This window comes from Netta rufina, assembly GCF_964035555.1.
Source record: "Netta rufina genome assembly, chromosome: 2".
NCBI classification, from domain to species: Eukaryota; Metazoa; Chordata; class Aves; order Anseriformes; family Anatidae; genus Netta; species Netta rufina.
The window spans coordinates 76134016-76206104 of NC_140124.1; positions in this window are offsets into that span (position 1 = coordinate 76134016).

Sequence of the window (72089 nt, forward strand, 5' to 3'; positions counted from 1 at the left end):
ACTTACAACACTGCAGCATGATTCTGGTGTCTGAAGGAACTCTTGAAGTTGCAAGCATGAATTAGTGTTAGTTTGGGTAAGATGAACTATACATGGCCTGAAATTACCATTTTATCATCACCTTGAGGTGATGATCACCTATATTAAATTAAAAGGCTAAAATGCAATGAATACAGATGAACAGAATGTGGCTTTTTGTTGGAAATTTGTACTGTATATAGAAAAGCATATTTTTCATCACAAACTTCAACATACATGCATATTGCAATGTATGCAAAACTGTAAAATCTATGCAGATGTATGCAGTAGAAGGGATAGCACGTTTTGCAGCTGGCACTGCACTCTTTGTCAATGTCAGTTTTGTGACAACCTTTGATAGTGCATAGGGATTTCTTTAGTCACTTAGAGGTCAAGATAAACTGCTCCTCTCTTTCAGAAAGTAACTTCTGATTGATTGCACTTCAGTGAAAATTGAGCAGAAAAAAAAAGGTTGTGTATATTCCATTCCTTAGAGAACCAGAGGTTCTGTAAGAACTTGATAAACTAAGTGCAACAGTCTTAAAGTTAACCTTGATATTACTGAGAAAATAAAATCAAGCCTGGTATCTCAGTAGTTGTCTTAATTTCTCATTAGCTAATAACTTTTAGTCATTTGTTATAATTATAAAAATTTTAAAACTATAATAAGAACAAGAAATATCACAAGATTCTTTCTTATTAAATAACATTCTCCACCAGTTCCTTTGGGAAATAAATTGTGGGCAATTTATTGAATTGCCCACATTTCAACAATGAAAATATTTTTGCTATTCAAGGAGACTCCTTGTTTATTCCCTGATAACTGACCCAAAAGACTTTCGGCTATTTACTTTTGGGTCAAATCTGATGCTTTACACAGCAATTCTTTACCTACTTTTACCTAATAATTTGGCTGCATCTCTTTCTGATATTTAGAAGACATGAGATTAACTTTTTATTATTGTACAACATGTATTAATCCTTCCATATTCCAGGCTTGCACAGACTGCCAAGTTTATTAATTTTTATTTTTTATGCATCTCTTTTTGTATATTTTTTCATCTCTTTTGTATATTTTAAACAAGTGGGTTTCAGTGGAGAGAAGGATTTTCACTTGAAGGAAGGATTCATATTTTTTCATCATTTTTATTATAATTTCATCATTAATGTTATAACAGATGATCTAGGTACCTCAACATGAAGAAAACAGTAATCAGTCAAAGTGGTAGCTGGTGGGAGAAAAAGCAAGAGAAATGACATTTATCTCCATAGTACAATACATCAGATTCTCTTGAGAAGAGAACGTCTAGAGAAGATTGCTTCAGCAAGAGAAAGTGTGAGAAGACAGGTTGATAAGCAGGAAATGAAAGTTTTCTATGCTTCAAACTTCCATCTGCACAAGTGCAGAAGTGAATAAATCTGTCCTTTAAAGGACTGGTTGCTGAGAGCTCCTCAGAAACAAGCCAAAATATACCTTTTATTTTGATCAAAGCATAACTGACAGAATATCAATCTTAATTTAATTTTATTTTGTTTTATCTTATTTGAAGTATAAAGTTTTCAGTTTACCTGCAAAACATTCCACACAGTTCCACCATTTGTCCAAAGTGAACAGAAGTAGTGCTTTGTCAGCTGGTAGGATGGGGTATGGAATCATGCATTTTTGCATTATCTGCAAATGCAGCTTCTTTAACTGTACTGACTTGCAGTCGAATATCTTTTATTTAGCATACCCTTAACATCACTATTTGTTAATTTGAGTTTTATCTTTCTCTCCAAGCTTTTTGAGTACATAGATATGCTATTTAAGGTAGTCAATAGAGATTGTAACAGATTGTATTGTATAGACAAATCAGTGTGTATATCCATGGAAAATCTGAAGGAACCAAAAATCACGTCTCTCCTCAAGAGTGATGGAGCTGTCCATATCTATTATCATCAGTGATAGTTTTGCCAAGCTCTGCATTAACCTCTCTTTTGTATTTCAGTACTGATGATCACTCTAGGGAAGTTCTAATTGGACAGCTGTGTGAAACATGGCTGGGCTCCTCTCTGCCAATATGGAAACAAAATTAGCTAAAATCTATAAAATGCTACTTTGAACTTTGTTTATTCAATTGATCCTAATGCAATTTTTCATTGCATAGTTGTGATTGTGAATTGACAATAGTTAAATGATTCAATCTTTTTGATGCATAAAACCAACAACAAATACAGGATTATGAACCTGTAATTGCTTTTCAGTTCTGTATGGTAAAAAAGACTTAAATTTCTTCATCCTTTTTTACTCTCTCAGACACTGGCATCAGAGATAGGAAGAATCTGTCCCAATGTGTTTCAGTGATATGGAGAAACTGGACAAAACATGGAAATAAAACCCTTTACATGAATATTCACTGGTAAATAAACAACTTGGATTCAGCTGCATTCCTTATGTGTTCATTTTCCACACAGTTTTGAAGATGAAGTTCTGTGTACAGAAACCCCAGACAAGTTTTATATCTTATTTAAAATTTGCTTTATCCTGTACTGAAGACTTCATTAGAGACTGTGCTGACCTTCTTCATGGAGAGTGAGTTTATCTTTCATGGGCATTATTAATACCATGAACTTATTTTGAATCTGTATTGCTCATACAACAGCTAAAAACCCAATCCTGAATTGTTTTAGATGATTTACAATGACTGTTCAGTTTGAATTTTATACTTCACTTGAATTTTAATTAAAGCTCTTTTTGTTACTGAAGTTATTAAATCCAAAAATCCCACTGTCACTAACCTACAACAGCTCACATCTAAAGTGTTCTTACTGAACAAATGCTTGAAGGAAGAATGTGACAATTTGAAATTACAATTACTTTTAAGATTGTTGCAAACTTTGAATTAAATATAATGGTAAACATATATTTTTTCTTTTCTTTTTTTTTTTTTTTTTTCCTCCAGTGTGCAACCAAGCTAAGTAATAAAAAAGTGTTGCAGAAAGTATGGCAAATAACATTATGTATATGTCTTTTGATTAATGTATACAAGAATAGCAGTATGTCAGAGTTGTCTTGGTACTTGCAATATGGCCACAAGAATTTTGCGAGATTCATTTAATGGGTTTCTGTAAGGACAGAATTAGCTTTTCCCAGCTGAAGGGTAGGTCTCTATTCTAAGCTACGTTCTTTAGAAGAAGCCCTTTAGAAGGGTTCCTTCTAAAGTCAATGAGAACTACTTACATCTCCTGAGAATAATCTCTTTAAGGGGCAGACTAAGACAAGCAGTGTGAACTATCTACAAACTGTACTTACTCATTACTGTAGAGATCATAGCATGGATTAAAAGCTTATTTCCCAGGAATGTAGAAGTTTGATGAGATCTATTCAGGCCTCAATGCCTTGCTGGCTACTAACACTTAGAACTGTCTTAAAGAATATTTTTGAATAAGTATTTGGTAATTAAGTTGAATGGTGACCATAGAAATGACTAAAATCAGTCTACTGATAAAAATTATATTCTTAAATTGTTGCTTTGACCTTTTACCTACCAAACAGTGTGTTTTACATGCAACAAAATAAATAAATAAATAAACATACTTAATTAGCACACTATACTGTTACAGTTCAGTAAGCATAAAAGCTAACTTACGTTAAAGAAAAAAAAGCATAACAAAAAAGGAACATGAATAACACCAGTTTTTACTGAATTCAGTTTTTGAACAACTTAATATCTGTAGCATTCATTAATATTATAATATACTATTTTTAAAACTCTCTCTTGTTTTTTTTTTAAACAACACACGCACAAAAGATAATACTAGTTCTAAAGGAGACATTATAGTCTGTTTTGTAGATACTAAATTACAGACTTTTAAATATACAAATTATGTAAATGTCTATTTGGGGAGTATTTACAAAATACATTATTGACCCAGTAAGCCATAACAGCTCCAATCTGTCAGAGAAATACATATTTAGGCCCTACTTAAAATGCAAATTATTGGCCCAATAGACCATAACGGCTTCTTCAGAACTGTTACATTCTATCATGGAAATCCATGGTTGGGGACTTGCTGGCTAATGACTTTTGTGTGAAAGCTGCCTTGGAAACTGTCCTTAAGTACACAAATTTCTCACATGATAGAACATAATGGCTCTTTTTCAACAGTTACTGACTACAGAATAGTATTGGTTCTATTAGACATCTAGTCATCATATCTCAAACAAAAATGCACAGATGTTATACAAATATATCCATTGGCTTCAGATCTCCCTCTAATTTTGCTTTAAACAATAGATGCAAATGTACAGTAGCCATTTTTCAAAAAAGACTATTTATTCCTCATGTAAATCAGGTTACATTGAATTGTCAGCCTGTCATTAGTGGGGCTCCCCAGGGCCCCATTTTGGGACCAGTCTTCATCAATGTTTTCATAAACAATTTGGATGTAGAACTGTCAAGTCCTACATACAAAGACAGTGAAAGGTTTGGAAGGCAAGATGTATGAGGAGTGGATGAAGTCACTTGGTTTGTTCAGCCTGGAGAAGACTGAGGGGAGGTCTCATGGCAGCCTACATTTTCCTCCTGAGGATAGCAGAGAGGCAGGTGCTGATCTCTGCTCTCTGGTGAACAGCAATAGGACCTGGGGAAACAGCTTGAATCTGTGACAGGGGCAATTTGGGCTGAAAAGCTTCATTGAGATCATGGTCAGGCACTGGAACAGGCTCCCCAGAGCAGTGATAATGGCACCAAGACTGCTAGAGTTCAAGAATCATTTGTGTATGCTCTCAGACACATGGTCTAAGGTTTGGGTGGTCAAGTGTGCAGCCAGGTGTTGGACTCAGTGATCCTTCTGGGCCCATTTCAACTCAGGATATTCTATGATTCTATATGGATTTACAACACCAATTCTAGAATGAAGCAAATTAAGGTGATACTGAACTTACTGAATGTTATTTCAGAAAATTGTAAATTTCCTTATTACTAGGGAAGCAAGGAGAACTATCACAGTTATTCTTCACTCTAGACTGAAATTAATAACTGGATACAGAAATTAAAATGGTTCTTCAGTGAGATAATCTGCTTCAGGTATTTATGTCTCAATAGTAAGTCATTAGCTAGTGTTTGAATGCTAGGAGCTTTACACATGTGCATACCATGCTACCTGTGTTAAACAAGATTGTGGTTTAGAACAGGAAATAGAGCAGAACTGCATCTGCTGCAGTATCCTACGCTAGCCATGGAGATGGCAATCTAATTGGCAAACAAGCTACATTCTCACAAACTTTGCATTCTTTCAGTGCACCAAACTTAAAACAAACATTTTTTTTTTTTTAATTCTTATTTTGTGCATTTCTTTTCTTCCTCCTTTTATTTTTTCTCTGAGTTTTTTGGAAGCATGAAATCAAACGGTGTTATTTCTCACCTAATTCCCTTCACGTTCTCTCATCACTACAGGTTGTTTCTCTTCCCTTTCTGTTTCCCTTTTCATGGCAGCATGATTCCCTTGTCACCAACTTAAGGGGAAAATAACTTTTAAGGTATTTCATCCACCCTGTTGCTCAGTGGAGGTAAAATTAACCTATACATTAACAGTCTGTGAAAGATCCTCCCTTTATCAAAGCCATAGGGTGTAGTTATGTGAAATCCCACATCTCCTCCAGGCAAGACAGGGCACTTTGATCAGGACTTTTATATCAGCCTCTTAAATGTTGGCTTGCAAGCAGACTGAGAGCAAGCAAACAGGTTGGCCTGATTCATGCAGGCACTCCAAAGGCATTTTAGGTTTCTCCTGTTGAAAGAGCACTCTCCCTAATCTGTTAAGATATTACTTTAAAATGAGAAAAACTTGTTTTCAGCTCATAGTTCTGGTCTACCTGCCATGAACCAGAGAGAGCTGACACACAGTTTTCTACACACCCCTGCACTACGACATCTAAAGGAAATTGTATCAGACCTGGTAGCCAACTAAAATAGCCCTGAATGCCTATAGCAACTATTTCCTGCAAGATGGTTGGTAAGTTCGAATTTTATCACCAAAGAATTGCAAGCCTATTTTATGTTTTGGGAAGCAAATCATACAAAAAGATATACTGTATGCAGATTTGTTAATCATCACACAGCTCCCAGTGGAGACCTTCAGATAGCCTTTTTCCCTTTAAATATAAAATTTTCTAATAAATATTATTTCTGTGTCTCCATTATCATCTCAGTTATTATTAACTTCCAAGCTCATGAACTGGTGAGATTGGATGTATCTCAAGATAAAGGAGTTTACTGAGGGCCACATACATTTTTTTCTGTTAAGGTTATATGGTCTTCTTGTTTTCAAAGAGAGTTGATCAGACCCCATGACTGATAAAAAAGGACATAGCCTAGTGTTAAGATACTGCAGACACCCTTTCTACCCCCAGAAACAGGGCCTAAGCAAAAGTGTCTGACAAAACTTTTGTCAGAGTTCCCCTATGCAAGGAGTTCTCCACTGTGTAATTGCAACCAGATTGCAGCTTGAGAGGCATCAACAAACCAGAACGTCACAGGGGAATTTATGTCTCCATAAATACACTTATGTGTGAACAATAAGAATTCAGCCTTGAAGTGTGCAGTGCTACAAAGCACTCAGAGCATTTTAGAAGCCAAGTTTGGGGAAAGATAGCTCACAAGATGCGATGGACAAATGATAGTGCCTAATCTATTTTGACAGAGGTACTTCTTTTGATAAGAGCTGTTAATCATATCTTATAAATTTGAGTGCTAACTAGAAAGCTGTGAAACCAGAAAACTCAGTTTAGAACTAGTGAAAGAAGGCTAGGAAAAACAACAACAACACAGGATTCATCTATTTAAATGCAATTCATCTACATTTTTTTTCATTTATTTTTTAAGCCTCAAGGAGCACAAAATAAAGTCCTTTTGGACAGCAAAAATAAGCATTTATACATCACATCTGAAATACTTAATTGAGTGAGTTATCTCAAGCCTAAAATTATAAGATTAAAGGAACATTGTAAACTTAAATTTCTTAACGGACTATCTTCTTTTTAATCTTGTTTCTGATAGACCATATTTTAAGTAGTCTTTTGTATTGGTATTTTAAATCCTTAAATATTTTATAAAGGATCTCCTAATTAACTGCTTATATTTACAGTACCTTTTCTGTGAGTATGAAATGGATATAATAGAGCTTTCAGGTGAGATCATTGGAAAGATCTCAAAACAAAGTCATATGTAAGAAAAATATTATATTTAAATGCTTTCAAATGTGTAAAGAACAAAGGAAAGATCTTAAGAAGAGCATCTTCCCCCTTAACGAAATGTTTAGCTACTATGAGTGAAATTTTTAATTTTTTTAAATAAAATTTTAAAATTTTAAAAATTAGACCAGAAAATTTTAAAATTGTAGCCTGAAAATCATTACTATTTACAAGTAAATGATTTTCATTCCTTTAAGAGTTATTATCATCAAAGGTGTTAAAATGAAAACAATTAGGATATGTTATCTTACTTAATTTTAAGGAGCTCTCCTTCCTAGATAAATCACACTTGCACTATGAAAAAAGATCAGAAAAGGGGTATCAGCTGTCACATGATATCACAAGTCTACCTGACTGACATTTTGTTTTTTTTTTTTTTTTCCAAAAATGTTCAGTTTCCTGTGGCCTCTGGAAAATGCCAGAAAATTAAATTTAGGAATTATGTTTTCTTGCCCAAAACAATCTTGTGCATGGATCTATTTACATTTCTGGAGATTTTTAGATAGTGGTAATTCTACCTAGCTTCCTGCTCAGATTGTTGGAAACAGAATCATGATCTCCTGGCTAGTGCCCTTGGGTCTGCAGTACAGGCAATTTTCTGTAGCACAATTTTAGTAATCCAGCCCCTTGTAAGGAATCTGCCATTGGAAAATAATGGAAATTGTTTTCCTTTTCTGAGGAGCGTGAAGTAGTGAGGATATTGAAGGCTGTGTTTTCAAGGGAAGGACAGGGGAGAGGAGGGGTGGGGAGGGGAGGGAGGGGATGGGAGAGGAGGGGAGGGGAGGGAGGAGCGGGGAGGGAAGGGAAATAATTTGTAATAGTAAGCCTTCAAATGACTGTTTTAATATAGAAATTATATTAGTGGGGAGGTGGGGAGCAACATCTCTTTGGTGGAAAAGAAAAAGAAAAAAAAAAAATCCAGCCTGGAATCTGCTCTGATTTTATAAAATGCAGATGTTTGGGGCATCTTTTAAATGTTTTTGAGTGACCTGGTCTAGTGGGAGGCATTTCCACCCAAGGCAGGAGACTTGGAATTAGGTGATCTTTACAGTCCCTTCCAACTCAAACTATTCTGTGATTCTATGATTCATTTTGTGTTCATGTAATTGCAGACAGTCAATGATGCTTTTTGACTTAAGGAACAACAGAGAATGCTAAGGTAAATAGAAAAGTAAGTATGGGTCAGTGTAGAAAAATATTAATGCACATCATATTAAATCTGTATTGATAGAGTAGTTGGTATGATGCTATGGTAAGACCTCCATAGTTCTGACATCCATTCTTCTATATTTTTCTATGTGATATTTTATTTAATCATTTTATGTGTCTTTTATTTTTTTATTTTTTTTTTTTTCATCTTACTTACTGTGTCTATTTAGGCAGTAAGCTAAATATTGAACTCTACCTACTTAAGTAGGTAGCATGGTGACTTTTATGTTAGTTCTCATCAGTGTTGAAAAATGGTACATAAGAGCCATTGTATTAAAAAAAAAATAAATAAATAAATAAAAACATTTTTCTTTGTCTCCATAGTACTTTATTTATCAGTTAAACAAGACCTTAGCATCCAGCTCCCAGCTTGGATACCGGTCTGTTTAGCCTGCCACTTGCAGATCCGAGTTGCAGATTGCCTGTGAAATACGTTCATACAGGTAAATGTAAGGCCCCAAGAGAGGAGCTCATAAATTTTTGCGCAGAAAGAGAAACTCAAAGGAGAGATTAAGAACTAGCCTAAAGAAGCTGCCAATATGATGCACTTCCACTCATTGCTTTAACAATAAAAAACATAGATCAATTCCTCAGAGACATAAAAAAGTAACTTTCAGTTGAAGCTTGGCAGGCCTCAAAAGTTTTCCACAAAACTTGGCCTGATTTATTTCTGCTGTGAAAATAATTGAGGTGAATGCAGCATGAGGTTTCATCAGGTTCAAGAAGATAGAGGGCCCACTCAGTTTTTCCATTTATGTAAAGACCCCAACCATCTGGGGTGTTACTCTAAGTCATTTTTATAATAACACAGTTTTTGCAGCCTGCAAATAGCATAGAGAGGAGAAAATGCTGTTGTCTGGTACGTGTGTGTGGTGGGGAAGGTGGGGGCTCTGAAGCACTGACATTTCTGAAAGGATCAGTCCTTCCTGAGCCGCATCAATATCAGCCTGCCTCCCCCACAGAGTCAGCACAGCTCGCTTATGCAGAAGACGCCAGAGCTGCTTGAATCCTGTAGGTCTAGCTTTTTAAAAAGTGCATGTTAAATAAGTTGAATCAAATAGTTGGCAAAATCTCAGACAGCTTTCAGGTAAACATTTCACACTTAAAGAGGAGATACTTGTTTTCTTAAAAATTAATGGTCCATAAACACCTTTAGCTTCATTCTGATTTTGCAGCAATTTTATGCCAAAGTAACTCCATCGATTACTGCTGATTTATACCAATATTACCCTACAAAGTTCTGTAACATTTAACTCAAATGATAAAAATAATAATAATAATAAATCTTTGGGTTAGTTTTGTATATTCTTGCTCATGCCTTCTCTCCCCACTCTCCCCAAATATATGTGTATGTATAAAGAATCATTTTTAAAGCAGTCTGCAGTTTTATGTAATGGTGCAGCCCTTGAAAGTTCATCTTAGATGTTTAGTTTTGACATAATATTTTTGGATAAATAAAATGCTTCCTCTCCTTTTCAGCTGCCAGTGTTCTGTTTTTGCTTTATAGATAATTTGATGTTTTACTAAATCAAAATTTTCCCTTGAATATAGTTAATAGTTATTTCAATTGTATGACCATTAGCCTAGATGCCATTTTGAAGATGTAAGTGTATATTCATTTTCCAGTAGTGTGTGTAGCAGCAGTGAGGAATCCTGCAAGCTGAAACCTGTGTACCAGAATATATATGGAGAAGTAGGAAGAGAAAAACTAACAAACAAACCAACAAGAACAACAACAATCAGGAAAGACTTCTCCCTCCTTGTAACTTCCACACCACATACATCCGTGGTAATTTTCATAATTTTCCTGGGTTTATCCATGAGTGTAAATACTGAATATTATGTAGACCTCACAGAGCTGCTAAACTCAAAAAAAAAAAAAAAAAAAAAAAGAGGAAATATGCTGGCAAGTAGACTATAAATTTATCACCATGTTCTTTGACATACTGGGAAAAATACAAGTGAAGAATAAAATCACTCCTTTAAATAGGCGCATGGGAGACATTTCCTTGAATATTTGTGGATCTTTCCACCCCTTTCTGTGCCCTTGAGTTCACTGATACCAAAGTAATACTTATGCAACTCAACTGAGTATATATGTCCACACAGACTTATGATTATGAACTTATATTTCATCCTGCCCACAGTCCAAGGTGACCAAGACTCGGAACAATATTGTTCTGAGCTAACATACTTTTTTTTCAGTGCTTTGCCAGGTGCCATGATGTGTCGTCCTGTTTGCTTGGCAATACAACCTCAGATCTGCACATAGGAGATCTCCATGCAACAAATAACCCATATCATTGTAAGTTTACTTCTACTATATATTGGCTTACTTTTGTTTTCATTCTGCTTAATTTCCTTCCAAAACTGTGCTGCATGAAGTGCTTTTTTACATGAAGACAGTCACTAATGTAGTTACTTCAGCTATAGCCTAAACAATAGCATCAGCAATACCCAATCAGCAATATTAGCTTTGCAATACAATTCTCAGTGTGAACATGATCTCTCAAGGACAAATATCTTTTTTTTTTTTTTTTTTTTTTTTTTACAGTTTAGCTTTATCTGCTTCTACAGCAGAATATTCATAGCTTAAATATAGCTTAAATTATACTCCCATGTCACTACATTTCTCTGTGTAGCTAAGCCTGTTGTATTCTTCTTAAACAAAAAGGTTTAAATTCATAAAACAAAATTATTTCACTGTAAGATTCCATACAGTCTTGAAGCAATGGCTGTTGTTGTTTATGCTCACTTCATCTCTCATTTATCTTATATAATCACAGACACTTTCTGCCACAATCTGTCAACCTGGATTGTGAATGATGATGGTGCATTTACCCTGAAAAACTGAAAATAATATTATTTTCACATCTACCTGATTTCCTCACACTCAAAAAAAAAAAATCCAGGTAAAATCAGAGGGAGGAAGGATGGAGGAATGTAATTATAACTGCAATTGCTATCCTTATCAGTAGCCGATCTATGTGTATGACCCCTCCTTAGCAAGTTCTGCCTAGTTTTGGGATATCTGTGGCAAACTTCCCCCACCCTGAAGCAGTGTTAGTGGGAAATCCCATAAGCAGTGTTTAATAAATAAATAAATAAAGGAAAAATAAATAAAATAGGTGAGGCCAATGTTTTGAGGATCATTGTAAGGGCTCTTAGTGCAATATCAGGTCTTACTGTCCCTGCCCAGCCTCCCCTGAGGCCTTCCCCACTATGTATGGACACAGGAGCTCATCTCTGCTCAGCCTGGTCCCTGTAGGAATGCCTGGGCTCAGCCCCTGGACCTGGACCTTCGACCCAGGCTGCAGCCATGTCCCCAGCCCTATCTCTGTCACCATCTCATGCTGCTGGAGACCCTGGCCCTGGTACACTGCTTGCCATGCCTGGGGCTGTTGATGGATCCTGTTACAGCATCCAGCGCTGCCCGCTGTGGTCAGGCCCTGACAGATGATGCCAGTCAGTGAGGGCACTGCCAGCCAGAGCCCCACTGGGGTCACCTTGTGTTCCTGGCTCCCTTTCCCTGAAGAAGTAGCCAGTATTTGCTGCTGTGGTGGTTTTACTCGGGTAGGCAGCCAAGCGGGCACTCCCCCTTCTCAAGGGGAAGGGGGAGAAAATATGACGCAAAGGGCTCAAGAGATAAGGACTGGGAGTTCACTCAACAATTATTGGGACAGGCAAAACAGACTCAGAGTAGGGAGATAGTAAGATTTATTGCCTATTACTAGCAAGCTAGAGAAGTGAGAAACAAGGGAAAGAAGCCAAAAATGTCTCCTTCCCATCCACCCTCTTCCACCTCCTCCCCCATGTTCCCAGGGGAACAGGGAACGGGGGCTGTGGTCAGTCCCTAATGCTTCATCTCCACCGCTCCTTCATGGTCACTCTCTGCCCCTGCTCCCCGTGGAGTCCCTCCCACAAGATGCCGTCCTTCCCCAACTAATCCTGTGGTGGCTTCCCACAAGCAGCTCTTCAAAAACCACTCCAACATGGCTCCGTACCACAGGGTCCATCCATCAGGAGGAAACTGCTCCAACCTGGGGTCCCCACGGGCGGCAGCTCCCCCAGACACCCTGCTCCTGCGTGGGCTCCTCTCCACGGGCTGCAGCTTCGGCCCGGGGCCTGCTCCTGTGGGGGTTCTCCATGGGCTGCAGCCTCCTCCAGGCCACATCCACCTGCTCCACAGGGGCTCCTCCACAGGCTGCAGCGTGGAGATCTGCTCCATGTGGGACCCATGGGCTGCAAGGGGATAGCCTGCTCCACCAGCAGGGCCTGGCTCTGCCAGTGGCAGGGTCCTTATCTAACATGGGGCAGCTTCTGGATTCTTCTCACAGAAGCTACCCCTATGGCCCCCTGCTACCAAAACCTTGCCACATAAACCCACTACAGCTTCACCCTGACTGTGGCTAAGATGCACAATGATTACAATGTCAACCGATAAAAGGCAAAATGTGTCAAATAAGAACAAACTGTGAGAAAAGAGTATAAGCACATAGCAGCATGATATGAATCTTCCACATCAATGTTAATGTACTTAGGTCCTCCTTCAATAAGAGTAATGATCTTAGACTATAATTACTGCACATGTGAAAATCTGAAGGTTCTTGGACACATTAGAGCTGAACATGTGGCATGAATCCTGGTTTTGCCCATTTAAAAATCAAAAGTAAAACCCAGGAGATTGAATAGCAGAACTTGTGGGATTTTGTGGAAATTTCCCCATATGGCACTCTATTGCCTGACTGAACTTTCATGGATATCAAAAATTCTACCAGGGTGAGGTGTTTGATGCCAATAGCAATTTATTAAACTTGTATTTACTTCTCATGGAATTAAACTCAACCACTATTGCCTTAGAGATCCTGCATGCTGATTCCTGCAAAACCAGAATTTTCTTTTGTTTTCAGTACACAGCTAATTTGGTGACAGCTGCAAGTACTACCTAATTCACACGCACAAACTGATGACAGTCAAGTCAGCTGAGTATAGCCAGCTCAAAATGTGTTTTCATCTTCATGTCTGAAGCACTGTTCCTCTTAAAGGCCTGTTATTTCATGAAATTTCAGTTTTCTATAAACTTTCACTTATTAAAAATGAAAGATATTACATTTGGACACAGTAATAAATATTTAGTATTTGCCTCTACTGCTCTTTTTTCAGTAACAACTATTGTCACATTTAATGTGAAAAATAAAAAGCACACTAGCCTACAACATAGTAGACTAAGAACTCTGTGAAACTCTAAGAAAACATATATTTTATTTTATTTTTTATTGTATTTATTTTTAATACGCTGAAAGGGGCTGGCACTAGAGAGAAAATAAGAATTTGGATTTTGGATTTTTTTTCCCCGGAGAGGTTTTACCGTTGCTTCCATCCCACCGTAAAATAAATAAATAAATAAGTAAATGATGATAAAAAAAATAAAAATCCATAATCTAGTACATAATTAGCAAAATACATATCTAACATTAAAGAAAAATAATACTTAGAATAAAAAATCTTTGGCAACCTTATCTATGTTCAGAATGAGCAACAGATGTCCCAAACACATGCTCTACTTTTAGTTAAGATAGAGGAATGGGGAAGGGGAAGGGGAAGAGGAAGGGGAAAGGGAAGGGAAAGGGAAAGGGAAAGGGAAAGGGAAAGGGGAAGGGGAAGGGGAAGGGGAAGGGAAAGGGAAAGGGAAAGGGAAAGGGAAAAGGAAAGGGAAAGGGAAAGGGAAAGGGAAAGGGAAAGGGAAAGGGAAAGGGAAAGGGAAAGGGAAAGGGAAAGGGAAAGGGAAAGGGAAAGGGAAAGGGAAAGGGAAAGGGAAAGGGAAAGGGAAAAAATCTTTTTTAAACAAATTATCTTTATATATGCATATATAATTATATCCATGTATAAATGTTTGTACTCTTACTACTAGCATAGTATTCAATGCTAAGCTCCTCACTTTCTAAGGCATCAAAGCAACTGTGACACTTCAATGTTACCCTGGATCCCCATTGAATGGCCTCTCCCTGCAAATTACCTTTATCTAGGGACCTCTGTGTGGTTTCTTTGCTTCCTCTGTGTTTCATCTCTTTATTGCTGCAGAAATCTCACCACCAATATGTTACTGTTGAATTTCAATCAACATCTTTTTCATCTTACTTTGCAGAATTTTGGCATCCCAGAGATTCAGTAAGTTTCCTTCTTCTTCCCTTTTACCAACCTTTTCTTCTATAACAGAAAACATGTTTGACTGGCTTCTTTTTAAAATAACTGGTAATTGTTTTATTCAAGGAATGAATGGAGTGAAGTAAACACATGGAGAAACGGTAGCTCAGGTCACTGACATACGTGTTATGATTTGAGCTATGAACTAAATGTATGCAATAGGAAAAAAAAAAAAAAAGTGAGATGGATCATTTTCCTTATTGGAACTGAGTAGAGTGTTTTACATAATTTTAACACTTTCAAAAGTATTGCCAGTTATCAAAATGAATTCATTTTCAGTTTTCAATTATATAAACATATTATTACCATTCCTTACTATAGGTCAGCCCTACCTTGCAAGGAAAAAAAAAAATGTTTTTTCCACAGCAGGTAAAAAAGTCTGACAGCTTACCCTTCCTTTAGCCATCAGCTTTGGATTTAATCTTGTAGTGGGTTTACGTGGCAAGGTTTTGGTAGCAGGGAGCCATAGGGGTGGTTTCTGTGAGAAAGATCTAGAGGCTGCCCCATGTTTGGGAAGGGCCCCATTGTTTTCCAGATCCGAGCCAATAAGCGATGTTGTTTTTCGCCTCTGTGAGAGCATATTTAAGACAGGGAAAAAACGCTGCGCCACACAGCAGCCGGGAGAATCAAGGGAGTGAGAGAACAGCCTTGCACCAAGGTCAGTGTAGAGGGAGGGGGAGAGGTGCTCCAGGCGCCGGAGCAGAAGTCCCCTGTGGCCTGTGGTGAGGACCATGGTGAAGCAGGATGTCCCCCTGCAGCCCATGGAGTACCACGGTGGAGCAGGGTTCCACGCTGCAGCCCGTGGAGGAGACCACGGTGGAGCAGGTGGCCCTGCACCGACGGAGGCTGCCGCCTGTGGAAGACCCCTGCTGGAGCAGATTCTGGGCCGGACCTGTAGCCCGTGGAGAGGAGCCCACGCAGGAGCAGGTGATCTGGCAGGAGCTGCTGCCCGTAGGGGAGCCAGGTTGGAGCAGTTTTCTCCTGAGGGATGGACCCCGTGGTACAGACCCATATCTGGAGCAGTTCTGGAAGAGCTGCTGCCTGTGGGAAGCCCACGCTGGATCAGTTCATCAAGGACTGCATCCCGTGGGTGGGACCCCACAGCACAGGGGACGAGAGTGACCGAGAAGGAGCGGCAGAGAAGAAGTGCTGTAGACTGACCATAACCCCCATTCCCCCGTTCCCCTGCGCCGCTCGGGGGGAGGAGGTGGAAAAGGGTGGATGGGGGGGGAAGGTGTTTTTTGGTTTTTTTTTCCTTTGTTTTCTCACTTCTCTCGCTTGTTAGTTGTAGGCAATAAATCTTACTATCTCCTTATGCCGAGTCTGTTTTGCCCGTTACAATAATTATTGCGTGATTTTCTCGTCCTTATCTCAATCCTTGAGCCCTTTTCACATATTTTCTCCCCATTCCTCTTTGAGGAGGGGGAGTGAGAGAGCGGCTGTGGTGGAGCTCGGCTGCCCACTCGAGCGGAACCACGACAAATCTATATGCCATAAGATTTATTCACACAGACTATTCAATTAAAATCAGAAAAATACGTTTCCCTTTTTTAGGAATAATTGTTTGTTTGTTTGCTTGTTTTTTTTTTGTTTGTTTGTTTTTTTTTATGGTTTGCTTTTGTGTATGTCTGCAAGTCACTTCTTATGTACAAAATAACAACTTTGAAAAAAAAAAAAAAAACAACACATGTTAATTTAAAAATATTGCCATTTACTAATCAGAAAGGTTTAGTAAACCACTAGGTTCCAAAAACGTTAGATGACCACAGTATTTTTGGATATAAGTACTTCACTAATTAAAAGTATTTCTAGTAAATACATATTTTATTTATTTATTTTTTTTTCCCAGCAATGACAATTTTCATCTATCTTCTGAGCAGTTTTTATCCCAGTCTTTACTTACTGTTTTTCTCTTAGCCACTATCTTCTTAAGCAGTGGCTTAGAAGATCCTGTATGACAAATACCCTCCAGTTCCTCCCCTTTCCAATATGATGTTATCAAAAAGATTGACAGGCAGCTTTTATTTCTTATGTATTGAAATGGACCACATTTCAATAATCACATTTTGCTGTTTTGTAGATGGCAGAGGTGGGGGAGGGAGATTTTGGTTTATATTATTTTCTCCTCACAGAAATAAGAATGTTTTTACTTTTCATTTATGCACTTTTCAGCATTTGAAAAATGTAACAAATTTGCTATGTTGATTCATCTTCTGGTGTTCTTTAGTTTACCTAGCACTGTGGTACAGTATGCTTTTGAGGTCTGACTCACTAGGCAACTATTCATTCTGGGGCTGATTACGTATTCTGAAAATGTTGTACTTGTTGATTATGTTGTCCTGTAAATTCAAAAATATTAATAAACCCCCTACACACATTAGCAGAAATGCTTCCACTACTAACTATTTCCTGATGAAATTATTACGAAGCATCTGAGTCTGAGATCAAAACTGTTGGACTTTTATTCTTTGTTGACAATGAATGCCTCAAAAATGGGACATAAGAAGATATTCTACAAAAATTCTACTTGTAAATGAGAACCTATTCATAAAATATTTCTAATTTTTGTTTTTGTTGATTCAGACTTAGTAACTTAATCACATCCAAATAAAAGAAAATGTCCCTACCCAAATGACATCAAACTCCACCTAATCAACTAAAACTGATCTTCTTTAGATCAGTCTTAGAAATCTGCTTTGAAATGCTTCTCAGATGTTGATTGTGCCACGTGTTATTCTGAAGTGTGGATTGATCTGAAAATGGAACACAGCAAGATTTCTGACATATTTCTTTAGTGATGATTTCTAGCATGGTCTTATATACCATATAAGACTGCCCTTCATTGTGGGCCAGAATCTAGACAAATGTCTGTCAGCTCTTTTATTTTATCATGCTTTAATTCTTTTGCTACAGACAAAATAAAGAATTTTCCTCAACTTTCTTCTGACAGAAAAGACTACAGTGCTTTTAAAATATAGACTGAATCTATATGGACTAAGAAAAAAAAAAAACCACAACAGTGAAGCGGTTATAGAAAACATGAAAGTGTCAACCACTGTTGAAGAGAGGAAGTCATTAGATGGACCTTTGATAGTACTGTGTAGAAATTCTTGTTATGCAGACAGCTGATCCCTTCAAAGAGATCAAAACCTTGGATGCAAACCTGTTTAATGTGCTTCTTAATTTTATCTCTCTGTGATATATATTATATATATATTTTTATATATATACATATATAGATATATATATTTGATATATATATTTGATGATATGATATATATATTATATATATTTGATATATATGATATATATATATCAATAATAATATAAATAAATAATATATAATATATAATATATTATATTATATTTATATAATATAATATAAATATAAATTATATATATATATATATATATATATATATATTTGAGATTTTTCCTGAGTTAAGACTGTGGACTTTATTACCTGCTGAAAACAGCAAACTAAAATTATATACCTTGTTTTTATTGTGGTGACATTTGTTCCAGGCAGGGAATTCAGTCCCCTGCTATTGCAAGTTATATGGTTTTACCTCTAGTAGTAAAATGCTAGCATTTGTATTGACCCAGTACAGTTGGGCCTCAGGATTTGTTTTGCCCAACCTTGGCCTTCACAGGCTTGACCTTGTTATTGTTGTGATAACAACTGTCTAAGAAAAACTCATTATTTACCTTTACTTAGCTCTGTGAATGCTATATGTATCTTAAAAGTCTGAGAAACCTCAGCAGTTGTTGCATAACATATACTAAACTTTCATGCTGAGCCTGGCAAAGCCAGTGTCCCACTTTCAAACTGTAAGGATAAGAACCAAGGATAAGAAGCAGACTGTTAAGAAAAAATGTAAATATACAGCCAGTAGCAGAGCCTAGTACCAAGAAGGAAGGGACCCCAACACTGGCAGTTGAGCTAGTGTTAGAGAATAGCTCAGGACTTGGACAACCCACACTGCCACCTGAAAGGGTGAGCATAGCACTGAGGAAAATGGGCAGAGACTACAAAGGGTTTCTGCATATCACACTTTTAACACTATTAATAATGATTTATTTCCTTAGTAATTTGGACTGTAAATGTTACTGGTACTGTAGTTGGAGAGATAATAACTATTCAGTGTGTTTTGATTGAAAGACTTTATTTAGAGAAAGTCTTGGCTCTGTATACTTTGTGTGTAACCTTTAGGCCATAACAAGAATTTGAGCAAGCAACCCCCACATACAATCCCTCTTCACAGGGAGAAGATCTTGTCTTAAAACTGGTTTATAAGTTTTTTATAAGATTATAAAAGTTTAAAAGTTTTTTATAAGATTTCCTGTCCCTGTTGTTTTTATAGAAAGACTGTTCTGAAACTTTTCTTTCTACCTCCAGCTAATTTCAGCCTTGTATAATTTACAGTAGAGATCTCATTGCAGTACAGGTCAGTCAAACTCTGGATGGACATCCTCCCTCAATCTTCAGTCTGTTAAACAGGTCAGTTAAACAGGTCAGGACCTTATTTATTTATTTATTTATTTATTTATTTATTTATTTATTTATTTATTTATTTTTCCTCTCATAATCTAAGCTGTTTTGTACTGTGTTATTAAATCCCGCTAGCATTTCTAGACAGGTGTCTCCCATTGGAAATTACTCCTCTTGAAATGGTTAGAATTACACACAATCTTTTAACCATGCAATTATGAAAGAATTATGTCCAAGAAAAAATTCATAGATTATTACAGCTGGAAATAGCTGTCTCTAGGAAGGCATTTTCCATTTCAGTGGAGGCCATCTTGCTCACCATCATCCTCACAGAAAATCAGAAAGTGTTGCTTTAACTTTGTCTGTCTTTATTTCTGTACTCCTCTAGTCAATATGACATTCATCAAATTGATAATGTTAGCCTGCTATTCAGTCAAGTTCATATTTTGAAGTTTTACACTGTATACAGGATGAAAGTTATCTGATTCCAATATACAGAATAAATTTTAACAAATCAACAATATTATGGAATAGTGCAAGTGGAAAAAAAAAAAAAAGAAAAGAAACAAAAAAAAGCCTCCTGATACCTCTGCTGAGCAGTTAAAATGTGAATTTCACTTCAGGGGCTATATAAAGGTGCCTTGTACCACATTTGTACTATGGGCTTCAAGTTTAATTATTTATTTATTTTTTGGCTGGTTCAGCCTGTCTGAACTGCTGTAAAGCACTTGAGATCAACTGCCCATTCCAGTTTCAGCATGTTATGGTTTTTGTTTCTTTGTTTGTTTGTTGTATGTGTGTGAAGCCTGTGACAAAGAAATAGTATTCAGATACTGTAGTGATGGATGATATTGTAATATGTCAGGCAATTGTTTTCATTTATTCACCAATGTGCCATTGATTCAGTGAGATTATACAAGGTTACCTGTATGTTACCTTTTTCATATGTGGTTGTATTTGTATTGTGTGGTAAATACCATCACTCCCAGCCTGATAGCCTCTCATCTACAGTCATCTTCCTCTGTGTCTAATGGAAAAAAATAAATAATAATAAAAAATAATAAAAATAAAAAATAATAAAAAAAAAGATGTGCCTATGTACCTTTTTTAGCCCATTTATATCTGATTTAGCCTTTTTATATCTTGAGCATAATCACTGTTTTACGTTACCAAAATGGACAACAAAATAATCTTTTATGCATTATTCTGGGTTAAATACAAGGAAGCCTCTAGAATGTTCAGAGAAATCAGATCCTGGCTTTTTCTGCTGTCAACATGTGATAGATTTTCTTCAAGAAAAAATAAATAAATAAAACGAGTCATTTGGATTTAGAATGTTAAGTCATTAATTTTTATACATAAAACTGGGATACATTTTGAACTAAAGTGAAAGTTTGATTTATGTTTTGTCTTTGATATAGAGCTATGAAACTTAGCAACATCAAAATGGGTTTTTAAAACTGGATGGTTTTACCTGTTTTTTTGTAGTGTTTTGTTTTGTTTTTGAGAAGAAAAAGAAAACAATTATTATTGGGGAATGTTTGCTTCAACTGAGATGTAATCAACCCATACTCATGTGCTACAATAAAAATTTATTGTCTCTTTTTTGCTGAGGCTCTGTCCATTGCTTCTCTTGTAACACACATAATATGTTCCTGAAGTGTCTCATAGTGTCATTAGTTGAGTTATTGTGACACAAGCTAGAGCATGGATTTACAGTATATTACACAGTAGTATTTTATATACAGTATAAAATTCCCTAGTTAAAAAGGGCTAACTCATGCTGCACAAACAATGAGTATGGACTTGGAGAGTCAACAGAGAACAGCCAGCACACTGTAAATACAATTTTTGCTTGCCTTATTTTCTGAAGAACACAACACACTTTAGCCATATCCACAGTAATAAAAGCCTACTTTTTCTCTGATTCTCTCTGTCAAAGTCCTCCCACTCCTCCCCAAGAAAAGAACATTATTGCTTCCTGTGGGCTACTTGAAATAAAATCTCTCCTCATTTAACCGTAGCTGGGTTCTTCACAGCATGCCTACCTATCTTGCCATAAACAGATTTTACCCTCCCACTGTGCTTCCACAGTAGTATCTTGCTTTAACTCTGCAACTATTTGGTAAGAGGTTTCTTTCTTTTTTTCTTTTTTTCCCCGTGTTCCTGTGTAACAAATGATGGTGTTGGTGTGACAATTTTTAAGGACTTCTTCCAAAATAAAAAAATATTTTAGTGAGGGTTTTTTGTCTTTAATATTTCTGCTTTCTTCTGGTATATTTTTAAGAAGACATTAATAAAAAACAAACAAACAAACAACAACAACAACAACAACAAAAAAAACAACTATGACATTAAGGAAGAGTCCTCTAATAAGGAAACTGACAGCTTTTCAGGACTGTAACCACTTAAACAACGTGTTCAGTTCTGGAACTGAAGAACAGGTATAGTACAAATGGATGAATGGAGTAAGGGAAGGAGCTATTGGCAGCAATGGTGGATGAATCTCTTTCTTGTCCCCACCGGAGCAGAGCTGTGTTTGTGACATGTTTCTTCCACAGATTGTGACACTGAAGATGAGGAAATACATGCCTCTGGTCAAATGTATAGGAGTGCGAAAATCTGTAAGGTTGATCTGTTTGCTTTCAGCTGCATGGTGTTCTTTGCAATACAATTGTGGCTTGGGGTAACTCTCTGGAGAGGGGGATATTTCTGATTTGCTCAGGAACAACTGAGCAAAAGCAGGAGGCAAGATTCTGGACATTGTAGAGTGTAACAGAAAGAAGACAGCATTGAGCAAAGCACAGCAAGAATAAAAACATCTGGCAGAAGAGAAGAATTAGTGAGAAGAGCGGGAAGCAGTGACACATCTCAGTGGAGACTGAAAGACAGTCTTCCTAGGAAACAAGGGGAACCGTGAAAGTTTTCTCCAAATTATTTGGCTAAGCACAGAGGCAAGGATTTACCTGCAAGAAAACAGTAAGCAGGAGAGAGTTGTGTGTGAGGTGATTTTACTTTTACTTGTCTAGTATAATCACATTGAGTTTTCTCTGTGTAAGAAATTATGAATTCTGATTTCTATTATAGAATGGGTCTTTTTCAGATTAAAAAGCATTTTTTTGTTATTGTTGAAATAAGTCATGCCAGAGTGTCTAGGATCACAAACCTTGACATTCAGGACAACTTGAGACAAGAACATACAGAGTTGTTTAATTTTTCCTTTTGTTTATTTTGAGGTTTTATATTAGGACCACTATATGTAGCACAACCTAATCTGATACAACACATTTTATATTCTAACAATATTTATTCTAAAAATAGTTGAAAAACAAACAAACAAACAAAAATCTGTTCAATTCAAATTATGTCAGTTAAATAAACATGCTGAAAATGTTTCAAAGAGGAACAAAGAAGTATTTTCTCAGAGAGAGAGGGATCCAATGTAGAAATTATCTCCAAGGAGTCTGTCCATTCAGGGTTATGCAGAAGTTTTAAGCATTTTTTTTGTTAACAAAAGTAATACTGTTACTATGGCAACTGAAACACACACATAAAAGGTAACTTGGCACTATTCCTGACAATATATATATGTATAAATCTCCTTGAAATGTCAAAATATATGCTACAAAAAATATCTCCTGAATTCAAGATTCTCTCTTAATTTTTAGTTGCATTCAAGTGTACTGGTTAGCATGTATTTCAAATGGTCATTTATCTCTTTAAATTCTTTTTTTAAAAATATATATATATATGCACAGAACAGTCTTAAATACTTCATTCCAAATACCAAGTGATACCAAACAGAACCATTCCTTTTGCAACAAAAGAAATAAAAAAGTGTTCAAAATTCGCATATTATTCACATATTCATTACAGTTATCATGCATACATTCAGTGATATGCTCTCAGAAAGAGATTATAATTTCATCTGATTCCAGGCATTACAGATTCTACTGCATGTTCTGTGTGTTTTGAATTTTTTTCTGTCCTCACCCCACTTTGTAGGTGAAAGAAAATGAACAAAGAGGAATGGTTGCCTTTTAGAGCACCTACATTATTATTTATGAGCTGGGAGCACTGAAGCAGACTTATGTGGAACAAATGAAACTTTGTTAAATTCTCTGGTGAAACCATTTGCACCCCATAGGAACCTTTTGAGTTTTTGCCATCTACTTCAAAGCTATTCCTTTCAAATCATCTTTACTTTTTGCTAAGTGACTTCCCATCCATCAACAGTCTTTCTTTGATTTAAAAAAGGTAAAAAGCCCCAAGTTAGGGATTTCCTTAGTTCCGATCATATATCGCAAATCATAGCTTATTAGAGGTGGGCTCCTTAGCATTCTTTGACTGTAGTCAAACTCAAAATTAATGTATCACTCCAAAAATAAAGCCCTTGCAAAACCAAAATCCCTGCCTTATGACTGGTTGTGCCATGAAGAGTTAAATTTTAACAACAACACCAAAAGTCATAATGAATTTGGTTAATAATAATAGTTATTTTAAGCTTCTGGCAAGGTATGCAGCTTGATCAATTCATCTAACAAAACAAAAAACTCTTGAAGAAAGACAGTGGGAATGGAGGCAAGGCCTTAAAAACAGTTCAAGGATTTCAAGCATGTACTGACATGAGCACCAATGCTGCAATTCATTGACCTGCTGAAATAGATTAAATTTTCAACAGTAACTTCAAAAGAAGGACTGGAAGATGTATTGTTTCAAAGGACTTTAATGGCTGCCAGTGATAAAAACAAGGGCAGCAGCAAGAAAAGGCAGAAAAGGCACACAGAAACTGAAAAGGGCACAAGTCTATTTTCTACTTAATTCTTCATAGACCTTCTAGAGTAGTACTGCTTGTTTTCTTTAAGATAGCCAGGGCTATAAAATTCCTGTAGGGGGACACTGCGGAATGGTACCTCCCTATTTAAGCAAAAGCTGTCACCTCCCTTTGACTTACATATAGCCCAGGGGTGCCAATTTTGTGTTTCTCTGCTTAAAAGAAAAAGGGTGAAAAAAAAAATCTTATTTGTCCTTGTCTCCCATGGTGTAATGCTAGGGCAAACTGCAAATACGTTAACAGATGGAACATGAGGTACAGAAATATATAAAGATATGGAGATAATGGATGGATCGCCCACATGCATAATCACAATGTACAAGTACCTCATACTTTCCACACTCACATTTTGAGTGTTCCACCTGTGAAGCTTCTATACATGAACAGGTTAATGAGGAAATCACTATCAAACTTTCTAGTCAATACCTCTGTCCACTCAGGCAATATCATTGAAACAAAATTAGTTAATGGAGAGTACACCACAGCTGGAGTTGAGCTTGCAGCAGAGAGAAAAAAATAAATAATAATAAAAAAATCAATCTGTTTGGTTTGGTTAATAACACAAGGAGAACATTTTCTGATGCTGAGATTTCAGCCCATGCTGCAGAATCTTGACTGATTCTTAGGTTCAGTAGAATAAGTCCAAGATATCCTATTTTCACAATGTAGTTGACTAAATTACTCAAATCAAGGTGAATTTATTCATGTTGAGATCACACATCCTGAAATGAAAATCAGATTCTCTATCAGAAGTAATTGGGTTGAAATTAAGGTAACTCTACCACTTTGGGTTGGAAACTATTCTTATATGCAGGACAATGTATGTATTCTTATGTACCAGTGTTACTCTTGTTATTAGTCTTTGTCCTCTGAGCTCAGGCTCTTTTGGGATTTGCTGTGAAGACTTTCTGTGTATGTGGTATCTCTCTGGGTGACACTTCCATCCTCAGAGAAGGAGAAATAGCAGAAAGAAGTAAGAGCAAGAATTTCTCTGGAGACCATGTGAGAAGGTGGAGAAATCAGCTCTTTGCCTATCTGTTCATCAGCTCAAGCTCAAAGCTCAAGTACATAGCTTTGTCATACTGCAGGCTTGCAGAGTAGAGTCAAGGCATTTTGAGAGAACGCAACTGAAAAACGTGGACCAAGTATTGTTATTCTAAGAATAAATTTAAAAGTGATGCAGAAACAGTGAGAAAGGATAGAAAATTAGTGAAGAAATAAAATGAAAAATAAATAAATAAATCTCTGCAATGTTTAAATGTAATCATTTAAAACATAAAGCATGATTAAAATATTTTAGGGGAAAAAAAGGGGGGGGGGAGGGTGTCAAAAAGTCCATTGGCATTCATATCTGATCAAAGTTTGAGATGTTTTTCCTTTGTGGGTAAGATACCCCAAATTTCCAGGATATTATGGGAAACAAAACAAAACAAAAAAATCTTTAAACATTTATATTGGAGTACAGATAATATTTAGCTGAAGGGCATCTTTGCAAATGAAAGGCCATAATGAGTACTGAAAAGTCATGTTTTTTGCAGTTTGGAAATGACTGTTATAAAAACATAGTTGAATTTATTTTCTGATAATAGATGTGAGACAGAGACAACAGATGATAAGTAACTGTGATCTTGACAACAGGCTTAGACAAGCCAAAACAGGTTTTAAAGAAATGTAGTAATGGGACATAAAAATTTACTGTTTGTACTTGGAAAGATTCATCATGAAAAAGAAGAAATTAGAACACAATAAATAAATAAAAATTAAAATTAAAATATAAAAATAAAAGCCTACATTCCCCAGAACTCTCTTAAACATGAAGCCACTGACACTCACTGAGTGTGACAGCAACATATTGAGAAAATAAACTGAATGTAGAACTTTGGAGGGTAAAGAGAAATGACATGAAAGTGGATGTCATTCATTTTGACTTTAGCAAGTCACATGGTCTCCTAAAATGTGCTGGTATGGAGTCAGGGTCTTCAGTGCGGTGTGCTGGGAGGACAAGAATCAATGGGAGTAAATTGGAACAAGAGAGTTTCAGACAGTGTACAGGGAATAACATTTTCTCCCTGAGTCAGTCAGGTAGCGGATCGTGTTGCCCAGAGAGGCTGTAGATGGGCAACATCTTTCAAAGAGGAACGTAGAACTATTTTCTCAGAGAGAGAGAAAGACCAAGTCCTGAGCAACCTGGTCTGACCTCACAGCTGACCCTGGGCAGGAGGTTGGACTAGAGAATTCCTTCAGGCCACCCCAGACCCATATATCCTGTGTCTGTGGGGTTCTCTGAAATTTTATATGTTTTGGAAAATAACCTCATAGATTAATCACTTTCTGACCAATCTAAAAGAGTCAATAAATTGTTAAAACATGGTTGTAATGCTTTTTGTACTGGATCCATATCACAGTAGATCTAATACTTACCATTATTGAAAGTGTGCATACTATATTGTTACGCTAGGATTCTGCCTTTTTTCTGCATTTTTTTTCTAAATTAGGGAATTAATAACAATCATAAAATGAAATACATGCTATCTTTAATAGGAAGTTTAAAGATGCTAATCATCTGCTAAGACTTGGTGTAATTTTGAATTTCTGGTGAACTTTCTAAAGTCATTTCATTTACAGTGATGAGAACCAGTGGCAGTGACGCAAGGACTGAAATAATCATATCTAGACAACCACAATTTTGTATATTTTATGCCTTTCTGTTACAACCTTGTCATAGATCCCATCATTTTACTATGTCAGCTAAACCCTGCTTTTAAATTTGAAACAAATTATTTTATAAGTATTTTTTTTTTTTTAAATTCTGAAAGTTGACATAATTCAAGTTACACAGTCTGTATTGATGATCCCTTTGAGACTGTATTTTAGGTCTGAATATTATCTTTAATAGAAGAATCTAAAAAGCTCCATATTTTGACAATAACTTCACTATTGTTCTTTACAATATGTATTTTATAAGCTTTGATAAAAATGTTTTTTTTTTATTATTTCAGGTACTGTATTTATGTTTGTATAAGCATAGATAAGAATAGAGATCTCTATTGTGCAGTGAAGATGTACATGTACATGAGGCTCAGGCATTTAGTGGGGAACATAGAACCTCTGTCTTACACTTCAATCTGACAAGCTGTTTCCTGAATATACAGGCTCCTAGAATGACAGAATGGTTTGGGTTGAAAGGGACCTAAAAGACTTGTTCCAACCCTCTGCCATGGGCAGGGACACCTCCCACCAGACCAGGTTACCCAAAGCCCCATCCAGCCTGGACATGAACACTTCCAGGGATGGGGCATCCACAGCTTCTCTGGGCAGCCTGTGCCAGTGCCTCACCACCCTCATAGCCCTGCTGACCTAAAGCAATTTTTGTGGGACTGAGGCAGGAGCTGGTAATGCTCTCTTAGTCATTGGCATCACTCCACTGCTTGGAAGAAACCAGGGACTCATCCTTCATGTCCTAACATCTGGCTGTTCGTTTGTGCATAATTACTGTATCAATTCACATAATAAGTCAGCTGAGAAATGGTATGGATAAATACATGACAATTGGATTAAATCTCATTCAGAGTTCTCCAGTTGCTTTTTTTTACCATGTTTCACAAGGGCCACCATCCATCACCAACCCCTCTCTCTGCAGTCATGGAGCTGCCCATCAGTGTGCTGGCAGGATACACAGGTAGGCTCCAGATGGGGCAGCTGAGCCCCTCTGCACCTCGATTCAGACCCATATCTAACTCCACTGCTGGAAGGCTGCAAGACTTTTAAATGTGGAGGTTCAAGGGTTTAGTCACCAAAATTATATCAGCTCTCTGGATACATTATGTGATTTACTAATTTATTTATCTAATTAAGTAACCCTGTCCTCAGTCCTCAATACACAAGTACAGCATAAACATGAACATGTTTCTTTTCTCATCCTTTAAAATATATAATTTTTAGTTTTAGTGTGAAAGCGTATTGAGCTGCAGACCTTTTCTGGATGATGGACATGGTAATATTTCTTAGCGTGCCTGCCTCATAACTTAAGTAACACTCATCTAAAGCAAACTATTTGTTATTTTTGTAATGTACACAAAGTTAGAAACTCTATCAAATGACTGGCCTGGATAATTGGCCATTAATTATAAAATATTAAGAAATAAATATTCTCCTTGGTGAGAACTATTTCAGCTTGTGTCTATTGTTCAGTACAAAGTGTATTGATTCAAAATATTTCTGTAATACTATGATATTGAAGCTTTTTTTTTTTTTTTTTTCCTATACTTCATCTGCTTTTTGCTCTAAACTGTGGTGGACATTTTAAGGCTCAGGTGTTTAGCTAGTCAAAATTGCTATTTCAGCTTTCAGTTGATTCCCACCAAATGAGGATCTGCCCTGTAAATGTTTTCATTGTGCTCAGATTCCTTTCTAGTTCTTTATTTGATAATAAATGTTATCTGTGTGTGTGTGAGTGCAAGTGTATGTGTGTGTGTGTATCATTCTCTCTGTTGGCAAGGGAGAGAGGGGTAAGGTTAAGCAGGTCAGAGCAATAGAAAATGTGTATTCTGTTTCAGCAAATCAGCATAAAATGAAACAGTGACCAAGAAATATTATCTTAATTCGTGTCCTAGGCTCTTGTCAGATAGAAGCTGAACATTTTAGAGAATACCATTTTCCCTTTTAAACACATTAAGTTTGTAGACACTGTTGCTACTGTTTTCAACTACTAGCAGAATCAGGATGTATTTTTTTGCCCTGTTCTTAGGTTTAATTTACTCTTCTCCCACAACTCAGTCTTTCTACTGTTGCTGACAGTGCTTGTCAGACTTTCTCTGATTTCCCTCTGCTCTGCAGCAGTGCAAAAGGCTTTGCAGGTTCACATTTCAATCACAGTTTCATTACAACAGGTCATCTTTTCATTAGTAGCCGTGGTTGTGTAGCCAACAGAAGGCCTCGAGTACGTAGGATTGCTTGTTCCTGGCTGCCCATTCCACACTGTGACGCCCCTGACCTCTCCTTCTCAGTTACAGTGCCATGGTGCATTCAGCTAATTCAACATTTCATTATTCTGTCAGAGATCCTTGTACTTCTTGCCTTCTGTTGTCCAACTGAGTAGATTTATAATGGCAGACATTAAATAGTACTTTTGATCTGTACTATCCATTCATTCAGTATTATACAAATGAAGTCTCTGGCATTGTGGGTGTTTCAACAGCAAAGTAAAGCAAAAGACGTGTTTTGCCTTTTCTTTTGGCTTGGTGGCTACTTCTTCATGTTTTTGTTTGTTTGTTTGTTTGTTTATTCAGTTTTCAGCTGCTCTGATTGTTGGATTTCTGGTAGCACAGATTGCTTGTTATATGCAAAAGACAATCCTTTTCAAATCTTCACAGTTTTTCAGATATCTCTTGTCTTCTGTTAAGTACAAGAAACTCATTGCAAAAACTATGTCTACTAAATATTGCCTAGGCTTAGTGTGATACATCGCCAGCTAATATGTAACTTAGTAGAGTTATTTGAAAAACAAAATAATAATTAAAAAAAAAACAAACAAACAAAAAACAAACAAAAAAAAAAAAAACAAAACAAAAAAAAAAACCACTAATTATCAGCTATTGATGGCTTATGGAGACTCCTTATGAATAAATCATTTTCAAAATGTTGCCTGGATTGATTAGATGCATCATGAATTGTCACCTGTTTTTCACTGTTCTGCATCAGGTAATTCATTCAAATGCAATAATCTATGACCTTTTTAATTATTATATTTCTGCTTATGTATTCTTATTTCACCAATAAAATTAATGTCAAATCTGTCTTTAATGTACTGCCACACCATTACATCCTTATATATTTTTTTTCAGACTCCCTATGGTTATTAACTTTTTTTTCTCTTTCAAACTATTCTTTTTCTTGGTGTCTGTTGCTTTTATTTGCCCTCAGAGATGTTGGGAATGAAAAAGTAAGAGAATGTGTCATCTCTTTGCAGGATGCCTTGATTTGATTTGATTGATTGATTTATAAGAGCCCTTGCATCATTGTCTCCCTCTATTTTTTCCATTTGTTTATTGGGTATGCTGATAAGCAAATTATTATGTTCACCTGTTCTTCCAAGTCTTTTTCCCTTGTACCACATCCTGTGGCATTTCATTATACATGTATAAATAGAAATGTCTGTTATGGCCTTTCACTTCAGGTTGGATCTCAACTATTTAATTTTTGGTTGCACAGAATCTGGAGCTTTATCATGAATGTTCTCTGTGGGGTTATAAAACATTCTGAGTACTGTTGCCAACAATGACCCGTACATCCCGTAGGTCACTTGTAGGGGCTTTTTTCTTACAGGCATGCTTGTGAAATCTCTGTTTGTAGTATTGCTTCAGTTTATCCCTTGCCTTATTTCATTTGTATTTCATCAGTGTTAATATGTTTCTTATCTTAGAAGGTAACCTTTAAGTATTTATTTCATTATAGTCACTTATCCCCTTTAATCTTTGTCATTTGTTAGACCTTCTGCTTATTTTTCACAATCCTGAAGTGAATTCCAGTTCTTGTAAAAAAGTTTGCACTGTTAACACAAGCACTTGCATGTTTTTGTTATGTTTGAAACTCATGACTTCTAAAGTGTACCCAAAACACTAAGTCTGATCATATGCTTTTAAGTGAAATGCAAGGTGGGTGTACTTTAAGTACTAAGAATTTTGTTCCTGAATATGCCCAAAACCACCTCTATTTCACTGACTTGAACATCTCAGTATGACATCCATAAACAGACCAGGACTCCCTGTATGCTGAGAGAACCTGCACCTGTAGCTGTGCTCATTGTGCTTGTATTGTCTATGTGAACCCACACAGATGCATGCACAAACTCACACACCTTGTTGAGATCTGCACAGCACAAAGGCCAGTGTGTTCAGAAACAGGCAGGCACAGTCAAACAGTGCCCACCTTCTGTGTGGCAGCCACTGACTGCAGCTCTGAATGATGTGGTGATGAATAAGTGTTCTATTCTGCCCTCGTTACATCCCAACTTCCTCGTAAGTAACACTTAAAAGACATTCAAATATACCTCCTCTGCAGCATTTGTCAAGATCCACCAACTTCTGTAAGACTAGGACATTTATTTTCTCTCTGAAACCATTAATATTTCTCTTCCTTTTTCTTAGGCTTATGACTGGGAGAAAGGAAAAAATGGGGGGGGGGAGGAGGGGGAAGGGGAGGAGGATATTTAGTATTCCAGAAGTATAAACTCTTAAAAAAATCTTGAGTAGGTAGAATCCCCATATAGAACATTTATATCTGTAATACAGATAATCACTATTATGCTACATAATTACTCTTTAGAGTATAGTTTCATGTTGCAATGCATATTTTGGGGATTTGACAAGAATACAGAAAAAAAAAATGGGAGAAGCTAATTAGAAACATAATTATCAAAGAAAGTAAAAGACTTTGTTCCTAGCAAGAAAATATGAATCATACAGTAGAATAACAACAGTTAAATGCTGTCTGGAACACGAAATTACATGTCCGCTACCTCAATGCCTAGAGCAAAAGGCCATAAGAGTAATTCACAGTCAAAGGAAATTTTATTACTCATGAGCAATAGTTTTGTGGGGAAAGGTCAATATTTGCTTTATAATAGCTTTCTTACATCCCTGATAAGTAAAATCTCAAGTGGTGACCATGCAATTTTGATGCAAATGGCTTTCTTTGCATGCATATCTTTCAGCATGTTTAGTGTCATTATGCAGCCATATTGTAATAAATCACAAAAACAAAAAATTGTCTTTTATCAATCTTAATATTATCTTTATGCTTATTTCATATAAACTTACATTTAATTTTAGTGAGATTGCTCAAATAATGTATGGAAAGTACAAATGCACTTTCATATTCTTTACTTAATAATTCTGTAGTTTGTCTTCATGAATAAAGAAGTCTTTGAGGTACTATATAAATCTTATATTAAACCTATAGAAGGAATTTTCAAATCATGCCTGAAAGAAAACTGAATCTTCTCTGTAGCTGATTTCAATCAAGAAAAGAACCATGAGAAAGTCTCTGGATTGAGCCATTATTTTAAGTGCCTTGCTGTAGCATATCAGCACTGGTTTGTATAAATCCAATGGGCATGATCACATTTCTGTGAGCAGTAAACACAGGTCCATTATTTTTTGTCTTATTTTGGTATTATTCTAATACTTACTTCTTTTCAGGTCTCTCTTATATCATGCTTCTTTTGAATAAGAATATAATTATTGGTTGAACTCATTGGCTCTAGCTGGCACAGTCCATCTCAGTCACACGAAGCTTCCATACACAGCCTTAACTGCCCTCCTTGCACCTACCACTCCCATATCTTGAATTTGGCTGCTTGGACTTCAACAAGAGTGTATAAGAACTGTGTGAGACCACAGGTACACTCCCCTCAGTGTCCTGCTTCCAGCATTAACTGAAATAGATGCACAGGGAGCACAGACCATGATATGCATATAATACTGTTGAAAACTCTTTCAGGCTTTAACAATTTTTTCTTTAGAGGTTTCCTGAGCCAGAGGTAGATCCTATGTAATAAACCCCAAATAATATATTTCCCCAGAAATAAATTCAGTCTCCACTTGAAGTGGAGTAAACAGCCTAACAAGGACTACTGTAGCTTAACTATAAGCTGTATAATAAAAAGTGTTTTGTTTGCTCTGTGAAACTCCCTCCCTCCTGCTGTTTGAAGTACATGCCTGAGGTGTTCGTGCTGGGAGAAGAAAGGCATGGGAATGAGGTTCTCTCAGTCATCCTTTCCAGTATGTTCATGATTTTGTAGATGTCTGTAATGAACTCCTGCTGTCATCATTCCAAGCTAAAAAGTCAGAGAATAGTTAGTCATTCCTCTTACAATGTCCATTCAATGTATTTATTTTTTCTTTTTGCCTTTTGTACATTTCCTAGTTCTTCTATACTGTTTTTGAGGTGGGCTGCACATAAAATTTGAGATGCAGGCACACAATTCTAAGCACAAATCCACTACCTTCTCTCAACTTTCTGATGCTCTCCACCAGCACAAAGAAAATAGGTGATATATGAGGCAAGAGAAAGATTCTTTGCCTACATCTGTAATAATAAATACAGTAATCATTTCCAGGAGCCTGGCAGTACAGTGCAGCCAGTGTCTGTGCAACTACTAGAGTGAGGTGCATGCTCTTGGCTTGGACGGTGCTAATTATGCCAGCTAGTGCTAATTACGCCAACTGAAATCTGTGTGAGGTATTATGTTAACAATTTAACTGTTTGGTTGATAGCACGTTGTCTCCTATACTTGTGTTTCATCCTTGTTCAATTCACTAGTGTAGAAGCACCCTGAACGTTTGCTCTGAAATGCCCTGAAATACATCTCAATGCTATGTGAACCAGTGGAGTAGCAGAGGTTTTGCCTTGTACATTCCTTCCTCTTTCCAAATCATTACTCCGTCCCCCTCTAAACGCAACAAGCAGATTGACAACATTGAGTTTTATGTAAAGATATTTGGGAAAGGCCGGTAATATCAATGGTTCTAGTCCACACCAGAAACTATTTGTTTGATTTTGTGGTTATTTATGAAAAGTTCCATGTAGCATAATAATTAATTTAAAGAGAAATATACACCCCTGAAGAAATGTTTAGTAATGATGGAGGGGGCAACTAAATACTGATGTAACACATTTGCTATTACACAAGAGACTTACAGTATTAGATAAGTCTAACTTTAACAAAAGTACAGACAAATACAGATTGAAACAATTTTAATTAGACTATTAAATCCATTAAATCCTAATTAAATCTTAAAATTTAACTAAGATTGTTAAAGCAGACTCCAGGAATTCTAGTGTACATCTTCATTATCTGTGCCAATTTGTTTCCATGAACAATGATATGGGACAATTTAAGTCATAATAACAAACAGGCAAACAAATAAATAGTAGCTATGAATTACTCCTTAATAAAGATTTATATATATATATAAAATATATATATATATACACATGTATATACATACACACATACATATATATATCTTTTATGCCAAGTCACATTTGCTGATAAACCCAAGACCAAATGTTTTCTTCATAAGAAATGGAGTTCTGCCAGGTTAATGCCTTGGCTCTTTGGGATCTAGAACTCCCAGAATATCAAAAGAAGACAGATGACACTTCTGGAAATCAGGCCTTGAGTGTGTGACCCTAGCTACATTTTCACAATTACATGAGGAATGAGTCATGACTTTTAGACCAAACTGGCAAGACACCCAGACCAGGCTGTAACTAGTCTGAATGTCCTTCTCACAAGTCCAATATCCTGGTGGTAGTGTCTCATATTTTTTTTGTAAGAGAATATTGCTCACTTAAAAGCAGAATTGTGAATGACTTCAGAAATTTTATTTCCATCTAATTATTCAGATTACTTCACCTTCTTCACGTATTCCCCATTTGCCTTCATATCATGTAAAACCTTTGCAGGAAAATCCTGATTCCAAATGTAGTAAATAGAGAAATTACCATTGACTTCCTCTACGTCAGATTTTGCATCTTGTTTTTATACCTTACACGTTTCAAAATTTAGCCCTAGCCCCACAAGTGCTTCCAGCTTTAACATATAGCAGAAGTTTCTCTGTCATAGAATCCTAAGCACTTTCCCCTCCATACAGATGTATAACACAAAAGTATGCTATCCTGCCTCAGGTCCTTCCTTAAAATTCTCTACTGCAGTGACACCTTCAAAACCATTTAGCACTACTACGCAGGAGACAAGACTATTGCTTCACTGATTGTGTGAAGTATATTTGTTTCACAGTCTTTTCTTTCACCTCTATATTCCCAGCCTTCCAAGTGCTCTCATGAGCCATCTCTTGCATCTTGTCAAAAAAGACAAACTATCAGATAGTTGTGATAGTTGTTATTCTTTTTGCTTCACATTTGCACCTTTTCTCACATGGTAGAGTTCTGAGTTCTGCTGAGAATCTGCAAGTATTACCTTAGTGCATTGTAATGACAGAGCAATATATAACTCTATACTATTAGCAGTTAAAATAGAATATTTGAATTTTAGTCTCACAAATGGAAATCTGGCAAAAACTTGGCAAAACATCTGCATGCTTAGCTTAGAGTTGGCACTGGACTTGCAAAGACATTACAATCTAATTGCTACTGTAGAGACAATTCAATTATACTAGGTTTCAGGACTCTTCCTGTAGACTGAAGATTATTGTTATCTATGATCTGTTTTAAAAGTCAATGCATGTGGAATGATGCTTAAGATAATTTACCTGCAATGACTAAATTGTTTATAACAATAAAAAGGCAACTTGATACTAAAAGGAAATTTTGATTTCACTTTTAATACCAAGATTACACAATACTATAGCATTCTCTAAGCTCAGAGCAGATGGTGATCTGAGGGAATGAAGACAGGTCACAGCAGCATTCAAAGTAGAAGGAGCTTTAGTAGATGCACCGTTTTGTCCACTGAACTATGGAGTTAAAAGGACAGAGATTATTGTTTGAGATAAAGGTAGATCATGCATGTCCCTCTAATTAATCCTTATACTTGCTACAGCTGAACGAATCTAAAAGGATTTTTCCACAGAAACTGATGACACTGTCTGTGGGCAACAGAGTAATGACTGTCTCAGTGGGTTGTTAAGCCTGTTAACTCAACTTGTCCCTCTCAAGCTCACCTCAGATACACTTTCTGATCATCAACAAAATCTATTTTGTGCATCTTGGCAAAAAAGTTCCATTTTCCCAAGTGCAGTCAAATCACATTTTTGATGTTAAAGCAAGAGGAATAAGTGGGATGACAGCAATTTCTATCTAATTCTCTGTTAAGACAGAAGATATCTTTTCCTTTCCAAAACTTGGGAAAACTGAACTTTTTCCCTATACCAAGTTTCTTTACCTTTGCACCTTTTTCAGAATTTAGGATATTAGGTCAGGTTTACTCTTGATGGGGGACAGGGAGCAGGGGGAGAAGGTGGTATCACTGCTCACTGATGAGCTGAATAAGCTTGAAAATCTTGAAAAATATATAGGTCTATTCTAATGTCATTATTTTTTTTCCTGCTAAACACTAAGAGCAATTTTCTTCTTAACTTGTGGCCCTTTTTAAAGTACCACTCCAGGTACATTTTAGGAAGCTACAGTTTGACTTGTTAGGGTTCTCAGAGGAAAAGAAGATCAATAACTATTCACAGTAAGACATACTTTACTGACTGCAGGGTGCTGTAATATAGTATTGTGGATGGGGGGGGGGGGGAGAGAAAAAAAAAAACAAAAACAATTTTGAGCTTGTCTTCGTGCAGTTGGACAGGCTGCTATTAAGCTAACTAAACTTTTTTTTTTTTTCTTCAATAATTTAATGCTGAGATTATTAGGTATGAGTGTCATTTTGTAACAACATTTTTATATTTAGGGCTACTTTGTAAATAAGATGTAAAAATGCTGCAGCCTTTGATTTGCTTCTCTGTGTTGTATAAACATAAACAGGCCATTCCTGAAGAATCTGGTATGACTACAAAGGAAGAAACTGAAAATGATGACAATATTAAGCTTTATTATTTATTTCTACATTATTGTCCACAACTTTAACCTGACTCTTCCCCTTTTTATTTCATTGTAAAATGAAAAATCTCATATATTAGACAGTAACAAATATATAATTCTTACAAACATTAATAAACATAGAAACATATTGACCTTGTATTTGTATACTTTATTAAGGAATTGAGCAATTAATTCTGTTTTGTTTGGCAATTTGTGTTCAAACTGCAAGACATGTCAAGCTTAATTGCCAATTCTACTGATAACGATTGAAAGCAATTTTCTTCACCTCCTTAATTTAATATTTTTTATCACTTTGTGATACATATTATTACCTTAATTTTCTTCAGTTACATTAGTATTTTTATGGAATGGGGAACAAAAAGTCAATATCAAATTGCATTGTATTTGCCTGTGAAGTGCATCACTGTGCTATTCATACACACTCAAACTGCACAGCCGTAGCTACACTGTAAATGTCTAGAAATCTCAGTAGCTCTGGTTTCAGACTGGACAGTTATGGAAAGCTGGGGAGGAAAAATTGGTAACACAATAAGTGATCTTCATGTGAAGAGCAATAGAATCACAGATTTATTTAGTGTGGGAGGGCATCTGGAAGTCATCTAGTCCAACACCCTGCTCAAATTAAGTCCAGTCAGAGCTAGTGATTAGGGTTGTAATTTTAAACATGTCTGAGGATGGAGATCCCACAGATTCTATGGACACCTGATCTGTTATTTAACTTTTTTTTTTTTTTTTTCTCCTTTATTTAGGTGGAATTTCTCATGTTCCAACTTAAAATCCTAGAACTGCACAAAAATCTGGTTTGGAAAGGAACCTCTTCAGGGAAGGGAACCTCTTGGAGAGGACATTCTTCAATCCCCTCTTAAAAAGAAGGTTTTAGATTAGATTATCCAGTGTGTGGTCAAGGTGAGCCTCAGATAACAAGGGAGATTCCTCCACTTTTCTGGGCAATTTATTAAGTTGTTCTCATAGAGAAATATATATTTTTTTCTAAATCAAGATGGAAATTGCTTTTTGCTTATCACATTACTGCACACCTTCAAGACTCTGGCTCATCTTTTCTACACTTTTCTACATCGGCACCTGTAGATAGCAGTAAGACCCCCTCTGATCTTCTTTTCCCCAGACTGAACAAACCCATTCTCTCAGTCTCATCATATGTCAAGTACTCCAGCTCCATCACCTGTCATCTCAGTAGCCCTTCCCTGGACTCACTCCAGTAGGGCAATGTCTTTCTTGTACTGGGGAGTCCAAACAAGGGCACAATACTTTAGATGGGGTCTCATGAGTGCCAAAAATAGGTAAGAACCTGGCTACATAAATGCAGATAAACACTATGCAGTTAGCCTTCCTAGCTGCAAGGACACATTGCTGGCTGTATATCTGTATCTAGAGATATCCATAAAGATGTATCTATCTATATCTTTCTATATCTATGTACCTTTATGGACATATACAAGTTCATGGGGGACAGTAAATCACATATATAGAGAGACAGGGAGAGAGACAGATGATATCAAAATCTATACTTATAGATATCTGTATAGATTGACAGATATATCTATATAAATACAGAGAGATTTGAGAAGTGTTTTCCCTGTTATTAATTCCTGAAGGATGTTACTAGTAAATGCCTGAAATATGGAATTTGTATGGTTGATCATAACCTTTTGAGCCTGACAATTTAGGCTAATTTTCACCACCCTATCATCCATTTACCAAGTACTTATTTAATCTCATTGGATGTAAATATCCTATGGAAAACCTTATCAAAAGACTTTTTGAAATAAAGATAAATGACATCCACTGCTCTCCCCTTGTCCACAGGATCTGTAATCTCATCACAGGAAGAAACAAGGTTGGTTGTGCATGATTCTCCCTTGTTAAACCCATGCTGTCTGTTCCCAGCCACCTTTTGCCCTTCATATGTTCAGAAATAAATTCAAAGAGAATTTTGATCCACCACCTTCACAGAGACTGATGTGATACTGACCAGCCTATAGTTTCCTCAGTTATCCTCCTCACCTACTTCAAGACGTGTCGTTTTTCTTTTTCTGGTCACTAGTAATCTCCCTCAGTTACCATGACCTTTCAGAGCTGATACATGGCAGTCGTACTGTGACATCACTCAAATAAGGAAAAGGAAAAAAGTGCACTTCAGAACAGATTATAGTTTAATGTAAAAACTTGTGGTGAGAATGATCGAGGATTTCTGTGAGAACATCTTCAGACCCTGTAAGAATTGATTCAGCCCTCTAGCTGTCAACTTCAGAGTTACTCAAGCTTCCTTTAAGATCTTTTGGATCATGTTTTATAGCCAAGGCCAGTATGTACTTATTCTTTTGTAAGTGGGAAACATCCATTCTGCCAAATTCAGTCATAAGAGTAGAAAACCTCCAATATTCCTCCACAAATACATAAACAGATTCAAGATGGTTTTCCTCTCCTCCTTCTCCCTTGCTTTGTTCTATATCCATGCATAATTACATGTAATTATGTCCCGTTTATCTGCTTAATCTTTCCACATAAACCCTAGAAGTAGGGGAGAGGTGAGGCCTCACCAGTGCAGAGTAGAGTGGAACAATCTCTTCCCTTGACCAACTAGCAATGCCGTGTTTGATGCACCCCAGGATACAGTTGGCCCTCCTGGCTGCCAGCGCATACTGCTGGTTCATATTCAGCTTGCTAGCAACCACAATCCCCAAATCCCTCTCTGCAGGACTGTTCTGCAGTGTCTCATTGCCCAGTCTGTACGTATAGCCAGGGTTGCCCCATCCCAGGTACTTGCTCTTGTTAAAACTTCATGTAGTTGGTGATTGCCCAGCTCTCCAATCTGTCCAGATCTCTCTTCAAGGCCTTTCCACCCTCAGCTGAGTCTACAGCTCCTCCATGTTTAATATCATCAGCAAATTTGCTCAAAACAACTTCTAGTCCTATATCCAAATCATTTATGAAGACATTGAAGAGGACTGGTCTTAATATGTAGCCTTGGGGAACCCCACTAGAGACAGTCCGCCATCCTGATGTGGCCCCATTTACCACAACCCTTTGAGCCCTGCCAATCAGCCAATTGCTCACCCATTGTATGAGGTTTTTGTTTAGCTGTATGCTGTACATTTTGTCCAGTAGGATCCTATGGGAAACTGTGTCAAAAGCTTTACTGAAGTCCAAAAAGATCACATCAGCTGGTTTCCCTTGATCAACTAGATGGGTGATCGTATCATAAAAGGAAATTAAGTTAGTCAAACAGGACCTACCCCTTGTGAACCCATGTTGGCTGGGACCAATGACTGCATTGTCCCCCAGGCACTGACGTGAGACTGACAAGGGTCAGGGTCTTCTTTCTTGCACGTCTTGAAAATTGGTACAACATTTGCCAGCTTCCAGTCTACTGGGACCTCTCCAGATTCCCAAGACCAAAAATAATTGAGAGAGCAATGATCCTGTGATGACATCAGCCAGCTCTCTAAGCACCCTGGAATGAATCCCATCTGGACCCATGGACTTGTATGGATCCAGGTGGAGCGGCAAATCCTGCACACATTCAGGGTCAGTTGGGAGTTTATCATTCTCACCATCATGGTCCTCCAGCTCAGGGCACCCAGGGTCCTGAAGCCCCTCATCAGTGTTGAAGACGGAGGCAAAGAAGGCTTTAAACACCTCTGCTTTGCCTATGTCCTTGTCTGTGAGGTGACCTTCCCCATCAAGTAGTGGACCTATGTTTTCTTTGGTCCTCCATTTTCTGTTCACATATTTTAAAAATATATATCTTTTTATTGTCTCCCACAGACCTGGCCAGCTTCAACTCTAATTGGGCTTTGGCTGCAAGAATTTTCTCCCTACAAACTTGAACAGCACCCCTGTATTCCGTCCACGTTGCCTGACCTTGCTTCCATCATCCGTACACTTTCTTTTTCCACTTAAGCTCCAGCAGAAGATCCCTGGTCAGCCAGGCAGGCCTTCTGCGCCACCTGATTAACTTCCAGTATTTTGGAATTGCCTGATTCTGTGCTTTTAGGAGGCAATGCTTAAAGACTGACCAGCACTGCTGGACATCAATGCTTTCAAGAGCAGTTTCCCAGGGTACCTTGCTAACTATTTCCCTGAGCAGCCTGAAGTCTGCTATCTCTGTATCCAGGGCTGAAGTTTTGGTGGCAGTTTTCCTTCTGTCACCAAAAATTTTAAACTCAACCACTTCATGGTCATGTAAACCAAGGTGGTCACCAATTACCACGTTCCCAAAAGACCCCCTCTGTTCTCCAGCAACAGATCTAGGAAGGAACCTTCCCTAGTTGGCTCCCTTAGTACCTGCACCAAGAACTTATCACCAAGGTGCTTTATGAACCTCCTGGACTTGCTTGTGTATGCTGTGTAGTGATCCCAGTTAATGTCTGGCAAGTTGAAATCCCACATAAGGACAAGTGTAGTTGATTTAGAGGCATCTCTTAGTTCTGCAAGAATAATTCATCAACACTGTAGTCCTGGCCAGGTGATCTGTAGTAGACTCCCACAATGACATCCTCTTTATTTGTTTGTCCCTTAATCCTTACCCAGAGGCTCTCAACTTTGCCATCACCAACTTCAAGTTCCACACAGTTCAGCCTCTGCTTCACGTATATCACCATCCCCCCACCTCGCCTGCCCTGCCTGTCCCTCCTGAGGTGACACACCAGTCACAAGACTCATCCCACCAAGTTTCACTTATGCCAGTGATGTTGTAGCTGTGGAACTGGGTCAAGACTTGTAGCTCGTCCACTTTATTCCTCATACTGTATGTGTTTGTGTCGAAGCACTTCAAATGCACCTTGTTGCATGCAGTACCTTGTGGAGCAGACAGAAGGACCTCACTAGCACACAGTCCCTCTGATTCTAGTGCACCATCCCTTAGCTTGTCACCGGCAGGCCTGGTTTTATCCCTTTCCCCCTTTGACTCTAATATGAAGCCCTGTCTATCATCCCCCCTAACTCCTGGGCAAAAATCCTTTTCCACTTCTGAGAGAGGCGCATCCCATCCAGTGCCAGCAGTCCCCATGTTGCGTAGACCATCCCATGATCAACAAACCCAAAGTCCTTCCAGTTGCACCAGTCTTGAAGCCACATATTGATAAGACAAGTCTGCCTGTCAACATCAATCCCCCCTATTGGAAGGACAGAGGCAAACACAACCTGTGCCCCTGATCCTGTAACCATTTGCCCCAAAGCCCTGAAGTCCCATTTCATGACTCTCGAACTTATCCTTGCTACTTTGTCTTTACCAGCCTGAAAAAACAGTAGTGGGTAGTAGTTGGTAGGCCATACCAGGCAAGTGCCTTTCTTGGCAATGTCTCTTACCCAAGCCCCAGGGAGGTAACCACTTCCCTGTGGGTTGGGTCTGGATGGCATATTGGTCCCTCTGTCCCTTTCAGAAGGGAGTCCCCCATGACAATAATCCTTCTTTCTTTCTTGACAGAAGATGTAGTGATGTGGGGGGTAGATTTCCTTGCCTTAGGCACCCCTTCCAACTGAGATGGGCTTTCGTCTACACCGTTGTTCTGGCTGTCATGTTGTAGAGCCTCATACCTGTTATATAAGGGTAGCTGGGAAGGTGAGGTGGGCAGTGAGAGGGCTCGCCTACCACCCTGAGCAGGAACCTGCTTCCATTACCCCCCTTGGCATAGGTCCCCTCCTACTGCCTGGCAGGATGAGGGAACTTTTTTCTTCTGTGTAGTGGGAGACACTTGTGTTGTGGCAGGCTCGTGTGTCTGTCTCAGGGAGGGTAGAGTACACCTCCACCAGTCAATTTTCCTTTCTGACTCCCTGATGATCCTCAGCCTACTCAACTCCTCCTGGAGCTCTGCCACTAGGCTGAGAAATTCTTCAGCCTGGGTACACCTCCTGCAGGCATACCCACCACTGCTGCTGTTGGATACCGACAGAAGATTCAGGCACACCCTGCAGCCCAAGACCCGGACTGCCACATGTTTCCCTGAGACCTCCATCTGGGTAGCCACATCGGTGACTGTGGCTGGAGAAGCCACAAGAGATGAAGAGGCCATGGTGTACTATCTGGTGGATAATATGTCTGGGCTTTTCATAAGCAGGTTACAACCACCATCAGGGAAGACCATTGGATTGGGGGATGACCTGCTGGAGAGGAGCTCTGAGGAGAAGGACCTGGGGGTCCTGGTGGACGACAGGTTGACCATGAGCCAGCAGTGTGCCCTCGTGGCCAAGAGGGCCAATGGTATCCTGGCATGCATTAAAAGGAGTGTGGCCAGCAGGTCAAGGGAGGTGATCCTCCCCTTCTACTCTGCCCTGGTCAGGCCTCACCTGGAGTACTGTGTTCAGTTCTGGGCTCCCCTGTACAAAAAAGACAGGGATCTCCTGGTAAGAGTCCAGCAGAGGGCAACAAAGATGATAGAGGGCCTGGAGCATCTGCCCTATGAGGAAAGGCTGAGAGACCTGGGTCTGTTCAGCCTGGAGAAGAGAAGACGGAGAGGGGATCTCATCAATGTGTATAAATACCTGAGGTGTGGGAAACAGTGGGATTTGGCCAACCTCTTTTCAGTGGTATGCAGGGATAGGACAAGGGGTAATGGCCACAAGATGGAGCACAGGATGTTCCACACCTAGATGCGAAAGAATTTCTTCATGGTGAGGATGATGGAGCACTGGAACAGGCTGCCTAGGGAGGTTGTGGGGTCTCCTTCTCTGGAGATATTCAAGGCCTGTCTGGATGCCTACCTGGGCAGCGTGCTCTAAGGAACCTGCTATGGCAGGGGAGTTGGACCCGATGATCTTCTGAGGTCCCTTCCAATCCCTGCAATTCTGTGATTCTGTGATTCTGTGACAGGAGTGATGAGGACGCCCTCCCTGCCTGCACTGTCTCGCAAACTGCCACGCCCTGCCCTGACTGACACGACATGTCCTGTTTGCCCCTAAGGGCTGCCTTTGTATGACCACGGAGGGGGCACTGCTGGCTTCGCCCACACCTCATCAGCCTCCCTCACTAGGGCTCCGGGCCCTGGTGGCTCCCTTGGCTGCCTCAAGTGTCCATGATGCCGGAAAAAAAGCCCTGCCCACCTCGATCCCCCGCTCCGCTGCAGAATGCATCTGCCCCGGAGCCGATCTCCTTGACAAATCTGGTAGGAGAATAGCATGTGTTACAGTAAATATTGCTGATCCACATATACCAACATGGATACTATTCTACTTAGCATCAGTGAATGACAATTTGTATAAAGCCTTTGGCAATAACACTAATTGCACTCAAATCTTATTTGTGTATAGACAATCTCTCCATGTCCATGATTACCAACCACTTGCAGAGAAAATAATTCATTGGATGACTTTTTAAGGCCTAAGAAAGAACAAGGAGGTGAGAATAAAAAAAAAATAAAATAATTTAAGATAAGCAGAAAAGAGAAATGAGTGTAGTTCCTAAATAAATGCAGACAGTTATCCTTCAAATCCTGTCATTTGGTATTCTAATGAATGAAAATATATATATATAATAATTTATCAGAACATGAGACTAAATGTAGGATCAACATCTGAGTTAAGTAAACAGTCCTGAAAGAAAATAGCCCAAAAGACAGAAAAGAAATAAAACAATACTTCTGTATATAAACACTATTGGAAAATATGCAGCAGAAAATAATATCAGTTGAGAAGCTGGTTTTATATGTTACTATTAACAATGCTTAACAGATAATGAGTGTTTCAACACATGAGAAAGAGACAGCTTATTCTGTAACAGCAGGATGATTCTTTGAGTTACATGTATGCTTTTGGAAAAACAGGGAGAAAAGACATTAACAAATTCTAGACTTTTACACAGAAATGTTCAAGGCTATAGATGTTTAGTTCTTCTTCTGTATGCCAGAAATTGCAAACAAGGGCCAAGCCAAAAGATAGGAATGGAATCAAGAAATAATGTGATAGAGATAGATACTAGCCCTGAAGACATCAGGAGAAATAGTTCCTGGGGTGGTGACTTCCCTGATAGCAGTAGAACTGTAGTCAGTGTACAGAGGGGATTTGCTGGATATATTTTCTTCTAATCTCACACCAAGAGAAGGTAGGTAGGCAATTAACAACTATATTTTGTGTGCCCTTAGGTGAATAAGAGTGAATAATAAAGGAATTAGAGTTAAACAACAAATATAATTCCCTTGTTCAGTGCTATCCAAAGATAGCACTTAATCTGATCCATCATTGACCATATCTGAAGGGTGAGTCAGTAAATGGTTAAAGTGATCTGATGCTATGCTCAGTTTGCTATTAGTTATTGGATCAAACAGTCAGGATTGCTGCACTCTGTATCAAGGGATGCCAGTGATATGAAGAGAAACCCGAGTTATTTTTCAGCTGTTACTTGTTACAGATATACAGATTACTTTCTTTTTGTTAGGGTTTCAGTTCAAGACAACAGACTCTGATCCCCTCCCTGATTTAAATCCTGTTATTGCACTGGCTGAGTCCATGACGTAAGCCATTCTAAATATACTGATACCATGAACCTTAGTTCCATTCATTGCCCTTGCTTATTGTTGAACAGCAATATGATTGATTACAAAATGCAATATGATTGATTACCACCTCTTGAACCAAACCTAGAGTGGATGGAAACAGAAAGGGCCTTGTTTGCTTGTGTGACAGAACACCTAATAAAATAAAATAAAAATATGCAAACTCAGTTAAGGGTCTCATTATGTTGAGAAATCACAGAAAAGGCAAGAACTGGTGACTCTATACAGAGGACTAAAATAATGTTTTATATATATTTAGGAAATAAAAGTGGATAAAGGCATAGGTTAGAGTTACCAGACAAGATAGAAGAAAGTCAAGTATGTTACACTGGATGTTTGCATTTGCCATTACTTTTAATCAGAGGCAGTGTGGCATCAGTAGTGTTCTTCGTGTTTAACTGACAAAGATGGTGCCAAAAAAACATAACTTTTAAATACAAAATTGTGGTGTTTAAGTTTGTCTTACCTTCTGTACCTCTTTCTGCCATGCATTTGATATAGATAGAAAGAATGAATTAGCTTCTGTTTTTCATAAGCAGTTCCTTTGTGGCAGGGAATTGGAATTACTGTTGCTTTTGACTGTCTCTTGGAATTCTGGAGTCTGAACTCAGATGGACTAAGGATTTATAAGGTTCAGCTTCAGAGAGGTTTAAATCTGGGTTCAAACTTCAGAGGAGCTGAAGAGGGCAAGCTATCACTTTACTTCAGAAACATCTGTATTTTTAATCTAGCTGCATTTCAGTTCATATACTCTAGTGTAGCTCACTCAACTACCATGCCTCTTGCTATAGTAGTAGCAAGCAATAAAATAATTCATATTAAAAATATTGATATATTAAAAATATATCAATACTATCCATACTGTTGCACACTAGTGTATATAAAATATCTCTTTCTTCAACTGTCTATTAAACATTGCAAAATGCATCTAAAAAACTTCCACATTCAGTTCTACACTTGTAAATTTGTTTGTAAGGAGTTGGATGACTTATTTAAGTTAATTTTTTTTTGCTGTAAGAGTGCTGTGTCAGGTAGACAGAAGTATTTAACAAAAGCTTACATTGTTTCAGCAAAAGAAGCAACATTTTGTAGTGAGCTAGATTTTGTAGTGATATATATGACTCAGATAAACGGCTGCTCTTTTTAGACTCAAATGAAGGATTGTGTTATTTTCAGCAAAAATTGTTCTCCCATTCCATCCCGTAGCTGTATGGCCTAATTGACATCAAATCCAGCTAATCCACAATGGAGTTTACAGTGAAAAAATCTTAAAGTGTAGACATTCTTAGGCTAAAGTTACTGATACTGATTCAGAGAGACTGTATTTCCTGTATAAATACAGTGTTATTGATTTTGCAGGATTGCAGATTCTGGTATCAGGTTCTCCTGGCAACATAAAATATATGCTGTGGAGATGAAATCATATCATTCTTTGTTAAAGATGAGCTATTATAAAAAGGCAGTTTACAAAAGAGGACTTGGTAGGAACCAGGAAATAAAATAATAATTAAAAAAAAAAAAAAAAAAAAGACTAATTTCCTAACTATAATCATGCAAATGTAGAATAGCTGAATTTGGAATGCAGCCTTTGGGGGTTATCTAGTCCAATCCCTCTGCTCAAAACAGGATCAACAGAAGCAGGTTTCCCAGGATTGTGTCCAGTTGAGTTTTGAATATCTCCAAGGATGACAATGCTACAACACATCTGGGCAACCCATTCTAGTGTTTATCAACCTTTAGGGAAAAATTTGTTTAAATTGAATTATTGTATTTAAATTTCTGCCTATTGCCTCTTAACCTTGTAATGGATACCACTGAGAAGTCTGGCTTTGTCATTCTCAGTCCCTCCATCAGGTATTTACACACACTGTTTATATTGCCTTGAGCCTTCCCTTCTCTGGGCTGAACAGTCCCAGTTCTCTCAGCTTCTCATTATATGTCAGATTCTTCATCTTCATGGACCTCTGCAAGACTCTTTTCAGTATATGCAAGTCTTTCTTGTACCAGGGAGCCCAGACCTGGACACAGCACTGAAGATGTGTCTTCACCTGGATTGACTAATATCCAGCATACAACTAAACAAAAACATCATATGATAGGTGAGCAGTTGGCTGATGGTCAGGGCTCAAAGGGCTGTGGTAAATGGGGCCACATCAAGCTGGTGGATGGTCACTAGTGGGGTCCCTCAAGGCTCCATTCTAGGGCCAGTCCTCTTCAATGTTTTTATAAACGATTTGGATGTAGGACTAGAAGTTGTTTTGAGCAAATTTGCTGATGACACCAAACTTGAATGAGTTGTAGACTCAGCTGAGGGTGAGAAGACCTTGCAGAGAGACCTGGACAGATTGGAGAGCTGGGCAATCACCAACTACATGAAGTTTTAACAAAAGCAAGTCCTGCTGAGCACATCTCATCATATAGGCCATTACTTAAGATGAAAAGCAATTTTGGACTCAGTATCAATCCCTAGAGTACTACACTAGTGACCGACATCATGTTGGACTTAGTGTCACTGATCATAAACTTTTGAGCCCCACAGTTCAGCCAGTTCTCAGTCCACCTAACAGTTCACTTATCTAGTTCATACTAGAGTGGTCCATCAGTTTGTCAATGAGGATGTTATGGGAGACTGTGTTATTCCTGCAGGGCTATGACATTGTCATCACAGAGATGTGGTGGGATGACTTCTATGACTGAGTGTTGGAATGGAAGGAAACAGGCTATTTAGGAAAGACAGGCATGGGAGAAGAGGAGGGGGTGTTGCGCTCTATGTCAATGACCAGCTGGAATTCATGGATCTCCACGTGGAGATGAATGAGGAACCAACTGAGAGCTGAGGAATAAAGTGAGGGCAGGGATGGAAGATGTCAGGCAAAAACACCAGGATGCCTGCATGGATGAACAGACTCAGACACAGACTTGTGTCCTGAACACACACAAAAAAAGTAAGCCTATAAAGGGTAGAACCAAGTACGGAGAGTCTGTGAAAAATACAGAGATTAAGTTGTGAAAGCTAAAGCCCTGATAAAATGAAATCTGGCCAGGGACATCAAGGGCAACAAGAAAGGCTTTTGTAAGTATGTCAGTGACAAAAGGAGGACTAGAGAAATTGTGGGGCCTCTCCAGAATGAAACAGGATACCTGTTACCTGAGGTATGGAGAAGTCTGAGGTACTCAATGACTTTTTGCCTTAGTCTTCACCGTCAAGTGCTCTAGCCACACAGCCCAAGTCTCAGAAGGCAAAAGCAGGGACTGGGAGAATGAAGAATCACACACTGTAGGAGAAGATCAGGTTTGAGACCATTTAAGGGACCTGAAGGTGCATAAGTCTATGGGACCAGATGAGATATATCTGAGGGTCCTGAGGGAACTGGTGGATGAAGTTGCTAAGCCACTATCCATCATGTTTGAGAAGTCGTGGCAGTTCCAGTGAAGTTCCCACTGACTGGAAGAGAAGAAACATAGCCCACATTTTGGAAAAAAAATAAAATAATGGGGAATTACAGGCCAGTCAGTCTGTGCCTGGCAAGACTATGGAGCAGATCCTCCTGGAAACTATGCTAAGGCACATGGAAGACATGGAGCTGTTTGGTAACAGACAACATGGCTTCACTAAGGGCAAATTGTGCCTGACAAATTTGGTGGCCTTCTGTGATGAGGTTACAGTGTTGGTGGATAAGGAAAGAGAAACTGAGATCATCTGCCTCGACGTGTGCAAAGCATTTGACAGTCCCACATAACATCCTTGTTTCTAAATTGGAGAGACATGGATTTTATGGAAGGACCACTCAGTGGAAAATGAATTGGCTGGATGGTCACACTCAAAGTGTTGCAGTCAATGGCTCAATGGGCTACAAAGATCATCAAAGGGCAGGACCATCTCTCCTAAGAAGATAGGCGGCAAGAGTTGGAGTTGTTCAGCATGGAGAAGAAAAGGCTCCAGGGAGACCTCATAGCCACCTTCCAGTACTTAAAGGAGGTCTACAAGAAAGCTGCAGAGGGACCCTTTGTCAGGGAGTGTAGTTATAGGACAAGGGATAATGGCTTTCAGCTAAGAGAGGGTAAATTTAGATCAGATATTCAAAATAAATTGTTCACACGACAGTGGTGAGGCACTGGAACAGGTTGCCCAGAGAAGCTGTGGATGCCCCATCCCTGCAAGTGTTCCAGACCAGGTTAGAAGGGGCTTTAGGCAACTTGGTCTAGCAGAAGGTGTCCCTGCCCATGGCAGGGGTTGGAATCAGGTGATTTTTAAGGTCCCTTCAGACCCAAAACATTCTGTGATTCTATGATTCTGTGATTCTGTGATTTGATGACTTGATCATTCTGTGAAAGCCACACTAAAGTTGAGAAAAAATATCTACTTTGCTCATCTACCATGCCAGTCTTATAATTGTAGAAGACTCTCAGATAAGTCAAGCATAATTTACCAGGATGGTAACCAGGAGGATTTGCTCCATTATTTTCTCAGAAATTGAAATGAGGCTGACCTGCCTGTAGCTCTTGCTATCCTTTGTTTTGCCCTTCTTGATGATAGCAATTACATTTACTTTTCATCAGTCCCCACACTTGGGCAGTGTCTCTATATTCTTCCTGGATCAACTGATCCTGCTTTCATATCTTCTATTCTTCCTTTTTGTAGTTGAGTTGTTAGGAGCTTCATGTTCAGCCATGCAGACCTCCTGCTATCTTTCTCTGATTTCCAGCAAGTCAACATGGATCATTCTTGAGCTTGGAGGAAGCAATTCTTGAAAACCAACCAGCTCTCCTGGATTATTTTTTCTCTAGAACCACTTCACGTAGGATTAATTGAAGCAGATCCCTGAAAAGGACCAAATCTCTTCTTGTTGTGTCCAGGGTTATGATGCTGCTTTCTGCCTTGTTCTTTCCTCTCAGGACCCTGTCTCCAGCACCCCACGGTCACTGGAGTCAGCTTTCACAACCCTGACAAGTTCTTTGTGAGTATCAGGTCCAGCACAGCACCTCTGCCCAGCAGTTTCTTAGTCACCTGATGGAAATTGTCATCAAGGGACTCCAGAAACCTGCATTTCTTCTGTCTTGCTGTGTTGTCCTTTCAGCATGTGCTGGGGTGGGGAAATTCTCCCATGAAGATCAAGGCCTGCAAATGTGATATTTCTTCCAATTGTCTGAAGAAACTGTCATCTACTTCTTCTTCCCAATCAAGCAGTCTGTACCAGACACCCACAATAGGATTAAATAAGTTCCATATTTACTTTATTGATCAAATTCCCTATGTAATCAGGTCATTTTAATAACAAAAAATTTCCAGATGGATACTTTGCATTTGATACTATTAAAACTGGACACCATTCTTTTGCACCCTTTAATATACAAAGTTATTTTAATGCTATCAATAATGCTCTGCTATGATAGTCTAGTTGTTGATGCTTTATTTCTTCATGAGAAAATAAGAAATAAAAATGTAGAGGTAATAATTGAAGCACTCTGCTGTTGATTGTAATTGCATGTTCTGTTCAGTAAAATTTTATTTAGGCTAATTTTCCAGAGCCTTATTTTTTATAATTGACACTCCTCTCTTACAGGCAGGATCTAATTAGATTCCATGTCACTCAATAAAATTGGAAACTTCATTCAAATGTAAATCACACTAGTTTGGAAACGTACAACCTGAATAAGCAGATGTACTGAATAGGATTTTCTTATTTTCTCTCTCTCTCTCTCCCTCTCTCTCTCTCCCTTCTCTCTCTCTTTTAAAGTAAGCAAAGTATGTAATGTGAAGTAAAGTTATCTCTATGAAATAATTTCAATGTGTGTTATAGTTGATTTCACATAAATGAATGTGTTGCACTTTTTTTCTTCTGCATTCTTCAGAACATAACTTTAATTTTCATTCTTTTTAGCTGTTCTCTAAAGGGGTGGGGGTGGGGATTGGGGGGGGGAGTGAAGTATATACACTGCATTGGTTTTTGTTGCATTGCAAATTTATGACTATGAATTGTGAAATGAGTAGGAGCAAATTACTGTTTACAACCTAGAACATACATTATAATTTATACCGTGTATCTAAATTGACTGAGGGGACTTCAGGACAGACATAGCTTTCATCTGTCACAAACACCCAAACCAGATTGCTTGCAAATAATTTAGCACCAGGTTTCTTTTGATCTTCCTGTGTAGTGGATTAAGTACTATCTCCTTTACTTATTCCATTTATGACATGGCCAGAACAACTTCACTGTATAGAACACAAGTGATGGGGGAAAGCATAAATCATAAATACCGACACAAAAAAAGAAGACGGTAGGGAGATAAAAGTGAAACACTGGATTCACCTCACTCTCCATTTTCTTACCTAACATCATGGCTTTAAGCTGTCCTTGAGGAACTCTAACTTTTGGATTGCCCACTTCCACACACAGAAGAAAAAAAATAAAAATGATTTCTTCTCTTTTATAACACTGTATCATCAGTTTCTATATCCGGTCTGCACTGGCTCCCACCAGATTCCTAGATGTAATGAAGAAATAGATTGACTAAATGATCTGCATAAAAGTTCAGGATGTAAAATACTCAGTATTGATCCACATGAATGGCTTAAATAAAGCATAACATCCAGATTAAAAAAAAATGCTCAAATATAGTGTGCCCTGAAAAAATATATTGCATCATATAATTCTTTTCTTTTATCTTTGTAACATTTCATACTGTCTTACCAGTGGCCTTCCATTACCACTGGTATCTTAATTAGTGTTATTTTATCACACATAGTGTTTTATCACACATTGTTAATTAGTGTTATTAACAATGTGTGATGAAAACAAAAAAAAAAAAAATCTGACGAAAACATTAACCAAACATAATTCTGAGATGTGGAGAACGTTGGTTTATTGAAACTACAAAAAAAAATACAAAAAAGTTCTGTTTGGTTGGTTGTTATTTTAAAATTGACTGCCTTGAAACAGCTTGAATCAGCTCTGCACTTGCAGTCAGGATTGCTTTTATATCAGATAAATGAAAAATGAAAGAAAAGTAGTGAAAAACAGATATTAAGACTGAGATCCTTTTTCAAAGCTGCCTGAGGTATCTGGTCACAGTTCCTAAATTTAATCAGAGCTGGACATTCAAAACTCTTAGAACTTTCAGATATCTTAGCAAAAGCTCTCAGATGCTAGTTTTGCATCTTCAGTTTCTTTATTCTCCTGTTCTTTATTTCACATAAGAAAATATACTTTAAAGTTTTTTGTTTGTTTCTTTGTTTTTGTTGTTGTTATTGTTTGTTTGTTTTTTATTCTGAGATGCCTGTTGCTGACAGCTTTTGGAAGCTAGTAGACCTGATATGAAGTGCTGGTTAACAGTATCGCTCAGTTATAATTTTTTAATTCATTTCTTGCATGCTATTTTATTGCCAACACAATGGTGTTCCTCCAGCATTAGAGCCAGTTACTGTTTCTCTAGTGTATTTGTTACTGCAGATAGCTCTTTTTCAATCATAACAGAACAAAATTAATGTTTTATAAGTTTTTAAGTGCAAATATAGATCACAAATGATGGATCCAATGTGGTGGTCTTATTAATATGCTTTGTGGTCTTACCTATATTGCTCAACTAAAGTTGTTTTTATTATGGTTTCTAATACTTATTCTTCCCCCATTAAATGTCAAAATTATACCTGATCAACATTTAATGGGGATATATCATTATTAATTAAAAATAACTATACTAGAAATTGTACTTAAAAAACCCTTGGCCTTTCCTTACAAACTCCCAAAGCAGCAATGTTCTTCATGATTCTCTTTGGAAAATTTAATTCTTAATAATAAAGGTAGGTCACATGGTATGGGATCAGAAAAACCTAATAAGATATGGAACTAAATGTGAAGAACAATCTTAAGACTTATTTGAATATAATCATTAATAACATTGCTACATTTTACTTAAATATTTTAGAAGGTGATACAAGATTGTTCATGACATTCATTCAAATAGAAATAAAGTACTAAGTTTATATATAAACAGGCCAAATCCCTGTCTATAACACCAGCTACCCAAGCAGGTATTGAGCTGCAGGATCTGTTCAATCCTCCCCAAGCATGTTCCCTTCACTGACAGAATCAATGAAAATTTTCTTTGTCTTCTGCAATGACAAATTATTTAAATGTCTTTATGAATGATAGATAGCAGATTGTGTTTAATCTTCAGCACTGTGTTCTTTTTTTTTTCCAGTAACTGAATTAACATAAACTGTTAACAAAACAAAACACAGATTGTGGTTAACAAGAAACAGCACTGACATAGCTAGTGGATCAAGAAAAGTCGTGAGGTACAGCTATGTAGTGATGCAAGGAACAGTACAAAAGTGGTTATTAAAACAAGAAGCAGCTAACAGGAACCATCACACTGCCACATCACTGTGATTTAAATCAGGTCTTTCTACCAGCAAGGTTAATACTCTTAAATAGTAAATTAAAGTTGCAACCAGAAGAGCAAAGCACCCAGCTAAAACAGCAGTTTACTCAATGTGGGAGAGGGAAATGTAAAATGGCTATAATTAATCTCTAAGAATTAGGAACTGCATTATCTACATGTCAAAGTATCTTTCCCTTGGTAAAAATACCATTTGTTAAAACAACTGATTCATGTTTTTGAAGAAAGTAAGTTCACTGAGTGCTAGAATATTCTTGCTTAATTTTCCAAGGTTTCTCCATAAGCACCTAAACTTGTATCTTTTTTTTTTTTTTTAATTTCTTTGGGAGATGAAGCATTTGAGGTAGTTGAAAAAAGATGCAGATATGTCTATTCCATTCCAATAACTGACAAGTTCAAAACGTTTACATCCCATCTCCTACATGCCTAAAAATCCAGCTAATCATTTCTATGTACAAGACACTAGAATATAGTTTCAAAATTAATAAATAAATAAATAAATAAATCATAATTTTGACAGTCGTAGAAAACCTATGAACAAAACTTTTTGTTCACTTGTTTCAAAATGTGAATTTTTCAAAACTAAATTCCAAAATTTTCTGCTTCAGATCTCTCAAAATCAGATTCTAGACCCAGATACTATATAAGGAACTGGTATTATTATGTTCTGTGTAAGTAACTCAGCCTTTAAAGTTTATTCTCGTTTTTGGTGGAGTTTGTTTGTTTGTTTGTTTTTGCTTGGAGCTCCTATTTGTTGCAAGTGGTTTGAATCTTACTATTGTTATTGTGGCCCAAAAAAGAAGAAAGAAAAAAAAAAAAAGAACTCAAACTGGATAGCTCAACTGAACTTCTGCTTTGAAGAAGATGCTACATAAATGGTTCTTCCACACTCAATGTTAATGATCTCATTCCTAGATTAATTATGTCTGATACCACATACTAGTCTATGTGAGGGGGGTTGTTTGGGGGATTTTAAGTGACTGTCCTGATGTCCTAACTCCCAGGTTTCTGATTATGCAGCAACACTTTCTCTCTGCCTCTGTTATATCCAAGATTTTCAAATGATGAGTTTTCATTCAAATAGAGAACAGGATACATCTGAAATAGCAAAGTTTTTGCTCAGAGAAAATCTATTTCTGACATAATGTGCTTCCTTTTCTTTTGGAAGGTGCTCTGATTAAAGTCAGGTGGTCCCCCTGCCTTTTATATAAAGGAGACCTCTATCTCATATAAATAAATTTTATCAATCTTTTCAAGGAGAGCAAAGAAAGTGGGATGGATTTCACTTCATTAACAATTACAGGAACTCTAAAGCTTTGTTTCTAATTATAATTATCTAATTTGATAACCTCTTGTTGACCTTACTGCATGAATAATTAAAGTCATTATGTGCATCCTATCTGCAGGTCTATAAAGGCAGAACTGTCCTTCCTTTGACAATAACTCATACATTTAAGAATTATTTATTTATTTTTAATATCAGTCATGAATGCTAAAACTGAATGACATTTCTGTGCGAAGTAAAAATTCTTAGAATCTTCTAAAATAGAAAGATGATTCCTATTAAGACCTAATGTAGCTAAAGAAATATCTAAGAAGATGCTCAGTGATCACAGAATCACTGAATGTTAGGGATTGGAAGGGACCTTGAAAGATCCTCTACTCCAATCTCCCTGTCGGAGCAGGAACACCTAAATCATGTCACACAGGAATGTGTCCAGGCAGGTTTGGAATGTCTTCAGAGAAAGAGACTCCTCAGCCCCCCCCAGGCAGCCTGTTCCAATGCTCTGTCACCCTCACCATAAGAAAGTTTTGTCTCATGTTTAAGTGGAAACTCCTATGTTCCAGCTTGCACCCATTGTCCCTTGTCCCATCATTGGATGTCACCAAAAAGAGCCTAGCTCCATCCTCCTGACACTCACCCTTTACATATTTATAAATATTCATAAGCTCACCCCTCTGTCTCCTCTTCTCCAATCTAAGGAGACCCAACTCGCTCAGCCTTTCCTCATAAGGGAGATGCTCCACTCCCTTAATCATTCTTGTGGTGCTGTGCTGGCCTCTCTCAAGCAGTTCCCTGTCCTTCTTGAACTGAGGGGCCCATAACTGGATGCAATATTCTAGATGTGGTCTCACCAGGGCAGAGTAGACAGGGAGGAGAACCCCTCTTGACCTACTAAGCACATCCCTCCTGATACACCCCAGGATGCCATCGGCCTTCTTGGCCACCAAGGCACAGTGCTGGCTCATGGTCATCCTGCTGTCTGCCAGGACCCCCAGGTCCTTCTCCCCTTCACTGCTCTCCAGCAGAGCAGTCCCCAGCTTATACTGGTGTTTGGGGTTGTTCTTGCCCAGATGCAGGACTCTACACTCACCCTTGTTTTATTTCATTCAGTTTCTCCCCACCCAATTCTCTAACCTGTTGAGGTCCCACTGGATGTCAGCACAGCCTTCAGGCATGTCAGCCACTCCTCCCAGTTTAGTGTCATCAGCAAACTTGCTGATGGTGTGCTCCATTTCCTCATGCAAGTCATCAATGAATATATTGAACAATACTGGTCCCAGTACTGACCCTTGAGGGGCTCCACTAGATACAGGACTCCAACTCAACTCTGTCCCATTAACCACAACCCTCTGGCTTCTTCCCTTCAGCCAGTTTACAGTCCACCTCACTACCTGATCATCCAGACCATACTTTCTCAGTTTAGCTGCGAGGATGCTGTCGGAGACGGTGCAAAAGTCTTTACGGAAATCAAGATGCACCATGCCTTTCCACCATCTATCAACCTGGTTATATTCTCATAAAAGGCTATCAGGTTGTTCAAGCATGTGAAGCCATGTTGATTACCCCTAATGACCCTTTAATCCTTGGTATGACTAGAGACGACACCAAGGATAAGTTGTTCCATCACCTTAATTGGGATGCAGGTGAAGCTGACTAGTCTATAGTTAACCGGGTCCTCCTTCTTGACCTTTTTGAAGACTGGAGTGACATTTGCTTTCCTCCAGTGCTCAGACACCTCTCCCGATGCCCATGACTTACCAAAGATGATGGAAAATGGTCTAGCAATGACTTCTGCCAGCTCACTCAGCACTCACAGATGCATCCCACCAGGACCAATGGACTTCTGGATGTCCACCTTGCTTAATTGGTCCTTAACCCACTCCTCATCCACTAAGGCAAATACCTCTTCTTTTTTGACTTTGGGGCCCCAGTGGTATGGGGCTCCTCAGGAGAGCCTCTGGCATTATAGACAGAGACAAAGAAGGCATTCAGTAACTCCGCCTTCTCTTTATCTTCTGTCACCAGGGCACCCACCTCATTCATTAGTGGGCCAACGTTGTCTCTAGTGTTAGTTTTATCCTCAGTGTATTTGAAAAAGCCCTTTCTGTTTTCCCTACCCCTTTTGCAAGGTTTAATTCTAGGTAGGCCTTAGCTTTCCTAGTTGCCACCCTACATCCTCTGACAACAGCCTTATATTTTTTCCATGTGGCCAGCCCCTCCTTCCATGATATTTTGACTACAAAGATAAAGAGTAATGTGACAAAAAGAAAAACATAGCCTACCTGCATTACCAACCTAAAAATTAATGAACTGGCAAAATTAGCAGATTGTTCAAGCCCATTAATGGACAGGAAAGCTTTTATTTTTAAACTGACAACTCTTACGGTATCTTAATCTTAGTAAAACTATGGGATAATTAAAAGTAAGCACAGTCATCTAACTGAAGGTTGTGTTGGTATATATCTTTCTCACTTTTGATTCTAACATCCAGTCACAGCCAGGAAGAATCTTGCAACTGAACTAGTCTTGCTAAACGTCTAAAAAAGAAAAAAGAGAGTGGGGCGGAGGAAAAAAAAAAAAAAAAAAAGAAAGCAAAAAAGTCATTAAGATTTGTTGTTTCTTTAGCATACATATTTTCAGTAATTTGAAGAAGTGCTTGTTGTTTGACATCTTTTTTCCACACATAAATATGTGCCTACAGGCTTCAAATGTGTTTTTTTTTTTTCTTTTTTTTTCTTTTTTTTCTGAAAGCAGTCAACAAACAAAGGCAATATTTAAAGAAAACAGAAAATGCAAAAAGGACTACTCATGTGTTATTATTTTCTGCTGGAAGCTTACATCTTCTGTAGTTTGAAAATCTCTGAATCTACATCCATAAGAGAGCCAAAATGTGCATTTTCCTTTTGGCTTCAGTGGATACTTCAGCTGGTTAAAGAGTGGCCACATTCTTCAACTCCACTTGCTTTTGATATGTCTATCTTCCTATCTGGAGTGACAGAATGATAAGAGTGATAGGGGGACAGAACATATCATGGAAAAAAATAAACAGTCTGGAAACACTTTGAACATGAGAAGAGTGTTGCTCCTGCTGAGCTTTACTCCCTTGAAGATTAAGCATTCTGTTCATCACTATTGCACTGAGTTTTTGTGAACAACCAAAGCTCAAGTCCCGTGGAGTGCAAGTCTGCGCAAACAGCTTAAAAGTTTTTATGTGTTACTCTTGTACAACTCAGATCAGAGAATATGACATAACATTGATTAATACTACGGAAGAGGAAATGTTTACAGGGTCACCTATACAGACAATGTGATTTGTATCTTTTCAAACCATGCAAAGTGAGACTGATTTCATTAACACATTTAATTAACAATCACATTGTAGTGAGCTATTAATAGTTTTATTTCTGGTCCTACTCTAATTAGCACAAATCTGCACATATCAGAACAGCATGAAATATAACTGATACTCATCTCTATTCTTCTACATGATTGATCGTGTCTGAGAGAAAAAAAGAAAAAAAATAAATAAATCACAGAATCACAGAATCACAGAATTTCTATATGCTACTATGCTACTTTATTTACTTGCTAATTCAATTTGTTGACCAGTGATATCCGACCCAATTCATGCCTGGTCAGCTGGACCATATACATGTAGAAGTCTACATTGAGATTATCTGACTACTTCTAAAAACATACACATCTCTAAAAGAACAGTGATTATTGGATATTTAAATGTTTATGTTGTTGATATATATCCACATCTCTGGCAGGACTAGCCACCTCTTACCCTCAGAGGTAAGCTATCAATTAGTTAATTTCTTTGTTTCCTCATTAGCTATGTGAAGGTCATTTTGTCTTAAATCAGATTTTTTTTCATTTCTAGAGTTGAACCCATAAATTTACAGGTATTTTTACAGGTACCAACTCCCATTATTTCCATGGTTAGAAGAAAATGGAAATGAACAGTATATTGTACAAATATAGCAAAGCAAAATACTGGTAAATAAAAGCTCAAAATAGCTACAAAGACATCCTTTAGGCCAGGCTGTTCAACATGAACATGCCATCTGCTAGGAAAATGTTTCTGCAGAACATCTAACTGAGAGTATCTCCAGTATCTCATTGTCCTCTCAGCATCTAATTCTATGTGATTATCAACCAGCACACTCTGTGGCTGTGGATGTTTCCCACTTGTAGCCCTTTGATTGCAGAAAAAGTTAAGTATAGCAAAGCAATCAATGAGTGTGCACCAGAAAGATAATTAGATGTATGACTTTTGTTGTCTAATATAGACACCTGAAGTAGCATTTTCTGTAATTCCTTAGATATTCCAAATTAATGTAGCTAGCATATTCTAAAAATAAAATTGTAATTAAAAATGTAATGCATGTAAAAATACAGTGATCAAGCCCCCAGAAACTGAACTATCAAGTAGTTTGGTCCTCTGCTGCATACATGCTTAACTTACACAAATCTTTCTGTTTACATACAAGAATGCATTTCAATTAGATTAAAGAAGGGAGTAAAATCATATGTAAGCATGAATCAGAAAAAATAAGTAAATAAATTATAAGTCCTACTAGAAAAATCAGATTTGATATAGAGGCTTTTCAAAATTCGTTTTGTGCTTACATATATGCTAATGATAGAAGCAAATATGAAAAAAATCATACAGTAAATGTGGCTGTATCATTGGCTTTTCTTATTGTCCTTCCTTATGCTTAGTTGGACATCCCACATTATGGAACATTGTTCTTACAGCATAACTATGATAATTTGCCATAAATTTAGATTTGTCCAACAAACAAAAACATTTGGAAGGAAGTCATAGAAAGTAATTGCTCCTGCTTCTTTTAAAGGATACTGGGTACAGATGGATGCTCCTTGTCAGAAAAAGTCACACGAAAAATCATAGTCATTAAACAAAGCAAAAAGAAGTAGCCATAGGACAAACATAGATTAAGTGATAAGTGCTTTGAGTCAATTGTTGTTCTGAATAAGAAACTACAGATTGAGACTTGTTTATCCAACACCATAACCTCAGTTCTCCAGTAAAACTGGAAAATCCAAAGTAGACACCAAATGCCTTTTTTTTTTTTTTTAATCTCAGTTGAGGATGCTTCTGCCTAAACACTTTTATATGTGATTCCTGGAAGAGTTAGAATTAAATGTCTTTTAGATCAAAAGGGTCACAGCTGGGATGACCTGAAATATTTTGGGATGAACAGGAGAGGGAAGATGAGAAATGGTTACTCCTACTCTCAGAACTGAGACATCTTGGAAGAGCAAAAATATCACAGAAGAAAGTGACAGAAAAAATGTAGGACAGTGGTGGGAAACCTGGTTTTCCGGATACACAGGACAGTACTTATTTCATCTAATGGCATAGATTGAATTTACGTGGGTTTATTTTATATTGGATTCATTTAAGTCTTCACAGATGTTCAGATTGATTCTCCCATAGAAATGTTACTTGCTTCTTCTTCAATAAATGTTCTTTTATTTTTCTGACTTCATTTTTATTTTTCATGTCAAATGATTTTGACATAGTAGTTTCTTTGCAGGGTCCTTTACAAAGGGAAAACAATTTCTAACTTATAAGAGGGGGGCAGACAAAAATAAAAAAAAATAAAAAGTGGTGTCTGTTCTGTAGATATAATTGAAATGAACATACTTCAGCTCTACAAACCCTTAGACTGTGCAGTAGATAGAATAGCAACCCTTATAATGTACAAGGGTAAGCAGTTGATTCTGAAGTTAACAGCATGTATTTTATTCTGTATTAATATCTCTGGCAAGGTGTTTTCACACTGGCAAGATTTGTAGTCTCACACATCTCCAGGACTTTTCGACATTTTTCTTTATTTTTTTATTTATTTTTTAATCTTTTTTTCTTCCCTTTGAGTTGATTAACTTATCTCAGGTATTACCGGTTTTGTTGGCACTCGTAATTGTAATAGCCTTTTCTAATCACTGCCACACATAACAAGTGATGTGGACTCAGTGGACTGGAATGATGTAGATCACAGAGAAGGATGGATAGGTTAAGGGGTATTTTAAAAGGTATTTTCGCTCTTCTACTTCTACTAATCTCTGAATTATTATGCAAACTGAATATTTTATTGATAATTAGAAGCAGGAAATGAAAATTGGATTTGCATTTAATCTCTACATAAAAAAGGAATTAAATTTAAAAAACTATGGTCACCTTATCTGATTATTTAATGTGCAAAGACCTGAGTTTTCAGGCTTTATTAAACCCAGGATGTGTTGTAAGGTTAGATCACATTAAAGACTGAAAGAAGAAGCGTTCCCTGAAGACATAGCCTGCTCAGACTCTTTTTCTTTGGTAATTCTTTAATGAAGAATGTAAATACTTAGCCTTGAGAAAGACAAAAATACTACTTAGACAAAAATTGCTATATTGTGGTTCATTCCAGGGGACACTTCAGCATTTTATTAGCAGTGCCAGTTCTGGACAGACACAAACATCTGATGAACTGAAGGCAACCACAGGACTTGTATTTCTTATAAATAGCAGGGGTGCAGTCTTGTGTAAATGTAAAGTGCTTTAAGTATTTTGTTTTCTAACCTTTGATGTACTGATCTGCTTTCTTTAATTTGCTTAATATTAATTAATGTAGTATTTTGTAACATTAATGTATAAGCTGCGTGAATTCGCAAGTAAGAAAGACATAGAATAATAGAATCCTTAGGCTTGGAAAAGACCTCTGAGATCATCTGGTCTAACCGTCCCCCTACCACCAACGTCACCCACTAAACCATGTCCCTAAGCACCACGTCCAACCTTTCCTTGAACACCCCCGGGGGCAGTAATGCCACCACCTCCCTGGGCAACCCGTTCCAATGCCTGACTACTCTTTCTGAGAATTGTCTCCTCATTTCCAACCTGAACCTCCCCTGGTGCACCTTGAGGCCATTCCCTCTAGTCCTTTCACTAGTTATCTGTGAGAAGAAGCCAGCTTCTCACAAAACTGTTGTACTTTTGATGTAGCATTGACAGAAACAGAAATATGATTAATATTATTAATCGTATTATTAATATGATTGCTGTTGTACCTATGAATTCCAAAATCCAGGTGGCAAAATTTTCATGAAGTTCAGTGAAAACTGAATACCGGATGCACTTTATTCACAATACAGTTACCTTGTTCATACTACCATGAACAAAGGTTTCTGGAGTCCTCAGCTGAGGCTGGTATTCATTATATTAGACATGCAATATGCGTATACATGTTATTATCCTTTACCTGCAACATTTGCTATTTGAGAAGGATAAACTGAAAAAAATAAAAAGAGTTGGCATTTTATTTGTATTATCACGGGAAAGAGAGACAGATATCCTACTATGCTACAAGTCACATGCAGAATCTGTGGAGGAATTGAGAAATAAATCAGATATATCTCATTTTACTCCAGATCAAAAAAAATCTATTTTTTTTTTTCAATGCATTTTCTTGGGGGTGGTGGTGGCTGGTGGGGAGGAGGTATTTATTGTTTGTGGAAAATACAGGTCAATAAAGCTGAAATCTTGCATATTTGATTGAGACAAATGATGAACTTTCAACAATAAGCAAGGATAGTTCTAATAGAAGTCTGGCTGAGGCCATGCTGGGTTCCTGTGGGAGTCTGTCTCACTTTTTGCCAGTTCTCGTAGTTCTTGGACTAGACAACTGTCTCAGATGAAGGTCTGCTTTGACCTTCATTTGACCTTCATTTGACCACAGAAACCCATGCTGTACCTCAGGGTTTCCATGTTCCTTGTGGAAAGTGGGAAATGTTGCATATTTTTAAACCTACAGACATGGGCCACAAGGTCACTGTCACAGACTTGCCTAGAAACCCTATCAATCAAAACCACAGACGAAATTAGACTAGATTTCCAGACAGAATGATGTTAACTGGGTAGAGATATCCTTGTGGCCAAACTTTTGACCAAATTCATTGCTCACCTATATTACTTCTTTGCTATATTTTTCTAGGTTCTGTCTAGGCAATCTTTCAAGTGTCCTGAAGTGGAAAAATTCAACTGCAGCCTGTAATTTGTGTTGTACTCAGGAGATAACTTTCCTTAGGGCAAGTTAAAACACTCTACCAGGCCACCCCAGCTTATTTGATCTGCTTTGTAAGCAATGCCCCACAATTAAATTAAAGGCGATAAAGAAACCTATGCTCTGTTCTGAAAGGTTCCTGAAGAGTCTGACCGTAAACAAAGATCAGATCTGAAAAAAAAAAAAAAAAAAAAAGAAAGAACTGAAGGGGACTTGAAAGAGAAAACGAGAATCCAGTCATGCATCTTGGCACTGTTAGAAGCATGAGTCCATTCAGGCTAACACATTACTGTGTGATTTTATTACTAGAGATATTTGGTTTTATCTCCAGTATTTTAGCCAAGTTGATAGTCATCATAGATGCTCTTATGCTCTTAGATCTTCTCTTTGTCTTTTTCTTTTTTCTTTTTTCTTTTTTTCTTTTTTTTTTTTTCTCCTAATCTTAAAAGTATATTTTTATATTGAAAATACAGAGTATAAGTTGTATTGTATGATTTTTGTATAGCAGGAGTTTCTTTACACTGTAGACATATCACTTAAACTAGTTAGGTCAAGACCTAGAAACAGATGGCATTTGAGCTAACCAGATTTTCAACACCTGAGCTTGCTTATTTAGTAATATCTTAGACTTCTTTACATCCAAACTTTGAGTATAGACATGGGTGTATTTACCAACTGTTTTCTGTTAGCAAATGTTTAAGTACTTATGTAAGCAAACAATGTAGTTTGGGGCTTATTCTCGCTGTTTTCTCTGAGCGTAGATGTATATTTAGTACATTTAACCTCAAAATACTTTTATGAGCTATGAAAATTGTTGTATCTTCTGTGGTTTATTTTTTATTTTATTCAGTTGTATGTGTGAGGAATTGAAACCTTGAGTAATACAAAAGACTAGATCAATTGAAGCATGTCCTTGTCACTCATAATGGATAGGCACCTGATCACGTTTAAGTTTTAAGCATAAGCATTTTATGTATTTTGAATCTATAAATACAATTTACAGCTGTGAATTAGAGGCCTGCATTATCTAAACAGTTTATACAGACAAGTTTCACTATTGTGATGGAAATCACAAACATCTTTGGTCTGGAGATAAAGTTAGCTGAAGCCTTGGGGCAGATAGCTGTTGTAGCTTAGCCCGAGCAGGCAGCTCAGCACCACACAGCCACTCACTCTCCCAGTTGGGAAGGGGGAGAGAATCAGAAAGGTAAGTGTGAAAACTCATGGGTTGAGATAAAGACAGCTTACTAGATAAAGCAAAAGTCACATGCATGTGAAGCAAAACAAGGGATCCATTTGCTACTTCACACTGGCATGCAGGTATTCACCCACATCCAGGAAAGCAGGGCTCAGCATGCAGTTTCTTGGGAAGACAAATGCCATTACTCCAAAGTTTCCCCCCTTATTTACCCCAGCTGTAATTGCCGAGCATGACACCTCCCAGCTTCTGGTGCACCCCCACCCTCCTCCTGGAAGGGCAGCACGAGGAGCTGAAAGGGTCTTGGCATTTTGCATTGGCAGAGTAAGCACTACTCTGCAACAACTACAAATATCAGTGTGCTATCACTATTGTTTTCATTAAAAAATCCAAAACACAGCATTGTGTGAGCCTCTAGGAAGAACATTAACTCTGTCTCAGCCAAAATCATGACAATAGCCTGGAACAGTTTCCTGCAGCTAAGTATTCAAGTTCTCCCTTTTGGTAAAAACTTGATTGAAAGGAAAATGAAATTTAGAAATATTATATTTCTGTAGCAGAGTTGTAAAGAAATTTTGTGCTTCTGAGAAAGATAACAATGTTCCCATAACTATTTATACTTCTTAGCAAATATGTTTATAAATAAATAAAAAAAAATAAAAAAATAAAAGGTCTTGAGATCACAAATCAAAGCTTTATTTTTATTCCTCCAAAAGAGAAGAGTTACTACTGGACAAAAAGTACTCGTTCTACATTTTTATTTTATCTCATTGCTTCCGAGAATTTCAGTTCTTCAATGTAAAACAGACAGGCAGGAAGGGCCTGCAGCCCTTCACTAGATTTTTGCTAAGCTATATGTTAGCATGAAAGCACCCATAGTTTCTGTAATTTGTGTGAAGAAAATTTCTGCTGCTATGAATTGCATACTCTCTTCTCTACTGCCTGATTCCAGGAAATTGTGGTAAGATGCCTACTCTGAGGTATCTTGAATGTCACCATATTTTTTTCACAAGATGATGTAATCAGCCTTTTTAATTACTCAGAGAAACCAAGTATTGCCTAGAGAAAACAGTATATGCCCAGAGTAAATGGGAGTTTTAATGACCAATGGTATGTCTTAGATGAAAAGAATCACAGAGCTATTATTCTTCTCCTTTGTATGTAGTAATTCACTCAGTATGTAAACAGCAAAGGTCTATGGTAGATGATGATGATTATTATTATTATTAATATTAGTATTAGTATTATTCTTCTCTCTATCTATTAAAAGAGTTTTGTAGGCACTTTATTTATATATTATGTTATATACTATATATATATAATGATATTATTATTGTTGTTGTTATTATTATTATTATTGTTGTTGTTGTTATTATTTATAATCCTTGGCTGCATAGTTTGAATATTTATTTATAATAAAGTGCCTACAAAACTCTTTTAATATATGATAGAGAGAAGAAACTGTTGGTAGAATAAAGATATGAAGATAAAAGATAAGAAAAAAATAAAGAAACATAGAATCTTACCAATGGTAAATTTACTATGGTACTTTCTGTGTAGTAGCAAGGAAAGCAATCACTCGTTTAACGTGTCATTAAATATCTGTCTGGAATTTTATCCATGCTGTACTGAAGAAAGATATTCTAATATAATTTAATCTTCTGCAATATTTTGTCAGAAAATTAAACCTTTTTTTTTTTTTTTTTTTCAGAAAAATGAAACACCTACTGGGAAAGAAAAATATTTCTTTTGCCCTAGATGATGACTTAATAGTTACAGAAAAACAGTTAATTGATGGATGCCTCTATCTTGGAGGCTTAGCAGTATTTAGTTGTGAAAGGTATAAGGGGAAGAGTATCTCTCCAGAGAATTTTCAAACTATTTTCTCAGGGTTTCTAGGTTGCAAGAACAAAGGGACTTGTTCACCTGAGAACCTCTCACACTGAACAGCATGGGACAAAGGAGGGAAGGTCAAGAGCACCATTTTGTGAGAGGAGCACAAAGCAGAAATCACCAGATATGTGTATCAGAAAAGAGGGGACCTTAATTGTAATTTTTTTGGAGAATTAATTCAAATTAAATCATTGGAACTATTTTTAGGCAAATACACCATAAAGTTATTATAAAATTATGTCAGATGAACACTTAGTTATCTTAACATAGGGATAGAAATATTTTGAGTAGGAAGGGTTGTATGAATTGGGCTCATAAGAAGTTATTGTGTTGCCTTTTTTATTGACTTATGGCTTGGAGTTGATTAAGCACGCTAAACAAAAATTATTTAGAAAAGATAATAACTTTCCCTTGAAAACAGTGCTTAGGCAAGCTTATTGGTGAAGAAAAGTTTTAAATCCTCAAACATAACTCCTGAACATATACAAGTATACAAGTATGTTTTGCTGTTATTTACACATTATTCTAGAAGAAATGGGCCTGTTAAATATTGGATACATAATCAGAACAATCCTACAAAAAGTACATACTCTAAACCTTTAGATAAATGAGTTTACTATCTATGATAGAAAAGATGAAGCCAGCTTTTCACTTGTAGTATAAATGATGTCCACATGATCACTTTTGAGTGTCTGGAAAAGCACATCCTGCCGTAGCTGTCAGTTTTGCATAAATAAAATATATTTTCATCTCTATTACTTCAGAGGCCTACCATAATAAAACACAAGGGTGCTCCCATGGTGAAAGTCATTTTTTTTTTTTTTTTTCTTTTCTGGATTGTTGGGTCACAAATCATGTTTTGGGCTTCTGACTTTTCATTAGCTGCATGTTCCTGTGAATTGACTGAAGAGCTATTCAGTGTAACATCTGTAGTCAGAGTTGAGTTATTTCCTCTGTTACTTTAATGCTTCTCCAAAAAATATATTAAAAAAATGCCTGTAGAAGTGTATGCAGCTGTAGGCAGACATGTCAGCTTGGAAATGGTTTCCAAACCTTCAGAATGGCTTGAGTCTGACAAATGCTGTAGGGTTATTTTGGTTTCATTTATTATATTTCACTTTCAAAACCCCACTTCAACCACCTGTTTGTGGCCTATCTGAAAACAGATTTCCTGAGTGGGATTGCATTAATTTCACTGAATGGGAAATATTTCTGTCTCCTGCACTTCTTTATAACCCACATGCTTCATCAGTTAATACCAAAGCCAGAAGCCTGGCTGTATGTAGTATTTTTAAGACATGTAGCCTCGCTTACTTCAGTGCAGATGCTCATAGAATTTGTATATTCTTAATCTGCAGCCACATGTGCTAGCCACTCATGTAGCCCCCCTGAGAGAAATGGGTCTGTCAGACACCTCAGATAATAACACTGTTCTTTACAGAAACCAGCAGTGCTGCTACCATGTCAAAATCTTGTCACCTCCTCACTGAATACCACACAGGCTATGTGACCTCACTTTTCAGTCTCTGGATGAAGTGTCCTTACTTGGCTAACCAGCCTTTGAGGTGCAGGACTTGCCCAAAGAAACTGAAGAACTGGTGGCCTTCAGGCTCAAAGTGGCTATGGTGATTTTGAAGGGAGGGTGTTTTGTTGGCGCTGGTTGTTTGCTTTTCTGTTTTTAATGAGACTTATATCCATTGTATGCTCATTTTCTGCTTCTCAGTTTGGCCTAGAAGGGTTCTTAATGTTCTTGCTTTGGATTTCAAACACTAGACTAGTCCCAAAGTATATTAATCTTATATAATTTTTACCCCTTTATATTTTTCTGTGGTTTTGTATAATAGTTTCTAAGATTTCAGTGGTTTATTTCACAATGGGAATTTGGGGGCTCAGCAAATAAATAACTGGATCCTTCAGGCTTTTTAGGTCAGCAGCTATGATTTTAATCATTTTTTAGACTGAGAGAGGGATTTAAAGCTGATTGCTCTCCAAATAGTTACTGCTCTGTACTCTTCTGTGCTAGAAATGGAAGGACTGCATGTGGTCACTTGGATCGAAATATCAACTCTTTATAGGGCTTGCTGAAGTTGAATAAAAACATTCTGTGATGATGATGGGAAAGATGGATAGGAGGTAACATCCTTCACTCTTGAAAAGGTAGAATTTTACCCAGAACACAGGTTAGTGTTTGGGGTCCTTTGACAAGCAGGTTGTTGCCAAAACACCTGACAAATTGCCATTCTGCTCTTTAGATGCACTTCCCAGGAACTCAGTTAGCTCTCCCGGGTGGATTAATAGGACCGTGGGGAGAATGTGTGAATTTCCATGGACTTAGAAGCTGCAGTGGCCTGCCTTTGACTGAAGATACCAATGACGCTCATCCAGCTTACTGGAAGAATCCAGGCTTGTGTCCGTGTCAGTAACGCCATTAGTGTCTCAAGATGAAAGCCAAATCGATCTTTTGGTATTAACTGAGAGGATGCAGAACTAAGCCACTTAGTGATAAAGATATTTAAATTTGAAAGATGTTAAATACATTTTACTTCAAAGCAGTCAACGCTGCTCATGTAAATACAGTTTCTACAATGTTGGTGTGAAACTAATAGGTCCCATCAGCAAAACACTGCATTCAGATTCAAGTAACAGCAGGATCTGTGTTAAATATGTATATAGCAAAACGAAGAATCATTGTTTAGTCTCAAAAAAAAAAAAAAAAAAAAGTGGGCTATCTAAATTTTCTGTCAGTGGAAAGGGAATTTATAATTTACTGCTCATGGACAGTTTAATTAATAAATTATTATTTTTAAACTTTTTCCTTTTATTATTTGGGAACATTTTCAAATGCATTCATAAATACTTTGTCTCTTCATTAGAAGGTGTCTCTTAATGATTTTGTCTCTTTATCAAACTATAGAAATTTGTCTAATTATGCTCAGGTTTCCTCTCATTTGACTAAAAAGTGTGGGGGAAGAATTCACCAATTTTATTTCTGATCTTAAATGATTAAAAAATGGTAGTTAACATTTCAACAGTGGTCATGGCAAAGAAGGCAGAGGCAAAAGAGGAGGTATTTTTACTGAAATTCACTTTAATATCTCAAACCGAAAGCATGATCAGAAAAATGGACATTAGGTATGCTCCACCTGCATATAAGTAAACTTACAGAATGAGCACATTACTTCCACTATGCAATTCCAAAGTACTTCTGTTTTGTTTTCTTTTCTCTCTGTACAGGTCTTTATTTTCTCTTTATTTTACAAAATACTCAAAGCAATCACTGTCTTCTATGCTTGTGCAGAGATCATTGTAATGGGGTCCTGTTTTCAATTGACCCAAAAAGTACACTGTTAACAAACAGGTGGCTTGTTTTCTTCTAGACTGTAGTTTGAAAGGCTCCAGCATCTCTAATAGATTTAATCCTGTAATGAGATAGTTGCATTGCCATGACAGGGTAAAAACATGATGATCAGACATATGATTAAAAGATGCCAACTGGCACATACAAAATGGTGGAGATTTTCCTGCATTATTTAAATTCTACTGTGTCAACAATTAATCCATATAAGTTCAGTTGAAGTGTAACTGACAATTTTAATTGTTTTATCTTTGAAAGGTCTGATGGCTGCTTGGAAAAATCCTGGCACAACCTCATATTTTTGGTACTAACTTCATTAGGGCCACAAATTTATTTATTTTTTTTCTGTATATCTCTTTTCATGTGTAAATATGGGACCTCAGTCTTGAAACTCATTGCTCTCTGGATGTTAAATTCTCAATATTGGCAAATAATCAAGTATTCTAGTGAATGCAGGAATAAAAGCATTAGCTTATTTTAAATACCAACATAATTAATCTGAAATTTGTAATTTGGAGTATTGTTACAATTTGGTTGAAAGTATAATTTCAGCTTCTGTTGTACTAAAAAGCTTGGTGTGGTCTTACACACTCAACTGCTATGAACTAATAGACTGTAAGTAACAAGGTTCAGTCAAACCTAATGGAATAAGAAAAATTGTAAAAGAGAAAATTGGTCCCACAGGTTCTCATGGTTCATCAAGCAAAATGGAATTAGAGAGAAGTGCTAGTACTACTGGCGCATTTACCCATGTTGCAGGAAGCCCCATCCAGGCCAGAACATTGCCTCAGGGTCATAAGGAAAAACTAGTGTAAAAATACAGTCTGGCTACTAATCTCAAAAAGGAAGTCATAACAATGAACAGTCACAGGACCAAACACAGCCAGAGGCTAAGTACATAATTCTGTATTTTTACTGAATAGGAGATGCATGAATGCTAGCTTAACATTCTTGCAAGGGTATGCTCAGTTGCACTCATTTATTTCCAGCCCAAGTTATCTTCTATCCTGCAGTACAGAGACAGATAATTTGATAGTTATTCTAACCTGAGGCAAGGGTCTTGTAGGAGAGTCATGGCTGACTTATTTTCTAGCAATGTGTTGGGAATGATATTAGTGACAGTAAAAGTGGAAATATTTTTCAGCTGAAATAACTTGGAGTGACTCCTGCTTCTTCAGCGCATTAAGGCAAGTTACTTGAAACACACACTTAGGAGAGCACGCAGCTTAGCCTATTTCATTGCTGCTCCATTGTTAGAACATATCATATTCTTACTTACATTGTCTTTCTTTAATGTGTACATTTTCAGAATCATCCTGTACAATTTCACTCACCTTTCTTTTTGGTAAAAAAAAAAAAAAAAAACAACACCTTTGTTTACTTCATACACATGTGAAAAGTATTTTGTGCTATGCAGGTTGGTGGTGGTTGTTTTTGTTGTTGTTTGTTTGTTTTTCTAATATGAAGCATTTGCAGAAGCATTCTTGCTACCCAGGTTTAGATTAACTTTCATTTTTCAGTCTGATAGTCTATAATTCTAACATGAAGAAGTCAGTAGGACAACTAAGAGGGGCTCTACTTGATTTTTCTCATTCTTTTGGGGATTTTTGTTAGGTTTTGATTTGTTTGCTGCTTTGATTGTAGAGCTGATTCTTGCTTATTAAAAGGGAAAAAGGCAAAAAACATTCAGTGCCAATGGTACATTATTTGATCCAAGTAAAACTGTACACATGCCAATGCTTCAACTGTCATTGAGATACTAAGAAATTTAATTTCCTTTTTATCTTCAGACAGGATTTAAAAAAAATAAAAATAAAAAATGCAGCTAATAGCAATTTTCAGCTAAAGTATAGTAATGGGATTCTGTTGATCCTCCTTGCATTTAGAAAAGGTAATTTAGTATATTTTCTACCTCAGTTTTTGTTGCTCTACAGCCATATTAAAAAAGCTACAAGATCAACATCCTTGCTCATTGCTCATCAACATAATCATTTTTGTGCCTGTTATTTCTACATAGATGACTGCAATATACTTTCTTCAGGGTTAATTGTAAGACGACATTCCCCTTGACCTGCTACCTTTCTTGTCCAGTGACAGGGCTGCAGCATTAGTCCACAGTCTGGGAGGATATAAGCAGCAGGGCACTTTTGAGCTTTGACGAGGGTGGCTCTTACACTGGGGATTTTCGAGTCCATCCTCACCAGCATTTTACAAACCTTGCAAAAGATTTGTTTGTTGTTCTCTCTTAAAAGTGATACACAGTGATGGTAAAAGAGGTTTAAGATTACAATACAGTTGAAGATATTACAGATGACTATATGCATTCATACACCTGTATCGTGGCCCTTCATGGGGACTTTGTCTACACTCAAACTTACAGAAATGTCCACGTGAGCATACACTCAGTGGAACATTCAAAGGCACGTGGAGGAGGATGTTAGAAGGGAACAGTTAGAAGATAAGGGATATTTTTTTTCAGTTTTCAAACACATAGAAAATAAACACTGTCTTGTAAGTACTATCTTAATGATGAATAACCCCCATACTGTTTGTTTTTGTTTGTTTGTTTGTTTTTTTAGAATGTTGTTCTCTTCATCTGCTTATGATTACATGTGCATGGGTGTGTACACATACACAAAGACATTAGTCAGCTGTAAAATTTTCTATTGAAATCTCAGTCAGTTAAAATGTATTAAAGCCACTACTGGTACAGGTTCTTACTGGGGCAATGCATTTCCAAGATGCTATCTTTTTGACTCTGTACAACATCTGCTTCCTGTCAGTAGCTGGCTGGCTAACTGCA